The sequence below is a fragment of the Strongylocentrotus purpuratus genome, unplaced genomic scaffold (assembly GCF_000002235.5).
Source record: "Strongylocentrotus purpuratus isolate Spur 01 unplaced genomic scaffold, Spur_5.0 spur5_scaffold_13, whole genome shotgun sequence".
Classification (NCBI taxonomy): domain Eukaryota; kingdom Metazoa; phylum Echinodermata; class Echinoidea; order Camarodonta; family Strongylocentrotidae; genus Strongylocentrotus; species Strongylocentrotus purpuratus.
In genome coordinates this window covers 29,216,378-29,275,660 of record NW_022145598.1, presented here as the reverse complement: position 1 = coordinate 29,275,660, position 59,283 = coordinate 29,216,378, and the positions used below count along the sequence as shown (strand labels likewise).

General features: G+C 36.6%; 3 protein-coding genes and 2 long non-coding RNA genes across 5 annotated transcripts; 1 reads left to right on the top strand and 4 right to left on the bottom strand.

Moving 5' to 3' along the window:
- Positions 1–3,338: 3,338 nt before the first annotated feature.
- Positions 3,339–5,411, bottom strand: LOC105442526 (toll-like receptor 4). Its single transcript, XM_011674720.2, has 2 exons — positions 5,175–5,411; positions 3,339–4,100 (listed from the first exon to the last, which is right to left on the bottom strand). The coding sequence occupies exons 1-2, from the start codon at positions 5,409–5,411 to the stop codon at positions 3,339–3,341; spliced, it is 999 nt and encodes a 332-aa protein (XP_011673022.2).
- A 5,520-nt stretch (positions 5,412–10,931) lies between these two features.
- LOC115923097 lies at positions 10,932–12,594 on the bottom strand. The gene is made up of 2 exons (XR_004063780.1): positions 11,913–12,594; positions 10,932–11,467 (listed from the first exon to the last, which is right to left on the bottom strand). It is a non-coding gene; the product is annotated as an uncharacterized LOC115923097 (long non-coding RNA).
- A 71-nt stretch (positions 12,595–12,665) lies between these two features.
- Positions 12,666–16,115, bottom strand: LOC115923268. The gene has a single exon (XM_030983683.1). The coding sequence runs from the start codon at positions 16,113–16,115 to the stop codon at positions 12,666–12,668; it is 3,450 nt and encodes a 1,149-aa protein (XP_030839543.1).
- A 1,344-nt stretch (positions 16,116–17,459) lies between these two features.
- On the bottom strand, positions 17,460–18,996 carry LOC115923098. The gene is made up of 2 exons (XR_004063781.1): positions 18,436–18,996; positions 17,460–17,995 (listed from the first exon to the last, which is right to left on the bottom strand). It is a non-coding gene; the product is annotated as an uncharacterized LOC115923098 (long non-coding RNA).
- An 11,198-nt stretch (positions 18,997–30,194) lies between these two features.
- LOC105439270 lies at positions 30,195–35,455 on the top strand. The gene is made up of 6 exons (XM_030983682.1): positions 30,195–30,385; positions 32,089–32,190; positions 32,636–32,743; positions 33,320–33,425; positions 33,853–33,954; positions 35,350–35,455. The coding sequence occupies exons 1-6, from the start codon at positions 30,232–30,234 to the stop codon at positions 35,453–35,455; spliced, it is 678 nt and encodes a 225-aa protein (XP_030839542.1). The 5' UTR covers positions 30,195–30,231.
- The last annotated feature ends 23,828 nt before the right edge of the window (positions 35,456–59,283 follow it).

Genomic DNA, 59,283 nt, shown 5'->3' with positions numbered 1-59,283 from the left:
CAAGAAAGTGTGACAGGAGTAGGGAACTAGGTATGAGGAGAGATGGGTGAAGAAAGTGAGAAAACAAGAATGAAGGGGTTAAAGTAGAGAGGTAGGACAAGTGTTGGAGAGAGGAGGAATAGGAGGAAAAAATACACAATGTGTGTATATAATATACATAGAGAGAGAGAGAGAGACAGACAGAGAGAGACAGAGAGAGAGAGAGAGAGAGAAAGAGAGAGAGAGACAGAGAGAAAAGAACAGAAAAGAAAAAGGTGGTCTAGAAGTCTGAAGAAACTTTACTTGAATATTGGCAGCCGTTGAATAAATTAAATAATAGTCAAAGAGTTTTTTTATATTTTTTTTTACTTGTGTTATCTAAATTCCAAATGTTTTTGTTTTGTCCGTGTTGTTCACCAATTTTGCATGTGCAGCCCCGCCCCCTATCCGAACGCCTACACACATATATGCACACACGCACACACACACAAACACACGCACATACACATTCTCTTTCCCTACTATATCTCTCTCACTCTCCACCATCTCTCCCTCTCATCATATCATTCTCTATGTTTCACCTCCATTCTCTCTGTATCTGTTTTCCACTCCACCATATCTCTTTCTCTCTTCTTTTTGATTTGTGATTAATCACCTCCCCTCTCATTCACTTTCTCTCCAAATCCATTTTCTTTCTCTTGATATCATGTTTCTATCTCTTCCAAGTTATTCTGATAACATTCACGAAGTCATGTACGTACGTGTAACTAGAGGGGACGGGGTGGCGGGGTTCGAGGTTTCGAACACTCCCGCCAGCCAAAGAGCAGATATCGTTTCAAAGAAAAATTGAAATATCTAGCACAGACTATGACAGACTAATGCTATGAAGAATTTCGCTCAAGAAATCAAGAAATACATATTTTAATGCGCACTCTAGCTAGCATGACTAGAATAATCAAACAGAAAACCGCCATGGCTCTATATTAACAGGCCTAAAAAGAAGGGGGTGGTGATGACAATGCCATTTGACACAGTACAAATTGTTTTCACTATCTCCCCCTCTCCTATTGCATGGGAAACATTGTTGATTGTATGACTACATTTCCACGGGCTTTCAGGAGAACACCTTTGACAGTTAAACTCGTTTTTATGTTCATATTTCCAGGTAAAAATAATGTCCTCAATTTTCCTGGCTGAAAGAAGAAAATCCCTCTCATTCCATAATTATCTTCTGTAAGTTCGTTTCGAAAAGACAACAGATTGCTACTTTTCAGGTTCAGGCATTTCTCATTACTGATTATCATGTTTTAAAATGCTCAAATTGGACGGGGAAACCCCATCCTCCTCCTTTCTCGCTCTGTACATCCATAGTTGTGACCTTTTCGACTAAACTGTGAGAAACACAGGTACACATAAATGTTGTTGTAATACGCCATAATATTCCTTTGACACAGCGTTTTACAATGAAATTGTGAACTATCATACAGCAATGTGATAATAATGTGTGAAGTATTAAAAACATTCACATTTTGTTGTGACTGGCATAATTTACAGAAATGTACATAATGTATATAATTATGAAGCATTAAGCTATTCCACACACAGTCATGTTCGATGGCGATAATTTATACATTTTCAGAGATCGCTATTCTTGAGGAAATCTCCTTGACACCGAGAGATTTAAGATACAATGTTGTATTAAAAAAAGGCAATGAGAAAAAAACCTTAATTTTACCTCGAATTATCATCATAGCTTCTCGTGTTATGTTCCAAATCTTAATCTACAGAAAAGTTCGTCGTTATAGAGGTGTCATGGACATGGGTTGTTGGTTTCCTTGAAGAGATTCACTTCTCCATAAATACTTACACTAACAATTACCGGCGCACACTACAGCTAGATCCGACTGCGATCTGTTTCTTGAAGGAGTAAGCTTGAAATCCCTAAAAGTTAGATTCTATTAATTCCATGATTAAACAAATCCTCAATCATTAAAGATTTTTCATGTTGAAATGTTCACATAAAATGCTGTTGTAAATTCTTCCAAAATCGGATCGCAGTCAGATCGTGCAGTGTGCGCTAAGCCTTAGAGTAATGGGAATCAGTAAGTATTAAATGCTCTTATTCAGCGAATGGTGATTGTAATTCTAATATTGAATAGAAAGAAACTGCGATACACGTATTATAAAGATTTGCATCCAACTATGTCATAAAACCATCATATCACGACGATACACGTTAATTCTATGATTGCCAATTATCTAACCGATTTTCTTACAGATTTAAGTTTCAATGTAAACTTTTTACAGAAACAAGAACAAGAACATCAGAAACAATAATGCTAATGACGATGGTTATGATGATGATGATGACGATGATGATGTTAACAATGATAATAATAATCATAATGATAATATTAATAATAATAATAACAATGATAATATTAATAATAATGATGAGGATGAGGATATTGATTATAATAATACTGATGATAGTAAGGATATATTGACTGCTTTGAGAGGCATAGTGGTTTCTATAGGGTCAAGGGAAACTCACAACCTGCTATGACCCCAAGGCGCTTGCGCCGCGGGGTCATAGCAGGTTGTGAGTTTCCCGAGACCCTATAGAAACAACTATGCCTCGAATATTAAAAGCAGTCAATATATATTTTATATACCGAAAAAAAGGAAAATGTTGACTCACCCATTTAGGTTTCCATCTCTTTGAAGTCATGAATATTAACACCAACAATAACTTGTGTACAGTATGAAATCCAACAAGCTGTGCTCCAGTAGAACAGGGAATACCAAACACGTTTACACGAACAGTAACTTTTGTACAGGATGATATCACCAACAAGCTGTGCTCCAGTAGAATAGTAGAACATGAACAGTAACTTTATAAATTCACAAATTCGCAACATATTTACACAGACTGTGCGTTTGAATTGCACTCAAACACCGTTAACGGTATTGCGCATCGGTCATCGCACAAAAGAAACTTATACGGTAACACGTAAACCAAAATGGGGATCGCAGCAAAATGACGTCACGTTTCACAGCCATGGAAAAAGTGCTATGAAAAATGGATATAAACCGGTAGAGCCGGAGAAAATGACTATGAATTTCAATTAGCGGGCATGGTTAAGAACATGACTGCATTTTCAACCAATCAGAAGACAGGATTAGTAAAGAATCTTAAAATGAGGTATATAATTAACAATAAACAATTAACAATATTAGTAGAGCGATTAATCTACTACTACTAATACTACCATGACAACTACTACTATTACTACGACTAACACTTTCATCACTGATAACCATCAAACGTTTCTCTAGGTTCCTACATGACTGTTATGCTACTCGTTTGGGATCAAGTCATTTGTCCTCAGATTAATGGTCAGATTTTTGGTCAATTCATCCCAGAAACATTCTTGTCCTCTTGCGTCCTCAGTCCAGTGGATATAGGGTCTGCCATCATTGAGATACAACCTCGCCAAGAATGGCATTTCATCATCTGGGATGTCTTCAAGGAAGACCACGACTACAAATTCAGTCAAAGTGTCACTGACGTGGTCCATGGCCGTCCGGAACTTGAGTATGAACCAGCGGTCTTGCACAGCAGCTCTGCTAAGCACTACGATGGTCTTGTAACTGTGGCTCACCACGTAATCGACGGAATCTAAGTAATGCATACCCAATACAAGGTCTTCGTCACCGAAGACGTTCCTCTGAAACTGTGGTAGCCGTTCTTCGAGAGCCGGTCGAAGCTGTTCGCGAATCCATACATCGTCATCGTCGTATAAAATGATGTTCACGTCAAACTCATAGTCATTGTGGTCTCGAGCGTCTCGCATCTCGTTATAGCCCACTGCGGCCAGTTTTAAGAGAAATAGTTTGTACCTCAACTGCCATCGGTAGTGATACAGCAGCACGCTGATTACAACCAAGCCAATGGAGGCGAGGGGAATTAGAAACAATAGACCATTTATTATACAGAGTTGATTTGGATCAACATCAAGCAGCGGTTTCTCACGAAGAGGCTCCAGAGATGCTGACGAACAGATAGTTTTGTCCTTGTCTATCAGGTGCATAGGTTTATTAATCCAATCAATAAGCCACTTTAGATCACAGTTACAATCAATTGGGTTCATTGATAGATCAAGTGAAGAAATGGAGGAAAGGATCGACTTGAAAGTCCTTTGATTAAAGCGAGTTAATTTGTTGTCGGCCAAGGAAAGATTAGTGAGTTTCCAGTTATTTGAGAACATTAGCTCACCCAAGTACGCGATCTGGTTTCCTTCAAAGACGATAATGTTAACTTGACCTAACCCCGACAATACATCATCATGAATATGTTGGATGTTGTTTCCTTTCAAACTCAACTTCTGAAGCGATTCCAACCCCGAGAAGACAAGAGGATGTAGATTTGTAATATCGCAGTAGTCTAGATTTAGCCCTTGTAAAACAGAGAGTTGCCGGAATATCCCTGGCGGTAAAAAACTCCGGAAAGGGTTTCTACTCAAATCCAAATGATTAAGATCCAATAATCTATCAAAAAGAGACGCGTTTCCATTCCATATGTTCCCAATGTGAAGTCGAGAGTCTTTCATGTCTAAATTAACAAGGGATTTTAAATGTTGAAAGGAGGCTCCTGGTCGGATATTAACCCCGATTCTGTACTGATCAAGAGAGTTTAGGACAAGTGATTTTAATATTGGGGTGTTCAATTCCAGAATTCTATATAATTGACTTCCGGTCAAATCAATGGTTTGAATATTGTCAAGTCCAGAAAAGGCCGTCAGCTCAAAGGCAAAAAGTTGTTTGTTATAGCTCATGTTTAAGAGAGTTAAATTTCCTAAACCCCGAAATACAGATTCAGATATTTCTGTAATCAGATTACCGGATAAGTCCAACTCCGATAAGTCCACTGTCCAAGTCTGATTTTGAGGATTTATTTGTTTTACTTGGTTGTCTTTGATTATCAGTACCTTTAATGCCTTCATGCCCTCGAAAAAGTCTGGTTGAATTTTGTCTATGGGGAGATGGTTAGAACTGATAATTAATTGTTTAAGTTTTGTTAAATTTGAGAAGACTAAAGGATGGAGGTTTTTCAGGTAGTTGTAGTGAAAGCCCAGAACAGAGAGAGAAAAATCGCGCAGTGGATCAAAGAAACCGTTCGGAAACGCACCAACAGAGCCTTCCTGGATTATAAGCTGTTCGATGTCTGATTTTGAGATTCCGAGGAAGATGTTCGTCAACACCTCGTAACTTAGATGGTAGATACCTAGCACCAAAGAGCGAACATGTAGTGATGCGATCACATCAGGGTCTACTGATTGGATTGGGTTTTCTCTAAGATCTAGAGTATCAGTGTGGCACACAAAGGTGAAATCTCTCGCCGTAAGGTGTTTAAGTTGATTAGAAGCCATGCTCACAATGTCGGCCATGCCACATGAACTTACATTGATGAAGGAGAGCCGGTTCTCGTACAGAACAACAGTATCTAGATGTGGACTCCATTTTAGAGTGTCATTGGGAAGCGACTTTAAGTTTGTTGACATTAAATCGAGAATGGAAAGCTGTGAAGACATCATAAAGACGCATTTTGCTGGAAGCACAAGATGCGGGTTAGAATATAGATACAGGTACATTAAGTCCTTGAGGGGGTAAAAAGCGGCAGATTCTATCGCTCTTACATCGTTAGAAGAAATTTCCAAAAAGTTAATTAGAGGGTATACTTCAAAAGAGGAGTTCATAAGTTTAGTTAGATTGTTCTTAGACAAGTCAAGCACCTCGGTATCCCCAGAAAGATTCTGGGGAACCGTATCCAGGCCTTTATTGCTGCAAGCAGCTTTTTTCAGTTCAAGATTCTGATCGCATCCATGGAAAGATTTGTCTATGTCCAGTATTAAGGATATCTTCTGCGAATCTCCATCACGTCGATGTACAAATTGAAAGGACGAGCTGACGAGGAGACAAGCGATGAGCAATGGGTACAAGATTGAGCTGTTTGCCATGACGTCAATATATCACATCTGAAATAAGAAGGGTACTTCTTTGTCGGATGATAATGTCGTGGGTAAACTTCCAATGAAGGGAAGTGTAGACGTGGTGTATTTTTAGTTCATCGTTTTATTTGTCATCAGACGAAACCAAAACAAAGCTCTGCAAGAAAGAGAAGAATATCACTCAATTAATACTTCAGATATTTATAATAGTGATGAATGTAAATAAACAGATTTTGTTGAATTGCAATCAATATTGTCATAACATGAAATATAATTTCCACCAGCTAGTAACGCTGACACATTCCCCATTTAACATCGAAAGTCTGTACCTCCATCCACAGACCACAATGGAATAATTGAGTCAGAACTTCGAGAACATCATCATTACCTTAAAGCGACAGGCAAATCCCCTTATCTCACTAGCCACCATCATTTTTTTCTGATGGCATGCCTCCGTCTTAAAACACATCAAAGACGGTTTAGAATTTGGAATGATTCAATCAGAATTACTTACAATGGTAGAATTCCTATCAAATAATATATAAACTGAAAGAGTAGAATTAAAAGGATTGAACAAAATTCAATTCTTATATGAGTCTTATATTTCCAATTTAGATTGTTATAGAAAATATGCTGTTCCATGATAGAATAATCAACGAATTTTACCAGTGTCATTACAAATGATTGAAAGCATATGATTGCTTCCAGAGCAAAATTATTATTACACAATGTTACTTTTACTGAACTACAAGATTACTGTGCTATTATACACTGTAAAAAAGAATTTGTTCATTGGTAATTTTTACGTATTTTTTCCATGTAGAATTTACTTGAAAACATTAGTTTTGCCACTTACGCACTAAATTTAAGTCTTGCTAACTCAAACGTTCAATTTAGTAGAACATACGTGGAATGTTTAAGTAAAATCAAATACATAAGAACTTTAAGTAATTTCAGCTTGTATTAATTTAGTAATTTTAACTCAAAATCAGAAATTATACGTATTACTCAAACAATTTATGTTGATTATTCTTATCTTTTTAAAGTAAGGACCGATGCAGTGCGTAATAGAAATATTTACATAATTTATGAATATTCATTAAGACCAAATTAAACTCTTTTTTAAATAAAACAATTCTTTTTTGTGGTTGAATGAAAATTTAAGGACTTTAAAACATTTACTAATTCATTTAACATGGCTAAGCAAAGACAAGCCAATTTTTAATTGTTACCCAGTTCAAAACAAATCAAAACTTGATATTTCAGGAAATTGTCAACCAATTTTCATTTTAAGATGCTACGATCAAGTATATATAAAATTTTGAGCCTTTCAATATGTGTCGAATTGAAGCGTATGTAATAGTTTGTGATGGTGGTAGGTATATATATACGGTTAAATCTTAAATAGAAGTAGTGAATGATTTGTGGATGTTACTTGTTAGATTAGATGGGTACCAAATCGTGCAATATGTAATCCTATCATAGCTTTTTTTTAATTATCTAAAATGATTACAATACTTATTTACGTTAATGTAACTCGATTTAACTGAGTAAAAATTTATTCAGCAAAATAAGTAAATTCTACTTAAGATGCCGTAGGTAATGTTTACTTAATAAAAATAAGGCAATTCTTTTCCTCAATTTTATTGAGTTATTTCGACTATTATTTTTTTACGGTGTAGTCATCTTAAAAACAAACCTGCATTATGATTTAAACCTATACAGTTCACCAAACTATTGTAAACATCAATAGTCCAAGACCAATTTTAAGTATCAGTGAGTGCGAATGATTTAAATCTGATCAAAATGCCTACACAAGATCGACATCATCCTGGCGCGAAGCCGATTTATATACTATGAACTGAAACCACCCAAGAGACACTATGAACATGACAGACAATGAAAGCGGACAAAATATACAGTTCCTCAGGTAAACAAAGGAACATCCCTTCACTGCTATTATGTAAAAATGTGTAGAACCTGTGAATATGCATGTGACATCTGTTTTACACATTTTTACATAATAGCAGTGAAGGGATGTCCCTTTGTTTACCTGAGGAACTGTATATTTTGTCCGCTTTCATTGTCTGTCATGTTCATAGTGAGATAACCATCATTTCCCATGGTCGCCCTCTGGCTCTAATACTACAATCATGCATTGTAACTGCAGTTCAGCTGAAGCTTGTTTGCCAAAATTAAATATTAATCATTCAATTACTCACTGCTCTGTTTCCACGTCTATCTATTTGTACCATTGATACAATGAACTATGAATTCAAATATTCGTTATTCAGTTACAGCATATCTGCACAGGTTAATTAAAATGTAGGACTACTCATGAATTCATATAAACAAGTTCCAATTAAATGTTGAATTCCTACCTGCTTTCTAAATCACATTTTATATAAACACAGCTTAGTTAATTACAGATTATACTAAATGCTGTGTATTAGTACAAAGTTAGAAAAAGATGGGTAGATTATTATCAAAAACTATTTTTTCTTTTGTGAGACCAAAGACACAGACATAATACCACGTTCAGAATTGCCAACTTGAAATCTATTGACAACTATAGAATAATTATCACTAATTGTATGTACTTGTTTAGTCTATATATCGTATACTTGTGCTTATAGCAAAAAAAACACACACATTGTAATTGCTTTCTATATCAGCTGAACACAGTATGAAGCAAATTGATCTTTTTAATTTCTCGATATCCCCCCCCGAACAATTATATTTTATGATTTCAAAATAAATCGTTTTCGTCTTTGTACTTAGGGGAGGGGGGGGGGGGGAACTTACCACAAAATAACTATGCATCAATATAGGCATCTTCTAAAATTAAAGTGTAAATGTATCACAATGTGAGGATTGGATGTCCATCCTGCATATCACGGTGGAATTACTTCACTAATATAATGGAATATCAAATGGAGTAGATAGGACACATTGAGTATAAACGTAAATTTACAAAAAATGATATGGTCCTTTGACAAAATAATACATAGTTAAAAGAGCAAATTATTCAAAGAGGGCAATTCAACAAATAAAATGAAACAACTAAAATAATAAAATAACAATATTTAATGTTATGAAAATGTTACATTAATGTTTTAATACCTATCGCGATTCAGGTCATAAGATTTCAACACGATAGGATTTGGGTTTATCAATTAACAGTAGTTTGTTAATGAGGCATAAAAACTCTCATCATGTATAAAAGGGTCTGCAAAAATAAACTTATTTCCATGGCGACGATAAAACTATTTGAAGTGTCATTTCTTGAAGTATGTCCAAAGTGACTGTTCAATCGCATTTCGACTGATGTTAATACACAATTTCATCCTCATGGGAAAGCAAATTTGATATAAAAAGCATTAAATTATAATCTTAATATGTATTCAGCAGGTTCGATAAAAAATAAAAAAAAACCTGCGTTTTGTTCTCCCCCAAACTCCGGGGAGACAACTCAGACGTTCCTGTAAAAAATCCAGCATAGGGCTTACACAAAGCCTGAAACATTTTAGAGTGAAATTTTCATTTAAATGAAATTTAACGGTATATGCATTATAAACATTGTGCAGATTGAAATAGAATAAACAATATTAGTGATTGCACTATAACGGGAATTTGACTTTGTAAACATGAAACATATACGATGATTTACTCGGAAAATGGGGTTATTGAAAGTAATCATATTTCAAAGTTTTTAAAAGCACAATAACGCTGTTCATTGAAACACTTGTTCTAGATTAAACATATAATATATGTTGTCGTACCACACAAAGAAAAATAAATGATCAGATAATGTGATGGAAAATAAATCATTTCATGCTATGCCAAATGAGTTGATGCTTTTTTACATGATGCGTAACGGATCATGAACATTAGAATTATAGAAAAAGTCAGAAATTTGTAATTTAAAAATTTAAAAAAACATTGAAAACATGCCCATATTTATATTTAATGCTTCTCCCTTGATTTCAACTACAAGTTATTACATGTATCAGTCATGTTTGAAACTTGCTGTTGCTATGAAACCAGTGAGAAAATATTGATATTTGTATACAAAAAATACCTGAAACTAATGAATATATTGTTAAATAAATGATGATTTCTGTTAGCTACAATGTAGGACCCTCGGTTATCGTTTCTGTTTGTTTGCCATAAAGTAGGTGATGGATGTGACTACCAGGCCGTTACTATGGTAACAGATCAAGAAATAATTTAATTGTTCTTCAACAACATGAAACACGTGAAAATCATCTAATAATTTTAGCAGACCGTTTGTTTATAATAAAAAGAAATGAATCATTTGAAGCCGGGGTCTTTTTAAAAGAATTGCCCCTGCCATGCAAACTGAATATTAAAGAAGTTGACTTCAGTGAACCAAAACATAAAGGTAAATAATCAACAGACAATATAAAACAAGCAGAATATGAGCCATATCAAATAAAATACATTTGTTATCTAGGACCCTCAGCTATTATAAGCTGTTTGTTTTGTCATGAAGTTGGTGATGGATGTGACTACCACGGCCATTGCCGTGGTTAATAATCGGTTACACATCAAGAAAACACTAAATTCTACAAATACCACATATATTTGTAATTGAACAACATAAAGGCAAATGAAAGCATCTAAATCAAAATATTTGAGTTTCCAGTTTGATGGCAAGGTAGTCTGATCCATTAAGGTCACGATGTTGTTATTATTGAAAAGGTATAATGACAAATTACAATTTGTGGAAAAAAATAATGCTCTAGCTTTTAATTCACAAACCGTTTGAAGTTTTCTTTTGTATTTCAGTATACCACACGGTTTCACTTATATCCTTGTCAGATTTAAATACTGTAAATTATTATGGTCTGACGATAAATTAGGTTCTGATGAAATGAGTATGTATCACAAGAAAATCAAGCAATTTCAAGAGTAAAATATAGTGTACAAACAATTTATTTAAGAGCCATCGGCTCTATATAATTAAACATGCAAATAATTGACAAGAATAAAATGATTCAGCATCACTATGAACTTAGATAGGAGTATATCCTATCACTGTTTATGTCGACTTATCGTTACTCAATTATATCACAATATAATTCTCCATATTTCCAAAGGAAAAAAGATTACCTGATGACCAGGTCATCCTTCGAGGTATAATACAGTTAATCTCCCACCGACTCTAGCCCGGTCTTTATATAAAAAGTATACTGTTGTGGGTTAGAGAGTCCCGATTTAGAGTTCGTAAATACCACCTCTTCCTGTTTCTGAATAGGCGGAACGAAATACTCTGGTGTATGTAGTAACCCGGTGCGATATGATGCATGACCTGCTAAGCCTGACCGGTGTACGACAGCACTGGGCGTTGACTCAACGACTTGACGCGAGTAGGTTGCCTGAGCGTGTCGACTACGAACACATGTCCATTCACTGATGGTGCCTAGGGTTATGGCTACGAGCCCAGCTTGTCCCTAAAAGAATTAAATGGAAACCAAATAGCCAACCATCTACAAAAATAAACACGATAGCTATAGCGATGTAAATCCTAACAATTTACAACAATCATTTACAATCTCTAGAGCTTAGCTTCACTGACATAAACCACTAAAATAGGCGACATTTATAAATGACCATGTACGGTATCTTTCACCTAGAAATTATAGAATAACACCTATGTCTTTACATATAGTTATACATGTATAACTTTTCAGTGCAATACAATTTCTTAAACCTCATATATTCTAAGCAAACAAAATAATCAAGGTTAAGTCTTCCTTATTCAACAAGCAAGATACAACACAAAAATCCATTATCTCGTAGTACATAGAAAATATCTTTCTCTTTATGAAATGTATGAAATTAACCTTCCTTCCAGATAATTACAAATAAGGTAATACATTTATTTCTGTAACTTACAGTTCAGATGTTCAAATGATGATCCAAGTCGAGGCGAGGGCTGATGAGGCTTCTACCACGTCGGCCTGTGCTGCCTGGTTCTTGCCTGGTCCCATAGTATAGGGAAAGTCTATGCCAGCAACAGCATGCTTATAGCCTGTGGCTGTAACTTTTACCTTCGTGGCCAACACCCCTCATTCACTCCCCAAAGTCAGACCAAATTCTGAAAGGTCTGCTCCTCTCGAGATCTCATGTGCAATCTGATTAAACTACCCTAAATCTCTAATCCACGTTGGCTCTCTCAATAGTAACCTCCTTAACATTCTTTGTATTCCTCTCATGCCAAAACTGTCCATCCAAATTCCTTTTACTGAATCCTCTATACAAAACTTTCCTATTAACATTCTCCTCATCCTTTCCCCACACACAGACAAAGACAGACACCTGCTCTACTAGAGACCCAAGTTAGTTGACCTAGTAAATCCAAGTTAGTTGACCTAGTAAATTGCTACCAACAACATCTATTCATCTAACACCTGTCCATTACATTCTCTGTCTAAAAAAGAAATCCCAGTCACATTGTGACATATCTCCCCTTCCTTCAAGAAATTTATATAATTTCAGAAAAAAAATTCAGAGTGGTTTTCTCATTCTATACGAGGAAAATTTCAGAGTGGTTTTCTCATTCTATACGAGGAAAATTTGTTTACAGGAAAATATAAAGATTAATAATTATTATTAAAGAAAAACCTTCTGTTCCTGCTTTACTTGAAATCAACTACTGGTATCTGGTATCCTACTTAAGTAGTCTGCACCGACGTTTTCACTGCCCTTGATAGCTGTGATGCTAAACTGGTACGGTTGAAGCGCCAGAGCCCATCTCAGAATCCTTGAGTTCGCGACTTTTGATTTCGCGATACACTGCAGTGGCTGGTGATCAGTTTCTAGTTCAAAATGCTTGCCGTAGAGGTATGGTTCGAACTTCTGAACACCCCAGACTACTGCTAAGCATTCACGTTCCATAACACAGTAGCGCTGCTCTCTTGGGAGAAGTTTCCTACTAGCGTAGGCGATAGGGAACTTCTTCCCTTCTGTCTCTTGTAGCAGAATTGCACCGAGACCATGATCTGAGGCATCAGTCCTCAGGATGAAAGGAAGATCTAAGTCCGGAAGATGGAGGATGGGTTCACTAGCAAGTTTCTTTTTCAAGGTAGTGAAAGCTGCCTCTTCCGCATCTCCCCATTTCACTAGAAGTGGCTCTCCTTTCTTTGTTCGGTCAGTCAGTGGTACTGCTAATGCTGCGAAGTTGGGAACAAACCGTCTGTAATAACACACAAGACCTAGAAAGGATCGAAGTTGCTTTTTGGTCTTAGGTCTCGCAGCTCCTTGAACTGCATCGACTTTGTCTTGCACTGGTCGAAGCTCTCCTTGACCTATTCGATGACCAAGAAATTCGATACTTACACATCCTACAGTGCACTTGGTAGGCCTCGCTGTCAAGTTTGCTCTCCTCAGTCTCTCGAACACCTCACGGAGGGTATCTAAATGCTCCTCAAAACTTACTGTATGGATCAAAATATCATCAATGAAATTGTCTACACCATGCAAGCCACGGAGCAAAGCCCTCATGATACGACTAAAGCTTGCCGGAGCATTAACTAGCCCAAATGGCATGCTTCGAAATTGATACAAACCATCTGGTGTCACAAATGCTGTCAGTTCCTTGGCTTCCTCTGTTAAGGGTACTTGCCAATACCCTTTGGTTAGATCAATCTTTGTGAAATACTTGGCCCTAGAAAGTTTTGCAAATATTTCTTCCTGATCAGGTATCGGTTCTGCATCAGTTACGGTAACTTGATTTAACTTACGATAATCACAACAAAACCTGATCGTCCCATCTTTCTTCTTTACCATCACTACCGGGGATGCATAAGGAGAAGACGAGGATTCAACTATGCCAACATCTATCATCTTCTGAACCTCCTCCTTCACCTTACCTCGAAAAGCATGTGGTAATGGGTACGGTTTACTCTTAATGGGTTCCTTATGGACAAGTTTAATGTCATGCTTACCTAAGTTTGTCAATCCCGGCATATCAGTCAAAACTTCTTCATACTCCCGTAAAAGAGAGTTGGCCTTCTCACGCTGATTATCATCTAGATGTGGACTGATCTGCACATCTTTGAGAGATTCTGTTGGGGTAAGATTGGGGAGATGAAGAATATCCTTTCTCGAAGAATGGTTTACATCTTCATTCTCTCCTTCGCTACATTCCTCAGACAAGCCATCATCCACAACAGAAACACCAGCAACATCAAACCCACCTGCACTCTCCTCTCTCCTGTAGTACTTCTTCAGAAGATTTGCATGGAAGGTTTTTATCTTTCCATCCTTATCAATTCTGTAGTCCATTTGTCCTATCTTCTTAACCACCTTGAAGGGTCCTTTCCAGTGCATCAACAGTTTGTTGTTGTCACTCGGAAGTAGAAGAAGGACTTCATCATCAACTTCAAACTTTCTCTCCTTTGCTTTCTTATTGTACTGTCTCCTGTACCTCTCTGCTGATTTGCTGAGATTCTGTTGGGCAACTTCACAAGTCAATTGCAGCCTGTCTTTCAGATCCAATACATACTGATATGTAGTCTTGGTATCCGGTTCATCAACCTCTCCAGTCCACAGCTCTCGTAGGATAGCAAGAGGGCCTCGAACTGCTCTCCCAAACAGGAGTTCAAAGGGTGAGAATCCCGTGCTCTCCTGCACTGACTCTCTGTAAGCAAACAAGAGGGGGTTCAAATACCTACCCCAGTCCTTGGGTCGTTCTTCACACATCTTGCGGAGCATAGACTTCAAGGTACCGTTGAAACGTTCAACCAACCCATTGCAAGCGGGATGATAGGGTGTAGTCGTCATCTGACGGATGGAGAATAGACGACTGACTTCCTTCATCAGCTCTGATGTGAATTGGCTGCCCCGGTCTGTCAACACCTCTCGTGGTATCCCCACCCTGGAGTAGATGTCCATCAGTGCCTCTGCAACTGTCTGTGCATCAATCCTGCGAAGTGCTACAGCTTCTGGGTAACGTGTAGCATAGTCTACAACGGTAAGAATGTACCGATTACCTTTGCTAGTAGCAGGTTCTATCGGTCCAACCAGGTCCATCGCCACACGTCTAAAAGGTTCATCGATGAGAGGGGTTGATCCCAGAGGCACCTTCGTAACCTTCCCCTTAGGCGAAGTACGCTGACATGGTCCACATGACCGACAATACCGCACTATATCTGCATGCATACCTGGCCAGAAAAAGTGAGTCAAAATCTTATCACGGGTCTTTTTAGTTCCAAAATGACCACCAAGAATAGATTCGTGAGCAAGCTTCAAGACTTGATTCCTGAATTTAGTGGGTACCACAACTTGCACGAGTACATCTGACCCTGGGGTTGCATCAATATATTCTCTATAGAGTACATCCTTCTTAACGAGAAAGTAAGACGAATTTCCACTCTTACTTATCTTCTTTTCTCCACTTTCAGCGAGTTTCCTGGAAGCATCCAGTGCATTGTCCTCCTTCTGGGCCTGGATTAGATCAGCCACAGACACAATGTCATTCAGTGAATCAGGTACTTGAAGGGGAGGCCTCGTACGTCCTGCCTTCCGCTTCTGTCCTCTTGTCTCTACTGCGTTGGCCTGATGATCTTTTGGCTTCCAGTCTTGGTCTGGGTCAGCTGGTTGCCGGGCTCCATAAATGTTCCCTAGTACAATATCATACACGGGTGTTAGCACACACAAAGCTTCTGCCTTACCTATGAAGAAAGGAGTATCTAGCTCGATCGTTGCAACTTGGAAGGTTCTGATCGTCCGATCAATGAGCAAGCAAGTCCGCTGTTCTCCAGTGAACTGCTCTTCCGACACCAAGTCTTGCCGAACAATGACAGTCGTACAACCGCTGTCACGTAGAACATCCACGAGCTTCCCGTTCACCATTCCCTTGCTGACTGGCATCTCCACTGGTGAACCACTCGCTGCTGCTGATAGTACCGGGAGGGTGTCGCCAGATGCTAGCTTCACTCCGGTTCCATCTTCGGTGAGGTTTTCTCTCACGATGAGACTCAAACCCTTCGAGTCATCCAGATGAGCTGTCTCTCTTGAGTCAGTAGGTCCTGCTGCAGCATCATGTCTGGCTGATGTATCATCTGCTGACCTGCCTTTGACGAGACTTGATCCCATCTCACGTCGACCTTTCTTTCCACTTGGGCAATTGAAAGAAAGATGTCCAAACTTATTACAAGTGTAACATTTCTTGTTCGAAAGATTAGAGTTGGTTGGATTCTCAGACCTACTTGATCTTTTATCACTACTTGAACTAGTAGAACTGTTTGGACTCTTAGTATTATTTGAACTGTTAGAACTGGACTGCTGGGCTTTCACCCTTCTTACCCTCAAATCTGTATGAGCATCATGATATTGATCAGCTAGAGTTAATACTTCTGTAAGCTTTCCAGGATGACGTTCCTTAACGAACATCAGGCATTCCTTACTGCTTGTATTAAATATCTGTTCCTGGATGAGCAGGCTCTTCAGACCTTCAACATTGTCATCATAAGAGCTAAGATCAATCCATCGATCTAAGTATTTCTCAATTCTATGGGCATATTGAACATAGGTTTCCCCCTGATGGAGTTTAGCATACCTAAACTTAGTCCTATACCCTTCTTCCGTAAGATCATATCCTTTTAGAAGTGAGGATTTAACTATGTCATAATCCTTAACCTGGGAAACTGTAAGTCTTGAAATAATATCCAAAGCCTTACCCGACATCAAAGCACAAATTGCGAGTGCCCAATCCGACTTATCCCACCCTACAATTACGGCATGTCTCTCAAACCTAGACAAATAACTGTCAATATCATCCTTTCCTTCTTGGAAAACTGGAAGAGGAGGAATACTGGGCCTACTACGTGGGTGCCCCGACTGTGAACTAGGTCCCGTCCCATTAGTTTTCCTTAGTTCCTCTAGTCTAATCTGTTGAGCTATTACTTCAGTCTCGGCACTCCTTGCTGCCGCTCGTTCATCTCTAGCTTCACGCACACACTCATCAACATACGTTCTCAATTCCTTCCCCTCCAAATTAAACTCTTTCCCTTGTGTAATAAACTTATCTCTCTCCATACTGCAGGCCACACCAAGGTAAATTTACAAACCTGCCAAATGCAGACAATTTATGCAGCGCAAATGTCACCACGCCCTCAGCTCTGGCACAGGCACGTAGAGAAGCCTCCCTGCCCCGACCTGCACTTGCACCACCGTCCGAGCAGTCTTGAACCTACAAACACTGTAAACTGGAGAGAAGATCAAGTTTTCATTATTACACAAAAACAATCACAAGACATATTAACCAATGATAACAATCTAATCATTATAACCTAACCTATCAAATAGACAAAAATTGTCCCTTCGTGGTCGCCAATATGTCAGATTTAAATACTGTAAATTATTATGGTCTGACGATAAATTAGGTTCTGATGAAATGAGTATGTATCACAAGAAAATCAAGCAATTTCAAGAGTAAAATATAGTGTACAAACAATTTATTTAAGAGCCATCGGCTCTATATAATTAAACATGCAAATAATTGACAAGAATAAAATGATTCAGCATCACTATGAACTTAGATAGGAGTATATCCTATCACTGTTTATGTCGACTTATCGTTACTCAATTATATCACAATATAATTCTCCATATTTCCAAAGGAAAAAAGATTACCTGATGACCAGGTCATCCTTCGAGGTATAATACAGTTAATCTCCCACCGACTCTAGCCCGGTCTTTATATAAAAAGTATACTGTTGTGGGTTAGAGAGTCCCGATTTAGAGTTCGTAAATACCACCTCTTCCTGTTTCTGAATAGGCGGAACGAAATACTCTGGTGTATGTAGTAACCCGGTGCGATATGATGCATGACCTGCTAAGCCTGACCGGTGTACGACAGCACTGGGCGTTGACTCAACGACTTGACGCGAGTAGGTTGCCTGAGCGTGTCGACTACGAACACATGTCCATTCACTGATGGTGCCTAGGGTTATGGCTACGAGCCCAGCTTGTCCCTAAAAGAATTAAATGGAAACCAAATAGCCAACCATCTACAAAAATAAACACGATAGCTATAGCGATGTAAATCCTAACAATTTACAACAATCATTTACAATCTCTAGAGCTTAGCTTCACTGACATAAACCACTAAAATAGGCGACATTTATAAATGACCATGTACGGTATCTTTCACCTAGAAATTATAGAATAACACCTATGTCTTTACATATAGTTATACATGTATAACTTTTCAGTGCAATACAATTTCTTAAACCTCATATATTCTAAGCAAACAAAATAATCAAGGTTAAGTCTTCCTTATTCAACAAGCAAGATACAACACAAAAATCCATTATCTCGTAGTACATAGAAAATATCTTTTTCTTGTTGAAATGTATTAACCTTCCTTCCAGATAATTACAAATAAGGTAATACATTTATTTCTGTAACTTACAGTTCAGATGTTCAAATGATGATCCAAGTCGAGGCGAGGGCTGATGAGGCTTCTACCACGTCGGCCTGTGCTGCCTGGTTCTTGCCTGGTCCCATAGTATAGGGAAAGTCTATGCCAGCAACAGCATGCTTATAGCCTGTGGCTGTAACTTTTACCTTCGTGGCCAACACCCCTCATTCACTCCCCAAAGTCAGACCAAATTCTGAAAGGTCTGCTCCTCTCGAGATCTCATGTGCAATCTGATTAAACTACCCTAAATCTCTAATCCACGTTGGCTCTCTCAATAGTAACCTCCTTAACATTCTTTGTATTCCTCTCATGCCAAAACTGTCCATCCAAATTTCTTTTACTGAATCCTCTATACAAAACTTTCCTATTAACATTCTCCTCATCCTTTCCCCACACACAGACAAAGACAGACACCTGCTCTACTAGAGACCCAAGTTAGTTGACCTAGTAAATCCAAGTTAGTTGACCTAGTAAATTGCTACCAACAACATCTATTCATCTAACACCTGTCCATTACATTCTCTGTCTAAAAAAGAAATCCCAGTCACATTGTGACAATCCTACAGCGAATATAAACGTACTGCAACAGTGGCAACTCGGGTTGGAAGGAGGGGTACACACAGGGCACATGCTCGTCCCCCAACAAAAAGAAAAACACTTCTTTTGTTCTTGTCACATAATTTACGGACTATTGTCCCCTTTTCCATGTTGTATAATAAGGCCTTGTATCGATTGTAACTATAAATTAATCATTTGAATGATAATTTCGTTGCAGTAGAATAGAAATTTCAGCTGCAGATACTGTCAAAACTAAAAATCGATGTAAAGAGGTCGAACGGAGGAAAAGAGACAAACAAAATAAATGCTAGGTATATCATGATACTTTGCATGTGACTAATCTGAGATTCTCAGGCAATAATCGCGTAATGTGAAATTATAATTGAAGGCAATTAAAATTTAGTCAATACTTCATGATAACTTTTCTGATTTTTACTTGTCCTTTGGCACCTATAAATGGCATTAAATTACAAAATAAACATCAGAAGTGAATTAAACTCCCTTCAGAAGCTGGGAATAGATCTATCATGCATCATAAAGGAACATTAGGCTCACAACTTAATGCAAATTGCTCAACATTGCCCGAATGTTGAAATTGTTTTCTAACGACACGAAATCACGAATCATCACCCTGATCATCAACATCCACAACAACAACAACAACAAGTCTTCATCGGAAAGACTTATTTTAGGTTATTAAATGCAAGTCCACTATCCTACCGGGGATTTTGGGGGAACCGCTTCGAATAAGATGATGTTCCATACGTTAACAGAGCCAAAATGCCTTATCCTTGCCGAGGTATAGACTTAAGAATTTATAAGACTTGCTAATGTGGGTATAGTCCACCTTCCAATCATTCTCACAATACTAATAACATTAAGTAAATTTGTTATTTACTAAGGATTAGGGTTACTGCAAAATATGCTTGGATTGTATGTAACTCTATTCCGACGAGCTTATATAGCGGCTATAATTTTGTATTAATAATAATACTCACATACGATTTGTAAGGCACCAAATCCTCTTGACAATCAAATGCTCAAGGCGCAGCTTTCGCAAAAGATGAAATACATGATAAATAGACACAAGTGCGATAGGAAAGGTATGGACATGAAAGATAATGGTAATCAATTATAGGCTAAATTAAACATATATTTCTTAACATTATTTTTGCTTGGATCAACGAAATTTAGATGTAACGAGTCAAAAATGGTATATTATACTCACTGTTTGCCTAGATCCTGCTAAAATGCAAAATGAATCGTGGAAGTCGAGTCGAGTCCTCTCCTCAGAAATATTTATCCAATTATAGCCCGGCTAAAAGGATTCACACATAGTCTTAATTCAAATAAAAGTAACAGGCAACAAGTGACATGAGAGGTATCTTCTAGAACATGTCAGAAATGTCTTTTTCGCAAGATAAGTGGAGAGTTTATCTCTGGCTCATGAATCTGGTTTGACAGATGCCAAAACATGCAGTGTGTCGAAGAAAATGATCTAGAAATCAATATAATGCAGATTTCTTTTGCACAAATGTGCTTCGTTCCATCAGAGTTTAATGTAGAAATGACGGATAACCCGTATGAAATGAGAGAAATACATGTAGGCTGCGTGAGTCTGTATTTCATCGTCTGGTGACATGCATTGAGCAGGTAACTAATGCAAGTCAGTTGGATCATGTGGTAAAATAACACGAGACCAGAGGAAAAAACATATAACTACAGCTAACCAAGCTAACCAATCAAACGAGAGAATACATATCTCTCACTCAGTGAGTCGGTCCTGATGGGCATTGTGATGCAAAATGTATCGTGTGATAAAAGTGGCCAGGGCTGTCCGAACAACGATTGGAAACCTTAGTCTGTTCCCAAACACAAAAGAAACTACTTTAAATGACGATGGAGGAGGGGGAGGGGGAGGGGAGAGGAGACTTTAATATATATCAACTGCCATTGCATCTGAGTACTTTTCCCACAATTTAATCATTCAAATATACTACTCTAGCGAATCTATACAATTCAACATCTTCTGTTGACAATGTAAAAAATGTTATTTGGGTGGGGGGGGGGGGGGGGGTGTTGAGGGAATGCCAGTCTTTGGTTTCCCAGTCACTATTTGAATATGTTTTAATTTTTGTTATATTCGAGTTAATTTTAATAATAATTGTTATACATGTATTTATTTATTATTATCTAAAACTAAGGAAATTTATACTAAAACTAGGAACTTAATCTCCACAATGTTTTAAAAATCATTGATGAACTTCGAATGAGGCAGAAAAAATATCGAAGCGTAATGTAGGCCTTACTTTGTCTCTTCTTTGATATTTGTTGTCCCTACCCATGGTTATAGTGAGTGTGCGAGAGGCGTGAAGGGGAACGCATTGCTGTGTGTGTGTGTTTGGGTGTGTTTGCGCGGGTGCGTGTGTGTGCGTGCGTGTGCGCGCGTGTGTATGTGCGTGCGTGTGCGCGTGCGTGTGTCTGTGAGTTAGAGAGAGAGAGAGAGAGAGAGTGAGAAAACGATGCCATCTATTATCCTGTCAAAACAAGAACATCCAAGCTTGACGCATTATTAGAATTCAATTATACATGTGTTGATGCCGGAAATTTTTCATGCCGGAAATAACCATGAAGGTTATGTGATGAAGTTTGATATTAATTTATCTGACAGTGCATAACGGTCTGTTTAAAATATAATTGTATATAGCATGCCTCTTAATACCAGCTTGTTTCTATCGCAACGTGCATTTCAACAACAAAACACAATCTATCTGTTCATATCAATCCTGTTCTCATATGAGCTTACCGCCTGCGGAGAAGGAAAAATGTATCATTTACCATTTACAATTGGTCGAACGTAGTTATCCAGTCATATGTCTCCTGCGATTTCAATTGATCTCCGTTGATTGGTAGCTTTAGCCTACAGTTTTAATCTTACAGTTGATATTTCCCGCCCTTCTGTATTCGAGCAACTGTTTTCTTCTTTGCCAAATTTGTTCATTTTTTTATCCGAGACCGAGGTCAAGTTATCATCGTGCTGTTTGATCATTTTTGGAGGCCCTTGAAGATTGATTTGTAAAATGGTAAGTATTTTATGTTTTTTTAAAAATCATATTGAAATGTTCACCTTGTGCTTGATTTTATTTTATAGCCGTTTTACTTGTTATCCGTTTTAAAATAGGATTTCCCGGCCAAATTCGCGAGTTTGTCATTCAAATTAATTTGTCTTGCGTTCAAATTCGACGGTTTTAGTGTCGGGTTATATTCCCTTTTCTAGTTTTCAAATCTATGGATTTTTCGTTAGAATCTACGTATGTTTCATTCAAATTAATCAACAATGTGCTTCTTTCGCTATTTGGTCATTCGATTTGGTGCAACACGATTTTCTGACAACGCGACGGTGTACTTTTAGCATTCTAATTCATTTGTAGCATTCAAATTAGCACTTTGTGCACTTAAATTGATGGTCAATATACATTTCTCGTTTATTACACACTTTTTCTTTCAAGATTGTTTTTTCATGTGTATTTCATCATATTTCATTTTCTTGCATTTATACACTTATACTTATTAGATTTATCTGATATTCATCAACATTTAAGTTTAATTGTTAAGAAGAAAAAAACGACTTGCATTTACGGGCCTGATAGTCTAAGTATATTTGTAAATGTTCATGTAAGGAAGTTGTTTGTCTTATGTTTCATCATAAATTTATCATAATTTCATCATAATTTCATTATGGAAGAAGGGTACAATATTGTGACGGGGTAGGGACTAGAGTCAACAATTTGAACAAGATTCATTATTTAGCCATGTTTTTAGCCATCGATCTGCTGGCGGGCAAGTAAACTATGAAACTCTTTAAGAAAAACAGAGGGATGTGCTGGGTATAAGAGACGATGTGAATTACTTTTGTAAAATTCCGAGTCTGTAGGGAAAAGGGGCGATTGAGGGTACCCCCCACCTTCCCGGGTATATGAACATGTCCGTGCAGAAATGCCATATCCCTTAATTTCGCTCCTTCTTTACTTTGTGTCTGACTACACCCATCTGCATTGTCCTGAAAATAAATAAATGGAATAACAGCTTAGACCCCAATGACAAATCATGCATTTTAACTGCATTATTTAAAAACTGTAAAAGTTTGTTGCAATTCTTCCCCCTAACATTCCTAACTTGAATAAAAATATAACGAATATGAATGACAGGTGTTAATTTGAATGATAACAATTACGCTTCGACAAGTGAATATTAATCTGAATGCTAGTTGAGCAGTTTCTAAATTGAATGACAGATCTATGAAACCCTTCGACCAAAATGCTTAATTAAATACAAAAACTGGAAAATTGAATGATAATTGGCATGGCAAAGCCGATCTGCGCCAACTTAAATGCAAAGTAAATGAGTTCGAATGACAAACACGCGAATTTGGCCGGGAAATCCTATACTAAAGTTAAACAATTTAATATCAAGATAATTCGCAAGATTATTGCCTCAAAATAATTTTTTTAAATCGCAAATGGTGAATAATAATTTATGCACTTGTGAAAAAGTTGATTCAAGGTTTCACTTTTGTTGAATTGCAAAGATGTGATTGTGTTTTGGAAAATAATTTATCATTTGATATTCTACTTATTCAAAGTAGAACTTCAAGTCAGCCAAAATATATTAGTTGTATAGGTAAGGAAATATAGAAACAAGAAATATACTCTCCTGAATATTATTTTAAATTGTGCGCGATATGCAATTTATGAATGTTACGTTGAAAAGATTGTAAATAGTTCTGTTATTTACCCGCATACTTTGTTATTTTGATTGAAGTCGTTGCTAAAATTGTTTTTTTAAGCTATGAATGTGTTGGTAAAGAAAATAATACTAAGCTGTAAGAATTGTTGAACATACTTTAATTTTTAGCCAATGTTTTTTCCCATTCAATTATATAGTACTTAATCTAAATATGTATTAAACTTATGGAAATATAGACCTCGTTTGAAGAAAAGAGAAAAAATTATGATACACATCGAAATGATAGAAGGTAATGAATGTGTAAAACAAACAAGAAAAAGAGAAAAGATTTTTTTTTCTTAAATTAAACATTTCATAAATGACTCAAACAGAGGGGCATGATATAGGAAGCAATGTTCCTGTGATGAAATTCTAATTCGTGGGTGATTTACGCTTTTCGTCAGGCGTACATACATTTTAGAATGACATGATCACGTAATCCTGTCTTTCATACATTCAAAATCATGCGTGAAATATGCATCATATGACTTGTATCAAATGCAAGATGAGGATCTAAGCTTTCTAAATATGTGTCATTTATTAATTATAAATGTGACTAAGTTATGATAAAACATCGATAATTCTCGGTTTCGTTTTTTCTGGGACGCACTGTAGAACAATTTTGGACATTACTTTTTAACGGAAACTCATTTTTCTATGTGTGAGGTGTCATATGAAACAAAATAAGTTTCGTACAAGATGATATAATATTAAGTATTTTAAGTAGGTTCGGGGATGATTTGCATAATAATTTTGACCCCAAAAAAAAGAGTTTTTACAAATTTACCAAACATATACCCCTAATACCTATTTTTCCGTATATATTTAGATAATTATGATGACTACTGACTTGGAACTTTCTGAAAACCTTGGATATCATATCCAAGTTCATTGCTTTGTAACAAAAAGTTATAGCGCTCTAAATTTTTCACTTTGATATGAGCTAAAATGGACATTTTGTTTGCTAAGGGCCGTCTGCTCCTAAGCATTTGTCAAATAGATGAAAATAGAATATATCGCGAGTAGACGCTATCTTTAAGCAGATGAGTAATATTGTTGATATGACAATGATTTCCATAGCAACCGAAAAATGTGTTCTCTGAAACTAAATTAGGCTATCGGTCAAATAATAAATAAAATTTTGAAAGTGACAGACATGATTTGCTCTCTGAAACATGGGCATAGTGTATACCCCCCCCCCCCGCCCTCACTAACATCAAGAGAAATTTCGGGATGGGGGCAATATGTTGTGTAGGGCATGATGTGGGTTCAAAACTGATGCAGGCTATCTGTTGAATGATTCATAAATAAGATCTGGATCCAGGTGATAGTCATGATTTTTAGTCTGAAACATGAATATAATGAATGGTGGAGTTCAGAACTTACACCCTACACCCCTTCTGTGACTAACCCATCCCCTCAGTCTCTCTCTCTCTCTCTTTCCCTCTCTCTCTCTCTCTCTCTCTCTCTCATCTAGAACATTATTTCTTCGTGCAAAGCATTTTGTTTATAGTACATTGATTGCAATCCAAAACTAGTCTTTTCCCCACGGAATCTTATCAATACATTTAAAATATAATTGTCCAACTGGCTTCGAAACATGTTTGTCAATGTATTTCCTCTTTCCTTCCCCTACTTTGAAAACGGGTGTAAATTATTTGTTTTGTATAATACATTATTGAACCAGCCATGTGTACAATAATAAAAGACCTGGATTAAAATAATAGACCGGTATCACTCTATAAAAACTAGATACTCAGCTCCCCTGATTATTTTGAACGTATCGACATTTGGGCAACCGTCACCTCGTATCCAGGCAGCAAGTTGCCAGAATAACGTCATATCCGAGTCTATATGTCGCTAAATGCTTGATTGAATACATCTGGTCTGAGGTATTTTTTATGACGAAATGACATTTTACCATAACGTCAAAAACTTGGAATAACATCATAATGGGGGAAAGGAGTCTTGTCAAATTATTTGATGATTTAAAAGAGAACATACATACCATACAAATACACACCTACCCTGCCCATGTGTCTCTCGGAGTCCTCTCACTTTCCCTAGATAAACTTTGACCCAAATTAACATTTAAAAGTATTGCTTTCTGCAAAAAAACTATTTACATCATCAGTGAAAATACAGTGACATGACTGAGTTTACAGTGACTTTATCAAGAGTTGTGATTAATACAGTTTAATCGAAAGTCCTCCAATTAATGGCAAATCTACAGAATCATATATTTTTGGTACACAGTGGTATCGTTATGGGGGCAGGCGACACGTGAATTTAAGAGAACAAAAAATTAAAAGAGAGATACGAGGGCGGCGAAAAGGAAGAAAACTATTGATCCTTATTAATAAATGCGCCCCAATACGCAAGGTAAAATACATTAGAAATAGAGCATTTCTCAAGCTCGGTCGCAACTCGGTTGCACAGGATAGTTTGTGCCCCAATATAGATAGTTTATGGGGGGGGGGGGTTAGCGTTTTCAAATGGTTCCAAGTTTGACATCAATACAATTTAATTTCTTAAATGCGATTCAACTTTTTAAAACAATCTTAGATTTTGGTTACCTTGCTAAATCCCTCGACTGTATTACTCCACAGTTTTCATTAATTGTGTTCAACACTTGATGAGGAATGAATAGAAAACCTATGTACATCGATTGCTCTCGGCGCCATAATCCATACATACGTCACGGTTTATACAGAGTTGTGAATTGATTTCAATGTAAAATTGGTTTAGACAGGGAGCATTAGGCTCCTCAGTTTGGATAAATCGCAACTGTCTATAAGACGGGGCCCTGGATTCTGAATTTGTATTCCAGCCCTATTCTTTCTTCTAAATTAAATAAACATTGCTTATATCTGATGATAGAGTCCTCTGCTGCTACCTATACAATGTCTCTTTCACCTCCACTTTATTGTGGTATCTGGTCATTTAGCAGGTGGTCGTAGGCGGTTGTGAAGGGGATCGCATTTGAAATTTTCTCATGAATTTACCTCTTCCACTTTTCACAATGTGCTTAAGAATCTTTGGTGTTTGCAGGAGTGTGTGGAGCTTGTAACTAATATTATCACCTCTAACGGGCTTCAGCTTCTCCAGGGCATCACTGATAGTATGGATTCAATCAATGCATAATCACATTAAAGTCCTGAACCGTGTTTCTCATCGAGGACTGAAATTCTTTGTAACTCCCGTTTTAGTGTACAGTGCGTATTAAAAACAAGTGTACCCAACTTTGGTAGCTCCTAACCAATATGATTTTTTTTTAAATTTCATGATGAAAAGTAAGTTATTTCTGTCACGGCGATTGAGCACCAGGGCCTTTTAAACGTGAGGTCAAAATCGCCTAGTACCAAGTTTTGGCTGATGGAACGAATTTGGGTCTTAAATTCTTTTAACAGTTAAATTTTGCCTCGTGATTCGGTGCTTCATTGTTTAAAATGGTGCAATGTATTTAGGCTTTCACAGAATCTTGTTTCAATCTACAGTGTGAGTCCAAAAAAAAGTTTACACCTAGAAAAGTGCTAATTATTTAAAAAAATCATCTATAAACAGTAAATTATTATACATCTTATGAAAGAGTGTTTTTTCCCAAATCATTTGGTATAATTTTTGTGTGATATGTGTTCACGCTTGAATGAACAGGAGGCATTGTTTGCGAGATGCAAAAATCGACTTGCGCCAAAGTTGCTTATCTGTTGTTTAAATAAAACAATTGGGATTTGGTACATTTGTGCGCGTGTGTGTGTGCGTGTGTGACTTTGCTTCTGCAAAAAGCATATGCAATGCATTTCATCTAAGCGTGAACACATACCACACAAAAATGATACCAAATGATTTGGGATAAAACGCTCTTTCATAAGATGTATAATAATTTACTGTTCATAGATGATTTTTCTGGGTGTAAACTTTTTTTGACTCACACGGTATAGGATAACCTTTTTGTTGTTTTGAACAGTCTACTAAGTTCCTGTCTCACGATATCTAAGTTCTCTCCGCTCACTTGTCCGCCGCGCCATTTAACATGCGTAAGGATCATAACGTCGGCCTTATGCCAAAAGGGCCTTAACTGCTTTTGGCCATTCCGAGAAATGCGTTTAAATGTTTTGGCCTTTCTAATAATCAAAAGTTTGTGGTCGTTTTTTTTAATATTTTTTTTAAGCCAATTTCGATAAATGTGTTAAGTTATTAAGTTTTACATGAAATGTGTTAAATGTGTTATAAAATATTCAGAATTTTACATGCTATGTGCAAAAAACACGTTAGGGCCTTTTTGGCATAAGGCTTGAATGTAGCGTATTTATGCCAGAAGGGCCGTAACCTACTGGGCATTATGCCAAAAGGGCCTTAACCTGCCGTTATCGTACGCGCGCATAGTTACCGCCCTTCTGGCATAAGGACATTTTCTTGTTTCGCAACACCTTTGGTTTGCCAGAAAGCCCCTCCTACGGCTACTGGATTACGAAAACTGATAAAACTGATTAATTAAAATGTTTGAAAAAGTATTTTTGATTTCTGAATATTTTTATTAATATAGTGCAGCTTTCGGTAAAGTTATTTTTTAGAGATCGTACATTTAGGACACCTTTTTCGTCGTTTATTTTCATCACAGTCCCATACGATGACATATGCGTATTTCAACGAGTCGGTCGCATTTCATGCATCCACACCTAATTAAAAACTCACTCAGATTTCATGATCTAAATTCACGACATATACATTCAGAGATTTTTCTTAGTACATTGTGTCTATTGTAGACTAATCATGTTTTTAATGGTGTTTATACTGATATTTATTGAATTTATTGAAAAAGATTAGATACGCGTTAAGGCCCTTTTGAAATTCATGATTATCTTCATAAATAAATCGAATTTCAACAAGTGAAGCACATCATTATTTTAAAGAGAATGATGAAATCTACAAGGTGATATTAATAACTCAATATCCCCCAAAATCGGGTTAAGGCCCTTTTGGCATAAGGCCGACGAATTAAGGTGTTTATCTCGAAACCTTTGAAACTCAAAGGTAACGAAACCCAAATGCAAGAAAGAAAACATATGATGATAAGTGTTTTTTTTTTTTTAAATCATAAAATGTATTATCACCCCGTATGAAATTTAATCATGGTAAAATGATGTTCCTCTAAAAAGTAATCTCAAAGATAAACAGTAATTTTGGAAAATGGCCGCCTTTTTGTTTCCAGCAGCATATTATCAAGATTTGTGCAGGGAGGTCCCTGAACACGATGATACCCATCGACCTTTTACAACATTCCATGTCCCCAAAACTTGCTTCCCGATAGGTAAATCTGTAAAAAAAAAAAAAAAAAAAAAAAAAAAACCTGCCCGATCCACTAACTTAAGTGACAGTCTCCACCAAAAATAGTGTTTACGCTAAATTGAATGAACATTTTACCAAATGTGTTGGAAAATCTCCGAAATTGGCCATGAAAACCTTTATAAAATCTCGTTGACAGATATGAAAGTATCAACAATTAGGTTACATTAGTGAAACATTTATGTGTTGTTTAAGTAACGGTATTTGCTCGTATACATACCTTTGTGATAATCATCATCATCACTACCATTATCATCCGTATCAATATGTTCATCACAGTTTTTTCTTCAGTTGTTGTTATTGTGCTTGTTCTTGCTGATTTAAACAATATTTTTTTTCCTTCTAAACACAGGCTAACTACTCAAAGATAGGTGTATTTTGGAAGTTGCTGTTTGGTACCGTAACCTGCTTGTCCTTCGGTAAGTATTATTTTTTTGAATATTGCTAGAAAATAGTTGGCTTTCAAAATTACCACAACGAAGCGAAATAAGAGCGAGGTGAAAAAACTACGTTAGTCTACAAGCACAGACTGTAATTTGACACTTTATCACAATTCCTAAATCCTTGGGCAGAGCGTATATCTGCCTGCTTCTGGTTGTTTCATAACAAACAGCTTAAGTATACTCAGCCAATTGTATAGTCACGATTTGCAGACACAACCATTGACAAGGATTTATGCCCTCAAACTTGGCCTAATGAACATGGCATCTCAAACCAAAAAACACATCCGAAAAAAAGTCTCTCTAATAAATGTTTCAAAATATATGTAAAAAAACCCTGCATCATCAAGATTGAGAAGAGGGTGTAAGGCAAGGACGAGGAGGAGCGGTAAGGGGATGTAAGGTGAGGATGATTAGGCTAGATGAGGGCTATATGAAGATGAGTAGGAGAGGAGGAATGGGGAGGAAGAGAAGAACGAGGAGGTAGTGGAGAGAAGTAGCAGGACTAGCAGAAGGAGAAGACGCGTAGGAGGAGAAGGAGGAGGAAGAAAACAATTAGCAATGAATTTTCTTACAGTATATATTCTTTACAGCCTTGCCTGTGTTATCGGATAAGACATCTTGTTCAGACTGGTACGGCCTAAATTACACTTTGCCCATGTTCCAAAAGTGTAAGATGATGCGACTCAAGGATGGCAGCATGGTGCAGAGCATCCCCAAACTCATCCCTTTCCCTTCTGTCATCGGCGGGTGCCACCAAAGGAAGAGTAAAGAAGGGATCCCGGGCGGGCATAGAATATGCAGAATCCCATGTAGGTTTCATTTTTTATTCATTTTTGTTCTCATATTTCAAATTCGTTTCTTTGTTTAATCAATAAATCTACATGCAGATAACACGGACTTCAGTGATATCATTAAAGTTTGATATCAACTCCTAACTTCTTCTACTACTACTACTACTACTACTACTACTACTACAACTTCTGTTATTACCTCTACCCCACTACTACTACTACTAATACTACTAGTACTACTACTACTACTACAACTACTAATACTACTACTACTACTACTACTACTACTACTACTACTACTACTACTACTACTACTGCTACTACTACTACAACTTCTGTTATTACCTCTACCCCATTACTAATACTACCTCTACTACTACTAATACTACTACTACTACTACTACTACTACTACTACTACTACTACTCCTACTCCTACTACTACTACTACTACTACTACTACTACTTCTACTACTACTACTACTACTACTACTACTACTACTACTACTACTACTACTAATACTACTACTACTACTACTACTACTACTACTACTACTACTACTACTACTACTAACTATACTACTACTACTACTACTACTACTACTACTACTACTACTTCTACTACTACTGACTACTTCTACTACTTATACTACTGCTACTACTCCTACTACTATTATTACTACAACTACTTTTACTACTACTTCTACTACTACTTCTACTACTACTTCTACTACTACTTCTACTACTACTACTACTACTACTACTACTACTACTACTACTACTACTACTACTACTACTACTGCTATGTATATTAATACTTACACTACGATGACTACTACTACTAACAATAACAATTATGATAATATGTAATAGTAATAGTAACGATGAAAAAAATATGATAATAGTAATGAAGATGATGATAATATGAATACGTATGATTATAATATTAATATTAGTAACAATGATGATAAAATAATATAATAATGATAATGATTATTATGCTAACATTAATGATATCAAGAACAACAATTATAATAATCATGATAATGATAATAGAAAATGTATGTGACAAAGTTATTGTCCCATCATGACAAGAAGAATATCTTATATTTTTGTTCTGTTTTAACTCAATCGAATGTCGAAGATAATCCTGGGAACTAAAACTCTTTACGACCCAGTGACAATGCCATCCTAATTTGTAAAACCTACTTAGATTGTGAAACTGAATCGTTCCAGCCGAAAAGTAACAACTATCGTTTATTTAGAAGACTATTCAAAAGAGCGAGAAGACTGAGTGGCAATCCATTAATAGCAAATTCATTGATATTTAATTTCAGGCTACTGGGTTATTTGAGTATTAATTATTGATGGTTTATAATTATATTGGTTGGTATTTCGTTTGATAACGGTGAAACGGCAGATGAGTTTACGATATTGGATTCGTCGATATATTGCTATCGCTATGACAATATTGGACCAGTCGCAGACGAGTCCAATATTGTAATAGCAAGAGCAATATATTCTTGTATCACACGAAAACAAAGCCATACAATATTATTATTATTTTCTGTCATATATGGATCTGTCATCTGGGCACTACGCTAAAGATATTAAATACACTGATTCATTGTACCACTTGGAAGCTTTATATATATATATATATATATATATATATATATATATATGATAATGAGTATTATCATGTTTATAACTTATTTCGCAGATTGTGACGAAAACCTCTGTAACAACGGCTGGTGTGAAGAGACTATGGTAGGCTACAACTGTACCTGCTCAAGTGGGTTTCAAGGGAGACACTGCGATGAAAGTAGGTGTAATATAATATAGTATCGGGCTAATTAATGAGCAATTAATGAGTGGCCAATGAATGAGCAAAGAGCAAAGAGTTTGCTGTATCTTTTATCAGAAATTGTACATACATTCTGCACTGCACCTCACCAGTACGACAATACATGACGTTTGCCGGTACTGCAACTGAAGAAGAAGAAGAAGAGGATGATAATGATTAAAAAGAAAGTACATCACTGCCCCCTTTCGGAGCTATTTCATAGAATTGGGAGTCCCACCGGGAAAATATTTCTCCGATTTTTATCAGCCCCCCCCCCCCCCCCCCCCGCTCTTGATCTTATCCCCGTGCCCTGACTAAGAGCGCGTGGAGACAGCCGGCGGGGAGATATTTCAATGAAAATAATGTTATACATCGTCATTTATCTCAGTTATGTTTATTTGTTTTTGTTATTTGGTATTTTCAGTGATCATACAGTCAACGACGGAAGCGACGACCAAGCCTACGATGAGCCCTACGACTACAATATCGGAACGCTCAGACACAACGACTTCCCAATCCACCACTACCACGAGTACGTCATGCATTTATTTTGATCATGATCATGATGGCCCGAATTCACAAGGGAGGTTTGTCGACAAACCCTCCCCTTGTGAATTCGAGCCAAAGGATCTAGCCGCTACACCCCCATCCCCTTCTCTCTCTCTCTCTCTCTCTCTCTCTCTCTCTCTCTCTCTCTCTCTCTCTCTCTCTATCTCTCTCTCTCTCTCTCTCTCTCTCTCTCTTTCTCCCACTCTCTCGGTCTATATCTGACTCTATTTTTTCACTCCTTTCTGGGCGTCGCTAAAACACTTTTTAAGGGGGGAAGTGACCGTCTAATTCTTTTTTGTTCTAGTCTTATTTATTTTTGTGATCATTCTTTCATGAGCGTCGCTCAAACACTTTATAAGGAGGAAGCTAGTGCCCGTCAAATTTCTTAATTTAAATTTTGTCTATAAGTTTAACGACCAGGTGGTTGTTGTTGTTGTTCTTCTTCTTCTCCCCTCTTCGCGTGTTCTTTGTCTCTGTCTGTCTGATCCCCTATCAATACTTGACTCCGGCTCCTTTTTTCTCCCACTCAATTATTTTTTGTTTTTTATTACGTTCAGAGTCGGTGACAACGAAAGCGAAAACCAAGTCCGCGACGAGCCCTACGGCCACTATGCCGGAACGATTAGACGCAACGACATTACAAGAGCAAGAAACCACAACCTCAAGTAAGAGAAACTTTCTCCTCTCTCTCTCTCTCTCTCTCTCTCTCTCTCTCTCTCTCTCTCTCTCTATCTCTCTCCCTCTTTCTCTCTCTCTTTTTCTCTCTCAGTCTTTATCTCTTTCCTTTCACGGGCGCCGTTAAGACCATTTTTTAAGGGGGCGGTTCCCGTCTTACTCGTTCGCCCACGAGTTTAATGACAACAAACACATTTAGATAAATTATTTGGAAAAATGCATGGGCTTTGACAAAGCATCACTAAATCTACAAACACAAATAATACCACATGAAATAAGTAAACTGATACAATTTATATGTTGTCATGTAGCAGAGTTTTTTTGTTTTGGCCTTCTATAATCGTGTTCAGGTTGTCATTCCTAATCTCATTGCTTTGAAAGTGTGGTTTAATTTCTTACAACCCTCAAACATTTCAGAGTCAGCAGAATTATCAACTACGGACGCGACGACCAAGGCCACGACGAGTTCTACGACCACGATGTCAGACACAACGACATTGCAAGACACCACCACCTCCAGTAAGTAAGACAAACAATGAAATGATGTCATGCTTTTGATCATCATTATATTTTGTCTAGCCACTACCCCCCTTCTCTCCCTCTCTCTCTCTCTCTCTCTCTCTCTCCTCCTCCTCTCTCTCTCTCTCTCTTTCTCTCTCTATCCCGTCCCCTTCACCACCCGTCTCCTTCTACTGGCCACCTAACCTCCATCCGTCCCCTTTTCTCTCTCTTCATCTCTCTTTTAGTCTTTATCTTACTCTGAGTAAGAGAAACAATGCAATAAATTCAGTGGTAGGTCTAGCAACTACTACTCTCCACTCTCTCTCTCTCTCTCCCCCTCTCTCTCTCTCTCTCTCTCTCTCTCTCTCTCTCTCTATCTCCCTCCCCCTCTCTCTCTATCTTTCTTTTTCTCTCTCTCTCTCTCTCTATCTCCCTCCCTCCCTCCCTCCTCTCCTCCCCACCCCTCCTCTCCTCCCCTCTTTCATTCATAAACAAACACAAAAAAATATAAGAAATAACATTGTGAATTTCCTAAAATTTGCAATGTAAGGTATAACCAGTTTTGGAAACGCCCCCTCTAAAAAAAATGTAATGGAAGTTCATATTACCAATCATGTGAAAGAATAATTTTTGACTAAGTACGTGATGATACAAATTGTGCCGGTAATTTTACCAGTACGACAATACAAGACGGTGGCCGGTACTGCAACTGAAGAAGAAGAAGAAGAAGAAGAAGAAGAAGAAGAAGAAGAAGAAGAAGAAGAAGAAGAAGAAGAAGAAGAAGAAGAAGAAGAAGAAGAAGAAGAAGAAGAAGAAGAAGAAGAAGAAGAAGAAGAAGAAGAAGAAGAAGAAGAAGAAGATGATGATGATGATGCTGATGATGATAATGATTAAAAAGAAAGTAACTCGCGGTCCTCTTTTCGAACTTTTTGATAGAATTGGGATTCCCACAGGAAAAGCATTTTCTGATTTCTATTAACCCCCCCCCCCACTTGATCCTATCCCCGTACCCTGACTAAGAAAATGCTTTCCCCTCTCTTTCTTCCCCCCCCCCCCCCCCCCCCCCCCCCCCCCCCTCCTCAGCCGTTATGCTTTTCCTGTCACGGGCTTCGCTAAAAGGAGGAGGTACCCGTCTCGTTCGTTTGCCCACGAGTTTAATGACAACAAACACGCCATAGGAACACATTTAGATATATTAATTGGACAAAATTAACTTGGGCTTTGACAAAGCACCACTAAATTAGCTGACACAAAATAATACCACATGAAATAAGTAAACTGATACAATTTATATGTTGTCATGTAGCATAATTTTCTTTGTTTTGGCCTTCTGTAATCATGTTCAGGTTGTCATTCCTAATCATATTGCTTTGTAAGTGTGGTTTCATTTGCAACAACCTTCAAACGTTTCAGAGTCAGCAGAATTATCGACTACGGACGTGGCGACCAAGACGGCTACGAGGCCTATGACCACGGTGTCAGCCACAACGACATCGCCAGAAACCACCGCTACCAGTAAGTAAGAGAAACAATGAAATGATGTCATGCTTTCGATCATTATTATAATGTGTCAAGCAACTACACATTCCCTCTCTTACCTATCTCCCCCTCTCCCTCTTTCTCCCCTCCCTATTCACCGACCACCCCCTCCATCCCTCTTTCGCTCTCTCTTCATCTTTGTGTGTCAGTCGAATGGTTTAAGCATTTGACTTGAAATTCAAAGGTCGTGGTTCAATCCCCGACACGGCATTAATGTCCTTTGGCAAGGCATCAATTTCCATTTGCCACACCCGACCCAGATGAGATAAATGGGAACATAGTAAGAATTAATTCCTTGAAATAATAGAGCGCCGTAATGCCTAATGGCAACTAATCTTCCTTTGCCGCACTCGACCTAGGTGAGGTAAATGGGTACCTGGTAGGAATTAATTCCTTGAAATACAGGAGCGCCGTAATGGCAGCAAGGCTAAAGCCGGGTTAATTATTAGTGCGCTTCGGAATATAGTTGTCTAGATAGATGCTATATAAATGCCTATCAATATTGTCACTCTTTCAGTCTTTATCCGAGTCTGAGTAATAGAAACAATACATTGACGTCATGCATTTGATCATCATTATAATGGGTCTTGCCACTACCACTTTCCCCTTCTATCTCTCTGTCTGTCTGTCTGCCTCTCTCACTCTCTCTTTCTCTCGCTCTCGCTCTCTCCCTTCCCTCCTCCTCCCCTATATTTCATTCATGAAAACAAAAAATAACTGTATGAAATACCATTGCTATCTGCGATAGTGAGCAAAGTTCCTGTAGGTATTGATTTTTATAGCTGTAATTTTGTTCATGTCTTTGCATCGACTTTTATTATTATTATTATTATTTTCGTCATCATCATCATCATCATTATCTATTTTTCTTTAAATATTTCAGTTTCTACCCAAATAACCACTTTGTCTACTTTCTTAAGATTGAGTAATTTACATATTGTATTTTTCATCTTTTCAGCATGCTCATCCCCTCCGGTGGATTGTGAATTCGGCGGGTCGTTCTACAATTTCAGCACTGCCAAGATGAATCATGCTTCTGCGGTTTCAGCTTGTTCCGAATACGGATCCCATCTGGTCTTCATCGAGTCGCAAGAGGAAGAGAACTTCATCATGGAGCATGGTCAGTACAATTACTACTGGATCGGGCTGACCGGCTCAAGTCCCAGTGAGGCAAGGTGGCTAGACGGATCAAGTCCTACATATAATAATTTTATCGATGGTTCGTTCAATGATCATGGAAACTGTTTTCGTATTAAGTGTGGGGGTCAATATAGTGGATGGCATGGTAGGGATTGCTCCACACAATATAGATTCATATGCGAGAAAGAAGTGGGGATATAAAAATTGGAGTTGCTTCTTTCAATTTTTCATACCGCCTGGTTGCACCACTGGATACATGTAAAATCAGGTTTTCGTTGCTTTGTCATTGTGTGTATAAGTCTATCGGAGCTGTATGAATGTTCAAGTTTGTGGTTTTTTGTCGTTCCATGCACTAATTTTCAAACGAAGAGCACTGAAAGGATTGTTACGGAGGTGTTAATTTATGGTGTTTAAAAGACGGAGCACTTTTCATCTTTACATTCAAGCAATTCGAAAATAGTCATATTAATGACTAGAATCAGTGGCGGTTTGTTCTTTTTGTGTTTTATAGAATCTCATTTTTATTACCAAGAGACTTTGTTCAAACTTCATTGTATGATAATAGTTAGGGCTTCACGAAATGATGAGACGTCAAAAAATATTTGATTACAACATAAAAGCGCAGTTTGTGTAGTAAAGTATTTATAGGGTCCATGATACAAATATACATACCTGTATACATATACTTACTTTAATATACATGTACATGTAAATACACATACACATATACATATGCATATGCATATCTGTCTGTGGTCTCGAGTAATGAGCTTATACTTCAGATACGACTAGAACTAGTGGATAACGAAAACAAATATTGTAACGTCAATGTGTCAAAACACACGGCAGTTTATGACTTTATTTACTTGTTTTAAGTTTCAAGTTAATTATATTCTATAATATACAATCATAATCTAAATAAATAGAATACAATGAATAAATGCATTTTTTCCATTAAAACTATATACAATACATGACATCGTGTCATATAAGTATTTCAAGACAAGGCAAACGAATAACGAAAGACAAAAGTCAATATTTTATCTTCCAAACTTAAGGTAAAATGAATATGGATGTAGTGTAAAATATGAGATAATCTAAAGTAATATGCTCGGTTTATAAATTATTAACTATACAGTGCGTCCCAGAAAAAACGAAACCGAGAAGTATCGATGTTCTATCCTAACTTAATCACAATTATAATTAATGAATGATACATATTTGGAAAGCTTAGAGTCTCCTCTTTCATGTGATGCTACTCAGATGATGCATATTTCACGCATGAGTGATTAAAAGTAATTTGAAGGAAGTAAACCAAAAAGACATTTGGCGGGTGGTATCTGAATTTCGAAGAAAAATTCACATTTCTAAAAAGTTGAGTTTCTGCCCTTTCATATGACACCTCAATCAGGAAAAATGAGCGAGGAATGACAAAGTTCTGTTTGTTTAAAGTAGTGCTTGCATTTCCATAATTTTATTAAACGAATTCGTTTTCACTGGCTGCCCGCCGTATCAATAAACAAAATTAACAAAAGACTTAACTCCGTTTCGTTGACAATCAGCCGTAGACGAGAGTCTTCATGCATGGCTGATTGTCAACGAAACGGAGTTAAGTCTTTTGTCAAATCTGCTTTTTGCTACAGCAGGCACCCAGTGAAAACGAATTCGTTTGTTAAAATTATGAAAATGTAAGGGCTACTTTAAACAAACAGAACTTTGTTATTCCTCGCTCATTTTTCCTGATTGAGGTGTCATATGAAAGGGCAGAAACTCAACTTTTTAGAAATGTGAATTTTTCTTTGAAATTCAGATACCGCCCGCCAAATGTCTTTTTGGTTTCCTTCCTTCAAATTGCTTTTAATCACTCATGCGTGGAATATGCATCATCTGAGAAGCATCAACTCAAAGAGGAGACTCTAAGCTTTCCAAATATGTATCATTCATTAATTATGGTTGTGATTAAGTTATGATAAAACATCGATACTTCTCGGTTTCGTTTTTTCTGGGACGCACTGAACACCGCGTCCCAGAAAAGATGAAACTCGAAAACAAATAGATATTGTGAATAAATATAGGTGTATAATAAGATGCTTTGCTTTCATAGAGTAAAAGTAATATGCTTTCCAATGATACATTGATTACATTAATCTATACTCGCTTCACTGAGCAACATTGTTTTTTAAATGCCATGTCAACATCCACTTGTGCCAGATTTGTGTAAAAGAGTAAAAACATTAGTATCAAAATATCAAACGTGAACATGACCGATCATGACCTGGAAGAAACACACATTTTAAAAGCGAATGCGAAGATTATTTTATAGAATCTTTAGACCTGATACATGTACAAGGTGCAATACTTTATTATAGCCGTATGTTCTGATTCGTTAAATTGAAGATATGCGGGTTTTCCATTAATAGAGGTGTCAACTCGATTAGCTTCACATCCTAGTTGTGACTCTTTAGAACCACTACAAGGTGCAATACTTTATTATAGCTCCCTCTCCATGTCTCTCTTTTTCTCTCCTCCCTCTCTCTCTCTCTCTTTCTCTTCTATCCCCTTCTCTCTCCCCTCTTTTCTCTCTCTTCTCTCTCTCCTCTCTCCTCTTTCTCGCTCTCTCTTTCTATACCTCACTCTCTCCCTCTCTCTTCTCTCTCTTTCTACTTTCCTCTCTCTTCCTCTCTCTTCCTTCTCTCTCCCTTACTTCCCCTCCGTATCTCCCCTCCCCTCTCTTTCCCTCTACCTTCTCTCTTTTTCTTTCTACCCTCCCCATTCTTGTCCCTCTCTTTCTCTCTCACCACTTCTTCTTCTTCTCTCTCTCTCTCTCTCTCTCTCTCCCTCTCTCTTTTTAGTCATTTATCTTCTTTTCGATTACCTTGTCATATCTCGCCTTGGTCTAGCCACATCTAGCCAGCCGTTGTATATTGTATTGTAACCATATTTTCATGTGTGTGAAACAATATGTTCTTCTTAAGTGTATATTTGTTGGTTCAATTTTGTTTACACTATTCAATTTCATTGTAAATCAACCATTATGAGTTCCTGAACTTGACGTGTTGATGTTTTTAAACCGAATAAATAAATAAATAAATAAATAAATAAATAATATAGAGCTTTATTAATAATGAAGGCAAGATTAATATGTACCATCTTTATCATGAAATAATGCATCGTGGAAATATTGTTAATGGTGAGGGTAAAGGAGCATACTTTAGTTAGTGAATGGGTCTGCAATTGAAAAAAGAGCAAGTTAAAAGATATTTAAAAACAAGAATCAAATTGATGGGTGCCTTACATTTTGATAAGAATATTTATTGTATCAGTATTGCTGTTATTATTATTATTATTATTATTATCATTATCATTATTATTACTTTTGCTGTGAATATAACTATTATTTTACAAGTTAATCATTATACTTATTGTAAGTAAAGCCGATGTAAATATGCAAACTTGATACGATGGGAGTTGCCATGTTACAGGATGATTCACTTTTTAAAGTAATTGAAATAGTAGTATTAGTGATTAAATGTTTGTTTGACGTGCAATAATCTAGTTTCAATTACTATCTTGTCAATTGTTTTTGTTTGAGTAAGAAGAAGAGAGATACACGGTACATAAGAACGTGTGTAAAGGAGAAATTGAGAGAAGTTGCAATGAAAGAGATGTATAATTTTGTGAGAGAACTCGAAAAAAAGAGATAAAGAGTGAGAGAAAGTGAGAAGATATTGATGTAAAGTGAGAGAAATTTGTCATGAAAGAGATGTATGATAGAGTGATATAATTTGAAAGGAAGACTCAGATAAAGATTACAAGAATAAGCGAAGGTGGTAACGGGAGCGAATCGCTTAATGAAAGGGAGTGAGATGATTTGAAAGAGAGAAACACAAAAGAGTGAGAGAATATGAGAAGATAATAAAGTGACAGACTTTTAAGACATAGAAATACAAAAGGTAAATGGATTTGAATGGAAGAAATAAAAAGTAACAGATTGTAAAAAGCTGATAAAGGCAGAGACATTTTAAATGATGTATCTAAAAAATGATAATAAGCGGTATACATGATTGAGAGAATTTGAATAGACGTGATGTACATATAGACTGAGAGAATGTGCGGATATAAAATTGAAATTAGAGAACTTCTTTTATCACGTTATATACAACCCAGCATCGGGAAAGGGTGATTAGTATTTTCTACTATGAACGGAAAGAACGGAGGAAAGAAGCTTATACCTACGATTAGTCTCACTGGACAGCGCCTCCTAGTGGCGAAGTCCCGCAGCATAATACATATTGACTTGTACACGAACAATCATTAATTTTATTTATATATTTTTTATGACAGAAATCACATCAAACTCCTTTTCATTGGAAACTCCTTCATATTTCTTTGTGACGTAATTATTCGTGTCCCCTCTCCTTGCACCTTGGCGCATTTATGGGGATAGGCTACGCATATTTTGACGCATAATGATAATATTTTTGAAAGTTAAATAAAATCATTACTTGACATATAGCCCTAAGAGCGAACATTTTAAAAACAATTTCTGCGTGTACGGAACATTATTATTTCTAATATTCTTGTGTATTTTCCTCGATCTCCGAGGAGATATCTGGACATTAATATGTATGTTTATATATGTATGTGCATGGCCCTGCATGGGAAGAGGGGTTGCACCCACTGCAATTTTTTGTGTATGATATATTTGATGTATATCATTATGCTTCTTTTACGAAATTGTCACACAGCCGACAGCCACAAATGACGCTTGTTAGTGTTATTTTTAAACTTTCTTTCACAAAATCCATGTATTCCTAGCTGGCACGCGACCCAATAATACTCGCGACACTCGATACCGGCGCGGTGCGTGGTAACCAGCTGATAGTACATGGGTCTGGTGGGACTTTGCACTTATATTACCCGGATGGCTAGTCAGCCAATATGCCAATCTATGTGTACAGTGATGATTGTAAGGTTTTTGTGTTGACAATGGAAACCAGATTGCTGGAAACTGAATTCAGACAAGGACACGATACAACAAATCGTCTTCTTTCTCTAATAATTTAATGAAAAGTGGAAGCTTCCGCGCTTTGCACGGGATCGGCGAAAAATGAACTCAGACAAGGGTTAAGAGTTTTAATTTAATGAAACAGCGAGGCTTCTGAATTCAAACAAGGATTAAGAGTAATAATCTAATGAAACGCCAAAGCTTCCGCGTTTCGCGCGGGAGGGGGGAAACTCTATATTCAGACAAGGATTAAGAGTCGAAAACAGTACAACGAATCGTCCTCTTTCTCTAATAAGTTAATGAAACGTCGAGCGATCGACGCCACTGATAACAACACAGTTTATACACTCGAGATATTTTTGCAAGTACTACTGGTAAAGTACCGGACCACCGTTCTCGGGGGGGGGGGGCGCCTGTGTGAAGTTATTTGATTTTATTTGATTTTATTTCTGCATTTTTTCCATATAAAATATAACTGAATGACAAAGAACATATAGATGTAAGGTATAATACAACATAAACAAACAATATTTTCTTCTTGTCAAAATGTTTTTTTTTTTACATAATATATGTACATATAATAACGAAACTTAATATTTCTATAACATATAATCATAAATTTAAAGTATTATCCGAACTATTCTTTTGGAAAAGTGCAGGAAACCGCAATCATAAGCAAAGCTTGACAAGGATGGCGGCCTCAAAAAAACAAAAGCAAAACAAGCAAAACAAGGTAAACCTTAAAATGAAAAAGTGTTTAAACGATCTTTGTGTGTGAGTTGGTGAGTGTGTTGTGCAAGTGTATTGTGAGTGTGTGTGTGTGTGTGTGTGTGTGTGTGCGTGCGTGTGTGTGTGTGTATGTGTGTGTGTGCATGTGCACGCGACCGTGCTTGTTTGTATGGGTTTGTAATGAATAGTGGAAGTGCACGTAGCTCTGTGTGGTATATTGGAGTGGAAACAAATATAGCCTTTACAATAAAGGAAACTAACGAAATAGAAAACAAAATTTGAAAAACTGAGTTGCAATGTGACCAAAATTTGACAATTGCCTAATGCATGTTGAAATCAGTTATGTAGATACTTTGATATAAGAGTTTGTTGAGAGATGCTTTAAAAGAATAGAGAGATGAACAATGCCTTATTGAATTTGGTAAGGAGTTCCAAACATCTGGTCCATGATGTCTTACTGAAGTTATCTACCGTAATGTCTCAGATCCTCATTACGGTAGATAACTTCACACAGCGCGTGCCCGGCCGCAACCCACCATCGATATGCATTTGTATTGTTGATTGATAGAGAGAGCATATAGCTCTCATTTATTTCTTCCAATATGTACAATTTAAAAACAAACAAGTTAACAGTATGTCATGCATAATTTCATATTTATATCAAGATAACAGAGTAATACATACATAAGAGCTAGTAATACCAATAAATGAAAGAAAAGGGTGTCCCGAAAAAAGCCTCAAGGGCTTGTAAGGAAGAATTATAAAAAAATTAAAAAATAGTTGTATACAAATGAATCATGAATAATGCTAACGACAGCCGGAGGGGTGTGGCCGTTGCGACGCCACACTCCAGCACTCTACAAAGCTAAGTGGCAAGGTAAATTGACATTATCTAAGTTGATCATTTAGAGAGAAGGAATCTTTTTATTCGTGTTTTTAAAGAGTGCATTGAATTGTGTGTGTTGAATGTCAGAAGACAAGAAATTCCAGATAATGGGGCCAAGGTAACGAACTGATTTTGAAAGTATATTAGTTTCTGTTTTCCAGAGATAGAATTTGGCTGACTGTCGAGTAGAGTAAGCATGGACCTTTTCGTTTAAACAAAACATTTGAATAAGATAAGGAGGGAGGCGTTTGGTAAAAAACTTGTGCATCAAAGAAGCGATTGATAATTTGTTAGATTCATACACATTTTAATGTTGAAAAACGGCGGAATAAAGGTAAAGAAGGGGCTCGATAATGTACAGCGGTTTGTCGTGAAATCCGGAGAAAAAGTGTACACTAATATCATCGTTTTTCCGGAAAATACTCCAAGAATAACCCCAAAATGACACGAGACAGGTAATAAATTACTTTTAGCTCATGATCTTTATTTGGACATTTAATGAATATTTATGTTTTAGTAGGTTATCTCCACGCCGGAGTTACGGGTCAAATTTCGGATACGTTTCTGAATAAGCGCCAATTGTACTTGGGGGGGGGGGGGGGGTAATTGTCCTCGGGGGTCGAATCATCGGGGGGGGGGGGTAATTGTCCTTGGGGGTAGTTTTCCGGGGGGTAATTTTCCGAGGGTAATTGCCCAGGGGGTAATTTTCCTGATACGCTCAGCACCCCCGGTGAAAAAAATCGTTCCCAGGGCTCTGTATAATGTGTATACATGCGTATGACATGTCTACGTGTGTGTATACACGGCGTGTATACATTAATGCGTGCGTGTTTGTGTGCGTGTTTGTGTGTGTGTGTGTGTGTGTGTGAGAGAGAAACGATGCCATATATCCTACCAAAGCAAGAGCATCTAAGCTTGACGCATTATTACAATTCAATTATACATGTATCCATGCATTATTCAAACTTTTTCATGCCGGAAATATACATGAAGCCAATGTGATGAAGTTTGATATTAAATTATCTGACAGTGCATAACGGTCTGTTTAATATATATATATCATGCCTCTTAATACTAGCTCGTTTATATCCAATACTGCTATCCGATAATTTAGATTCACTCAACATGTTTTTAAAGCTAAAGACCAGTTATGGTCATGCGATTGCATTATGGAAGAAACATTATGAAATCGATCAGAAAAGGTTGATCATCTAGGGGTGCTTACATTTTGAAGGCAGAATGAGCGATATGAAACGCTCATCGTAATCGCAGTTCCACGGTGTACTGTTTATGCTCACTTCTCAGGCTCTTCCAGGCAATTCTCCCTGGGTGGCCTTAATTGGCCTAGCAGCTGGATTCACAAACCTGCACTGTGCATGCTACGTAGACCCACTAGAGGTCAGTGCGTTGACCCCATTTAAACGCGTTTACAAATTGTAAACGCATCTTTTTGTGAGTTTACGATCGGCGATCGTGATCGCCGTTTTTCGGTGATTCTACAAAAGAGAGAAAGGACGCAACCGTGTTTTAAACTAAACGCGTAACAGATGCCTGATTCTGGCCAGAAAAATTTAAGCATAAACACGCCCTAGCATAGATGTACTGCAAGGTTCTGGAATCATCAAAATGATAAGAAATTTGGCCAAGTCTTCATAAAGTTAGAATCAATGTACACAGAAAGATGTATATGGGACTACACACACGTGCGCGACACGTGCATTTGTATCTCTCAACAGGCGAGAGATACACTAATTTACAAAATATATCAATTAGTATGCGGTTTCCCGTCAACATTTTTATCATCATGTATTATTCAAAACATATTCTTTCACATGATTGGTAATAAGAGCTTCCATTTGATTTTTTTAAATTGGGGCGTTTCCAATACTGGTCTTTACCTTTAAGGTAACATGTGTTTCCCCCAAACAAACAAAATACAACCCCACCTCTCCAAAAACCATTGGGGCCGATAAGTATTCCAAATCTCATAATTTATAAATGTCTCAAAATTCAATATTCAGGTGTAAAATGAGAAAATTTCATTTCCATTAGTCTTCTTGTAAGCATGATAATTATTTGTTTGTTTATTTTGAAGAAAGTTTTAGTCGGGACAATATGATGACCAACTTGATGTTTAAAATTACTCATTAATTTGGTTAAGCTGAATGTAACCTTGTCGGACAAGGTAATGTTCTACACCGAGTTTATTTTTTTATTATTTTTTGTCGAAGTTTTATAATTCCAAAAGTTCATTACCTCGAAGAACATAATTCCTAAGGTTCATGATTCCCAAGGTTTATTAACAAGAAAGATTCTTTATTCCAACAGTTCATAATTCTGATGTTTGTTTATCCTAACGTCATCCTCGTCATTTCAAAGGTTTATAATGATAAGTCGGGAGATGAAATAGAGTTCTTTTTCACAATTGCAAACCGTGTCCAGAGTAATGAACCCTATTTTATTCTAAAAATTAAAATAAACGATCCTTTGAAAGTACTAACATTCGGGATAGAGACGATGTCATCCATTATTCTACCAAGGTGAAAGCATTAAAGTGTGACATTGCTGCGTTATTGATTATGATGAGGCTCGATATCCAATCGACTGATTGTTCATAACAATCGTTTTTTTTTTCTTGTATCAAACCTATCAATTTAATTAGCTTCTTTCTATCGTAACATGCATTTCAACAATTAATTTTTACAATTTAACGAGCTTGTTTCTAAGGTAGCTTCAACAACAAACATGGTCGATGCTATCCCTTAATGCTATCCCATAGCTTCGATCCACTCAACATGTTTCTAAGGTAACATGTGTTTTCCCCCAAACAAAAAATACAACTCCACCCCTCTAAAAATCATTGGCGCTGAAAGGTTTTCCATGACGCTGACTCATAATTTTCTATTCACTTTTAGCAAGTTATAAGCGTAACATGTATTTCAACCAGCGAAATTATTTACATCCCAACCCTCAGAACAAGTTTATCGGCGCTAATACCTATCTAATAGAGCTATCCCCTAAATTCGATCCAAAATGTTGATGTTTTTAAGATAAAAACGTGCGTTTTCTTAAACAAAAGCTAAAACAAATAGACAAACAAATATTACCGGGGCTAAAAGCTATCTCAAGGAGCTATCCACTACTTCGATCCAAAGGTATAATGTTTCTGAGATATCTAGCGTTTTCTCAAATAAAAGCAAAAGCTAAAAAAACAAAAAAGAACAATCATCGGCGTTAATAGCTATCCCATAGATTACAAACAAAAACTAAAACCAAACAATCATCACATTAGCTCCATCCCTTGCAGAGGTATCTCATCATCTATCCCGTTGATATCAATCCACCAATCAGCATCATCATTTTGATCGACCAATTGACGGTATTTCCTCTTTGTTCTATCTGTTCATATCAATCCCATTCTCGTATGAGCTCACCGCCTGCAGAGAAGGACAAACGTATCATTTACCATTTACAATTGGTCGACGAAAGGTATCAAGTCATAATGTCTCCTGCGATTTCAATACATCTCCGTTGATCAGTAGCTTTAGCCTACAGTTTGAATCTTACAGTTAATATTTCACGCCTTTCTGTATTCAAACATCTGTTTTCTTCTTTGCCAAATTTGTTTGTTTTTTATCCGAGAAAGACGTCAGGTTATATCATCGTGCTGTTGGATCACATTTGGAAGCCCTTGAAGATTGATCTGTAAAATGGTAAGTATTTTATGTTTTTGTTTCAATCAAAGTGAAATGGTCACCATGAGCCTGATTTGGTTTTATTGCCGCTTTACTTCATGCCCGTTTCAATATAAGCATATTGTACATGATTCATTTCTAGATTTAGATAATGACTTTGTTTAAAAAAGGGATTTTCATTTAATTCAAAGCAAATTCGTAATACTAAACTTAATCAATTTAACTTCAAGATGATTCACAAGATTATTGCCTCAAAAGAATTGTTTAAATCGCAAATGGTGAATGATAATTTATGCACTTGTGAAAAAGGTGATTCAAGGTTTCACTTTTGTTGGATTGCAAAGATGTGATTATGTGTTGGAAAATAACTTATCATTTGACATTCTACTTATTCAAAGTAGAACTTCAAGTCAGCCAACAGATATTAGTTGTAGGTAAGGAAATATAGAAACAAGAAATATACTATCCTGAATATCATTTTAAATTGTGCGCAATATGCAATTATAAATGTTACGATAAAAAGATTGTGAATAGTTCTGTTATTTACCCGCATACTATGTTATTTTAATTCAAGTCGTTGCTAAAATTGTGTTTTTATGAATGTGTTGGCAAAGAAAATCATACTAAGCTGTAAGAATTGTTGAACATACTTTAATTTTTAGCCAATGTTTTTTCCAATTCAATTATATAGTAATTAATGTAAATATGTATTGAAATTAAAGAAATGAAAACCTCGCTTGAGGAAAAGAGAAAAACAAAAGATGATACATTTTGAAATAATAAAAGGTAATTAATGTGTAAAACAGACCAGAAAAAGAAAAGATTTGTTTTCTTAAATTAAACATTTCATAAATGACTTAAACAGAGAGGCATGATGTAGGAAGCAATGTTCATGTGATGTTCTTGGGCAGGGTAAGCACAGGGACCTTCATAAGGGCCATCCCACTTCCATCCACTTTTTTAAAGTTAAATGGGAATGGATAAAGTACCAAGCAAGGAAATTAACTATGACGAGATAGAGTATCTGATTTAACTAGTTTATTAGATAAATTAAAGAAAAACCTTGCTTAGGATCCGCCAGACGCTACACTTAATGAGATTCATGTTGTAAGAAATGCCCTAGAAGAAAAATATGGAAAAATATTAGATGGATTGATATAATTCTACGTTCAGGAATTAGATAGGCCGAAAAGGGTGAAAAGAGTACAAGTATTTTTTTGTCTTAATGCCTTGAAAAGCGAAACTCGCGGAAGGAGCAGTGTAAAAAGTTGATAACAGATGATTGCACTGAGCTTGTTTATCCAAAACTAATATTGTCTATGCAGATTGCATATTATAAAAATGTGTGCAGGTCAAGATTTGATAAGAATACTCAGCATGATTCTACATGTATATTATATAGTACATTTATCCGCTGTCTAGAAGAAGGCGACATTGTTTTGTTTATTTATTTATTTTATTTATTAGTCTTTTTTTTTAGTAGGGTGGCTCCATCCAGATATATTTTAAACGTGAATTAATTTGCCTGTTATTGCCTTGGTCGTATTAGTTATGAACTTTGTTATGAATTTTGTTATATACTGTATATTATACTTTGTGACAATGTCAACCACATTTGTATGTATTATAATTCATTGCCAATGTAAATTGTTCATAATTCAGCCATCTGGCTGCGAAGTGCAATCAATAAAACCTTTTCAATCTCAATCTCAATCAGTAGTTAAATACCGTTTTCCGTGAAGGCCCTATTGTAAAGTGTAAAAACAATCTTTCAATTGGTGAATGTTTAAATGCCGTTAGAAAAATGGCCAAAAGCAAGAGCTCAGGTAACGATGGTTTCTCATGTTAATGGTATTTAACATTTTGGAATATTATAGGAAATCTGTTGTTCAGGTCTAGAATATAAACGGGTTTTCGTGAAAGGAAGGTATACGGGGGAGTCTGTGAGAAAAATTTAAGATATTATGGATTATACCAAACTCAAAAATATATCAGGTATTTTGCTTATTCTGGATTTTGAAAAGGCATTGGATTCACTAGAGTGGAATTTTCTAGCGGAACATTGAGACGTTCCCTGTTTGGATCAAATTTTAATGGCAGAACTCTTTACACAAACACCAATAGTAGTATGATAAAGAATGGAAAACCATCTGCATATTTTCCGATTCGGAGAGGGGGTCGGTAGGGGGATCCGCTAAGTTCCCTTTTAATTAATTTTAGCAGTCGAAACATTATCCTGGTATATTCGAGATAACGATAGTATAAACGATATATCTGTTAATAATGCCAAGCTAAAGATTATTCAATGTGCAGACGATACAACATTGTGTCTTTGACGGTATAGAATCTGCTAACAAGTTCCCTCTGTAATTGCATAATTTTGATAAGATGTCAGGTTTGAAACTGAATGTAAATAAGACCCAAGCTTTGTGGCTAGGTCCAAAAAGGTTTAGTAACGAGAATCTACTTGGTAGTAAGTGTCCAACACAGCCAGTGAAGCAGTGGCGGCCCTCCCAGGGGGCAGGGGGGCGCAGAGTGCCCCCCACTTTTTCAAGGACCCATTTTACATTATCATAAGTGCCCTTTTTAATCTCTAGTAAGTGCCCCTAGTTAGATACGAGAAGTGCCCCCTTCACCTCGGATAGATGTCCTATTTAAATCTGATAGGTACGTGTCTCTTTTACTTTGACAAGTGCCCCTTTTCCTTTTAATAACTACCCCCATTTTAACTCGGATAAGCGCACCTTATATTTTAACATGTGCCCTTTTTCCTTTCTAATAAGTGCTCCTTTTCCTAATGATAAGTTTCCCATTAAAAAAGGGCCCTTCCCCTTCTCATCAGTGCCCCTTCTCTGGTAAATGACCCTTTTCAGGTACGAGAAATTACTTCTTTTCACTTCAGATAGGTGCCCCCTTCACCTCCGATAAATGCCCCTTTAAAATCTGTTCGGTGCCAATTTTCTAACTAATGCACATTTGCCTTTATTACAAGTGCCCCTTTTTCATTCACATAAGTGCCCCTTTTCATATCTAGTCATTGCCTCTTATCAGATGCGATGAGTGCATCTTTTCACCTCTGATAATTTCCCTTTTAACAATATATTATAATATCTTATAAATGCCCCTACCAACATCTGATGGGGGCCCCTTTTTCTTCGAAAAATGCCCATTTCCTATTCTCATGACTGACTTTTTTTTAAATTTCTGGTTGGTGCCTCTTTTTAAAGGGTGTAAAAAGTGCCCTATTTTCACCTCTGATAACTCTTTGTACTTTGGCACATGCTCCTTTTCTTTTCTTATAAGTGTCCCCTTTTCCTCTCATCATTAAACGCGCCCTAGCTAATTTCAAGCGACTAAGAGCAATTTTCCCCAAAGCTCGCTCGCTACGCTCGCATGCATCTATAGACGATATACTTATGTTACTTATCAAAGGTCTTTTCAGTCCTCCGTTATGAGAATGTGCATATAATCCCATTAGGATTGGGTTTTTCCCTCTTTATAAGATGTAATTTTTCGTACTGCGACCTCAGACATCTTAAAAATTTTCCTCGCTCGCTTCGCTCGCTAGCAAACAATGTTGTAGACAATCAAACCCACCTGCAAAGCATGATGCTTAAGCAATATCTTGTATGGTGTTTAAAGTGAAACAAATATTGAAATCATCCCTTATAATTGTAATTACAATGTAGGGGTATATACCTATGTCTAAAAAATTGTATATTTTCGCTTTGAGATTTCCCTTTTTAGGTGCCCTTTTTATTGGTGCCTCACCCCACTTTCGAAGTCATTCGGCCGCCCCTGCAGTGAATGCATTATTAGACTGTTTTCCTTATAATAAAGATTAAGCTGAAAAATTAAACTTAAAAACCAGAATCAGACAAATATAAAAGACAATTTTTAATATGTGGAAATGCAAAAATGTAAAACTTTCAATTAAAATACTTTTAATGAAAACTTTTGCCTTTAATAGCAAAGTTCATATATTTAGCTTCAGCTTTAGATGTCTCAGAATATGTCATTCAATGTAAAGCATGATCATAATCGACTTTCTATGGAGTGGAGGTAAAGTTATGATAAACAAACACTATCATAGTGGATTTAGAAGAAAGGGGTCTCAAGATGTTCGACCTTAAAACAATTTTTGCGGCTCAAAAGTTAAAGTGGATAGATATTTATAACACAACTAGAAATGTGTGGAAGAATATCTTTAATAAGTTCATTGAACCCGGTGACCTAGCTTTTTTTTTAAATTGTAATGTACACCCAAACAAGTTTACACATGGAAGAGCATATCGCCGTTTTTATAAAGGAATGTTGAAAGCTTATTTCAGTTTTATTAATCCAGACGATGTAGACATTACTAATCAAATAATTATGAATAATCGTAAATTGTGTTGCAGATATAAACTTTATTAGTGATTTATACAACAAATGCTATGGAGAAGTATTGTGCATGCCATACCTGAAGCTTGAAAACAGAAACTTAGACAAGGTTTTCATAGGAAGATTTGGGTATCCAAGGCTTTTACACTTATAGATGACTCAGAGTTACCATTAGAAAACATGACATCCAAGAAATTTTACCGTATTCTAATTAAAATGATTTTTATACCTCCTACTTCTCAAAATGAATTTACGAGATAAATGGATATAACAGATAGTGATTGGAAAATATATATATATGTTACCTTTTATATCAACTATTGAAGTTAAAACAAGAATTTTTCAGTACAGAATTAACACAAACTGTCTTCTAACTAATTATAAATTATAACTAATAACTAATTATAAATAAATTACATAAAATGAAATTGGTTGACTCAGAACTATGTACTTTTTTGTGAAAAGTTCCCTGAAACAATGGAGCATATTTTGGCGGAGTGTGAATATGTAAGGCCGCTATGGTAAGAGTTTCAAGCCTGGTATAGAGATAGTACTACTACTTATAGAAGTTTTAATTTTTACTCTGTATTATTTCGATATAAAGAAATGACCCGAATCTGTTTTTTAACCTTCGTTTAATATTAATGGAAACAAATGATATATGATATATATTAAATAACAGGGGCGGATCTAGCTTTTTGCTAAGGGGGGGGGGTTGACCAAAATAATGACGATGCGGAGCATCGTCCACGAGCCGCGAAGCGGCGAACCGATTTTTTGGGGGGTGTTTATTTGAACCCCGTAAGTGATGTTTTCCTGGCATCTATTAACACAATGGAGACCATAAAAAGCAGTGCATGATAACGTATTTTTAAATCAAGTAACAGTTTAATACATAGTTATATCCAGAGTTATCATGTGTTTGGTTAAGTTACCAGATGAGTTGAATATCTTCTCACAATATTTGCACTTGAAAGGGTTTCTCTCCAGCGTGCGTTCTTTTTTCTCTCTTTTTTTCTTTCTTTTTTTCTTTTTTTTTCCATTTTTTTTTTTTTTTTTTGGGGGGGCCGCCCAAGGGGGGGGGGGGGGGTTGCAACCCCCCCAACCCCCCCCTGGATCCGCCACTGAATAAATACAGCAATCATAGATCATCGTTGAGATGTTTTAAACATTTAATTAAGTTTGATTTTTCTCTTGATAAGCAAGTGGCTTTGAAAAGTAAAACAACGAAGATTAATATTCAATGTTAGTGTTACTACATTTTTTTCCTTCTTTTATTTCTGTGAGATTGTAAAATTGTATTTTTCTGTTTGTGTTTCGTTTAAACAATGTTTTTTATTATACCCCGAAGTGAGGGGATAAATAAAGAAACATTCTCTTGGGAGGTAAACATACAACAAAAAATACAAAATACAAATTATTCACTTTTATGACATTATCATCATTTTTGCATTGTTAAAAACAAATTTGCTCTTTCTTAATGCCACACTCTATGCTTATTTCCTTTTTAAATTAATCTCATCTTGCAGGTATAGGCTAATGTAATGTTCTTTATTCGTACGTCTTACACACCCACTGACACACTAACTATATGTACAACAGAATTTAGTACCAATACAGACCCCCCCCCCCTCCTTCCCATTTTTTGTCCGGGTAGATGAATTCGTTGGGAATTGTGAATGCTTGGGATGAGCGCGCGCTGCACATGCACATGCACTCAAAAGTAAAATATTTAAATTTTGGGGAACAAATTAATGTTCACAATTTAACAGTTTTATCATTTTTGGATTTATGAACTCACTGGTATTCGATTTTGTTTTGTATGAATCTGTGAAAGTACCAACGTTCGGGAGAAAACGATGCCCTCCATTATACCAGCAAAGCACGACCATCCAAGCGTGACGCATTATTGGAATTCAATTATACATGTATTCATTAAATATTCAGACTTTTTTCATGCCGAAAATATCCATGAAGGTAATGTGATGAAGGTCGATATCTAATTGTCTGATAGGGCATAACGGTCTTGGTTTTTTAATGATCATATCATTAATACCAGCTTGTTTCTATCGTTACGTGCATTGCAACGACATAAACTAATGGTCGATGCTATGAATATCTATCCTTTAAAGCTATCCCATAATTTTGATCCACTCACAAACCCCACCCCTCTAAAAATACTTGGCGCTGACAGGTATTCCAATGAGGCAGAATCATAATTGTCAATCCACTTTCAGCATGTTATTAGCGTAACATGTAATTTCACATACAAAATTAATGAACGCCCCACTCCTCAAAATAAGTACATTGGCCCTAATACCTAATATAGCTATCAGATAATCTTAAACTAGAATTTGGATTTTTCAAAGATAACAAGCGTTTTCACAAACATGACAAACCAAAACAAAACGAAAAAGCAAATTCAGAGGCGGGGATCGGGGGGGGGGGGTGGTGAGAAGGGGCACAGTGCCCCTCCCACTTTTTCAAGTACCCCAAAAGTGCCAGTTTTTACAACGAAAAAGTGCCCCCTTTTATTTCATCATTTTTTGGAAGCCTTTGAAGATTGATCTGTAAAATGGTAAGTATTATATGTTTTTGTTTCAATCATAGTGAAATGGCCATCATGAGCCTGATTTGATTTCCTTGCCGCTTTACTTCATGCTCGTTTCAATATTAGCATAATGACTTTGTTTGAAAATATGTATTTTCATTTAAATTAAAGAAAATTCGTGATACTAAAGTTATACAATTTAACTTCAAGATGATTCACAAGATTATTGCCTCAAAAGAATTGTTTAAATCGCAAATGGTGAATGATAATTTATGCACTTGTGAAAAAGTTGATTCAAGGTTTCACTTTTGTTGGATTGCAAAGATGTGAATATGTTTTGGAAAATAATTTATCATTTGATATTCTACCTATTCAAAGTAGAACTTCAAGTCAGCCAAAAGATATTAGTTGTAGGTAAGGACATATAGAAACAAGAAATATACTCTCCTGAATATTATTTTAAATTGTATGCAATATGCAATTTATAAATGTTACGTTAAAAAAGATTGTAAAAGGTTCCGTTATTTACCCGCATACTCTGTTATTTTAATTCAAGTCGTTGCTAAAATTATTTTTTAAGGAAATAAAGACCTCGTTTGAGGAAAAGAGAAGAAAAAAAAAACGACATACATCGAAATGATAGAAGTTAATGAATGTGCAAAACAAACAATGTAAAGAGAATAGATTTGTTGTCTTAAATTAAACATTTCATAAATGACTCAAACAAAGAGGCATGGGAAGCAATGTTCTTGTGATGAAAAGGAGAGTGACTCGTGACTAAATGAATAATAGCTGTGTTTTTCAAGTTTAAAGAAATGTAATTGCACATGAGACTTCAGCCAAAGAAAGCAAAAGCTTGAGTTAGACTGGAGTCTTCGTGAATAAATGTTTAATATGCACTAACTACGAACTGGTCTATTGGGCAAATTTCATGCTCTTTTTAGTTGAACGTCCATATTTGATCTACATCAGGCCTAAAAGAAGAAAGAATAATATAGGATGAAGAAAATAGAAAATAAAAAGAGATGAGGAGAAGAAGAATACAAACAGAATAACATTTAACAAATTAAAAGAACAGAAGAAAAGAGAAAGTATAGATCTTCGTGGCCAATTTCGCAACTTTTAAAATTCATTCAATAGAAAAATGATTTGTCCCAGTCTTGCTATTCGAAAGTATAAATTCATGATCTGTGCATTTAAATTCGCGTTTGATTAAATCGAATTATAATGTTCCTCATTCTAATTCGTTGGTGATTTACGCTTTTCGTCAGGCGTACATACATTTTAGAATGACATGATTACGTAATCCTGTCCTTCATACATTCAAAATCATTTTGAGCAACCGACTTAGCATTTCGTTCATTGAAATTATTCAGTTACTTCGATGAATTTGAATGAATCTCGCATGGCACATGTGCAAGACTCGCTTGAAAGTATGCTGCTCTTAAATTGGCCGCCATGTATAACTATTATACAGTGCGTCCCAGAAAAAACGAAACCGAGAATTATCGATGTTTTATCATAACTTAGTCACATTTATAATTAATAAATGACACATATTTGGAAAGCTTAAATCCTCTTCTTTCATTTGATGCAAGTCAAATGATGCATATTTTACGCATGAGGGATTAAAATGAATTTGAAGAGAGGAAACCCAAAAGTCATTTGGCGAACTGTATCTGAATTTCAAAGAGAAAATCACATTTCTAGAAAGTTGAGTTCCAGCCCTTTCGTATGACACCTCAGTCAGGAAAGATGAGCTAGGAATAACAAAGTTCTGTTTGTTTAAAGGTACTATATCCCATTTGCAGGCCAAAAATGAAAAGGTTAAATTCCAACGGCATTTGATAGATAATAGTAATTTAGAACTTTCCTAAAAAAGGGGGGCTTGAAAAAGTCTTCAAGTGGGAAAATAACGACTATTAGCTGTTAAATCGACTTAGGAGCCATAGAGCCAATAAGTAATAGTCTTGATTTTCAGGCCATTGTACCGAATTGTCATACGTTTTATGCTGTGGAAAGATTTAATTGGTTTAATTTTGGCAATCAAAAGAAGTGGGTTATTGATGTAGACAAATGCTCATGTACCCCTAACAGCTCATTTTATGTATGTTATTACCAAAGAAGAAAAAAGCCAGTCAGTCACTCAATAGTGTCTGACAGTGACGTCTAGCAAGAAAACGGGTTTCCTTGCATAATTTGAATATTAGAACACTGCTAACGTTTAAATTTTACAGATAGGACATACATGACATATTCATACTTCTTGCAAAGTTCTATAGAATTTGAGGTTGGCTGCAAAAGGGGCATAGTACCTTTAAAATAGTGCTTGCATTTCCATAATTTTATCAAACGAATTCGTTTTCACTGGCTCCCGGCCGTAGCAACAAACAGAATTAACAAAAGACCTAACTCCGTTTCTTTGACAATCAGCCGCAGACGAAAGATTCGGTAATCTTTCTTGAGGGTTTGTTAGTCCTGAAAAGGACAGTTGGTACATAGTCTTGAAAAGGGCTGTTGGTTATCTTTCTATAGCTTATAGTTTTAAGGAGAACTATAGCGCTTGGAGAGGATGAGTGGCGGGAGTTGGCTCGACGTTTCGAACAGGTTGACTGTCACTATCCTCTCCTGACGACGTGACACGTGAATTTTTAGAGAGCAAAAATGTAAAAGAGAGATACGTCGGCGGCGAAAAGGAAGAAAACTATTGATCCTTATTAATAAATGCGCCCCAATACGCAAGGTAAAATACATTAGAAATAGAACATTTTCTCAAGCTCGGTCGCATCTCGCATAATTATGTTGCACAGGATCTCGTAATTTATGCCCAAAATATGGATAGTTTATTGGGGGAGGGGATAGCGTTTTCAAATGGTTCCAAATTTGACATCAAAATAATTAAATTTCTTAAATGCAATTCAACTTTTGAAAAAATATTTTATTTTGGTTACCTTGCTAAATCCCTCATTCATTCATTAATTGTGTTCAACACTTAATGAGGAATGAATAGAAAACCAACTTTCTATGTTCAAAATGCGTACATCTTTGATACTACTCGATCGCTGCGCTTACTTCCTTAGCCGGACGCCTTGCTCCCTCGCTTGCACAGTTACGTAGATAAAGTGGGGGGGGGGGGGGGTCGCAGTTTTATCGATTGCTCTCGGCGCCATAATCCATATACGTCACTGTTTATACAGATTTATGAATTGATTTGTATGTAAAGTTGGTTTAGATAAGTTTGGATAAAACCCAACTGTCTATTAGACGGGGCCCTGGGTTCTGATTTTGTATTCCGCCCCTATTCTTTCTTCTAAATTAAATAAACATTGCTGATACCTGATGATAGAATCCTCTGCTTCTACCTATACAATGTCTCTTTCACCTCCACTTTATTGTGGTATCTGGTCATTTAGCAGGTGGTCGTAGGCGGTTGTGAAGGGGATCGCATTTGAAATTTTCTCATGAATTTACCTCTTCCACTTTTCACAATGTGCTTAAGAATCTTTGGTGCTTGCAAGAGTGTGTGGAGTTTGTAACTGATATTATCACCTCAAAATGGCTTCAGCTTCTCCAGGGCATCACTGATAGTATGTGTGCAACCGGTGCATAATCACATATAAGTCCTGGTGCATAATCACATATAAGTCCTGGTGCATAATCACATATAAGTCCTGGTGCATAATCACATACAAGTCCTGGTGCATAATCACATACAAGTCCTGGTGCATAATCACATATAAGTCCTGAACCGTGTCTCTGATCGGGGACTGAAATACTATGTAACTCCCGTTTTAATAACTAATATGACTTTGAAATTTTGTTCATGATGAAAAGTAAGTAATTTTCTTTCAAATGATAGCCTATCCATAATATTCCTCCCGCAGTGAATAAGCACCACGGTCTTTAAAAAGTTTTACCTTGTACCAAGTTTGGGCTGATGGAACGAATTTGAGTCAGGCCATTGTGCATAATGCTTAAAAGTTAAATTTTGCCTCGTGATTTGGTGCTTCATTGTTTAAAATGATGCAATGTAGTTAAGCTTTCACATTATCTTGTATCAATACATAGGATAACCTTTACGTTGTTTTGAACAGTTTACTAATTTGTCTCATGATTATTTTAATTCTGTCTGACCGCTGCGCCATTTCACATACGTAAGGAGCATAAGGTCTTTATCTCGAATACCGGTTTCGTAACCTTTGAAAACTCAAAGGTAACGAAATCCAAATGCAAAAAAGATCACTTATGATGATATGTATCAAAGAACATTTTTCATGAAATGTGTTATCACCCCGTATGAAATTTAATTCTTTTTCATATGACATCTCACACATGGTAAAAAGTGATCTCAAAGATAGTTCACTCCACACGTTGATACCCCCCGACTTTTAACGACATTCCATGTCTCAAAAACCTGCTTCCCCCTGGGTAAATTTGTTTTTACAAACCTGCCCAATCCCCTAAAGTAAATGACAGTCTCCACCAAAAATAGTGTTTACGATAAATTGAACGAACGTTTTATCAAATTTGCTGGAAAAACTACGAAATTGGCCAATGAAACCTTTATAAAATCTCGTTGACAGATGTCAAAGTCTCATCAATTACGTTAGTGGAACATGTATGTGTTGTATAAGTAACGGTAATTGCTCGTATCATCATCATCATCATCACCATTATCAGTATTACCATTATCATCCATTTCAAAATGCTCATCATAGTAACTTATTCAGTTGTTGTTTGTTCTTGTTCTTGCTGATTTAAAAAATATTAATATTTTTCTAAATACAGGCTAAAGACCCAAAGATAGGTGTATTTTGGAAGTTGCTGCTTGGTACCGTAACCTGCTTGTCCTTCGGTAAGTATTTTTTTTAACTTAACATATCCGTAATATTTTTTTGAATATTGCAAAAACATAGCTGGCTTACAAAATTTCCACAATAAAGCGAAATAAGAGCGAAGTGAAAAACCTAAGTTAGTCTGCAAGCACAGACTGATTTTGACACTTTATCACAATTCATAAATCCTTGGGCAGAGCGTAGATCTGCCTGTTTCTGGCTGTATCAAAACAAGCAGGTGAAGTATACACAGCCAATAGTATAGTCACGATTTGCAGACACAACCATTGACAAGGATTTATGCCCTCAAACTTGACCTGATGAACATGGCATCTCAAACCAAAAAACACATCCGAAAAAAGTCTCTCTAATAAATGTTTCAAAATATATGTTAAAAAACCTGCATCCTCAAGATTGAGAAGAGGGTTTAAGGCAAGGACGAGGAGGAGCGGTAAAGGGAGGGAAGGGAATGATGATTAGGCTCGAGGATGGCTATATGAGGATGAGTAGGAGAGGAGCAATGGGGAGGAAGAGGAGTATGAAGAGGGGGTGGAGAGAAGTAGCAGGGCTGGTAGGAGGAG

What these genes read in the sequence shown, in the direction of transcription:
- LOC105442526 (XM_011674720.2), bottom strand. Translation starts at nt 5,411, where the DNA reads ATGGCTTCTAATCAACTTAAACACCTTACGGCGAGAGATTTCACCTTT. An exon ending in TTATAATCCAGGAAGGCTCT is followed by an intron (nt 4,101 to 5,174) that starts GTTGGTGCGTTT and finishes TGTGATCTAAAG; the next exon opens with TGGCTTATTGATTGGATTAA.
- LOC115923268 (XM_030983683.1), bottom strand. Translation starts at nt 16,115, where the DNA reads ATGGGATCAAGTCTCGTCAAAGGCAGGTCAGCAGATGATACATCAGCC.
- LOC105439270 (XM_030983682.1), top strand. Translation starts at nt 30,232, where the DNA reads ATGTTCCAAAAGTGTAAGATGATGCGACTCAAGGATGGCAGCATGGTG. An exon ending in AGGGAGACACTGCGATGAAA is followed by an intron (nt 32,191 to 32,635) that starts GTAGGTGTAATA and finishes TGGTATTTTCAG; the next exon opens with TGATCATACAGTCAACGACG. An exon ending in GCAAGACACCACCACCTCCA is followed by an intron (nt 33,955 to 35,349) that starts GTAAGTAAGACA and finishes CAAACGTTTCAG; the next exon opens with AGTCAGCAGAATTATCGACT.